Source organism: Notechis scutatus, chromosome 4 (assembly GCF_049901735.1).
Source record: "Notechis scutatus isolate UNSWTSFEM ecotype Mainland chromosome 4, rNotScu1.2, whole genome shotgun sequence".
In the NCBI taxonomy this organism is placed as follows: domain Eukaryota; kingdom Metazoa; phylum Chordata; class Lepidosauria; order Squamata; family Elapidae; genus Notechis; species Notechis scutatus.
Window position 1 is genome coordinate 36,325,371 of NC_142012.1, and position 72,089 is coordinate 36,397,459.

The 72,089-nt window shown below is 35.6% G+C and overlaps 3 protein-coding genes and 1 long non-coding RNA gene across 10 annotated transcripts in view; 1 reads left to right on the forward strand and 3 right to left on the reverse strand.

Moving 5' to 3' along the window:
* HSPA4L (heat shock protein family A (Hsp70) member 4 like) overlaps nt 1-2,236 on the reverse strand; it is a 25,034-nt gene extending 22,798 nt beyond the window's left edge. The window contains exon 1 of the mRNA XM_026667023.2: nt 1,998-2,236. Within this exon, the coding sequence (XP_026522808.1) occupies nt 1,998-2,104 (107 nt within the window). The 5' untranslated portion in view covers nt 2,105-2,236. The remainder of the gene's footprint in view (nt 1-1,997) is intronic.
* A 3,152-nt stretch (nt 2,237-5,388) lies between these two features.
* SLC25A31 (solute carrier family 25 member 31) lies at nt 5,389-23,596 on the reverse strand. Its single transcript, XM_087963152.1, has 6 exons — nt 23,306-23,596; nt 19,843-19,970; nt 17,426-17,543; nt 9,501-9,655; nt 7,746-7,871; nt 5,389-6,211 (listed from the first exon to the last, which is right to left on the reverse strand). The coding sequence occupies exons 1-6, from the start codon at nt 23,520-23,522 to the stop codon at nt 6,011-6,013; spliced, it is 945 nt and encodes a 314-aa protein (XP_087819278.1). The 5' UTR covers nt 23,523-23,596; the 3' UTR covers nt 5,389-6,010.
* Nucleotides 23,597-26,280: 2,684 nt separating this feature from the next.
* Nucleotides 26,281-52,589, reverse strand: INTU (inturned planar cell polarity protein). 7 transcript variants are annotated; one of them, XM_087963154.1, is made up of 17 exons: nt 52,380-52,589; nt 51,370-51,562; nt 47,014-47,597; nt 44,559-44,644; nt 43,640-43,840; nt 42,654-42,772; nt 41,957-42,046; nt 41,596-41,673; nt 40,619-40,799; nt 38,135-38,188; nt 37,121-37,183; nt 36,418-36,636; nt 33,670-33,963; nt 32,246-32,343; nt 27,883-28,072; nt 27,517-27,665; nt 26,281-27,175 (listed from the first exon to the last, which is right to left on the reverse strand). In XM_087963154.1, exons 2-17 carry the CDS (start codon nt 51,456-51,458, stop codon nt 27,064-27,066), a joined length of 2,607 nt encoding a protein of 868 aa, XP_087819280.1. In that variant the 5' UTR covers nt 51,459-51,562; nt 52,380-52,589; the 3' UTR covers nt 26,281-27,063. The 7 variants fall into 7 exon arrangements, with proteins under 7 accessions (XP_087819280.1, XP_026522807.2, XP_026522805.2 ...); XM_026667022.2 differs by lacking the exons at nt 51,370-51,562; nt 52,380-52,589 and adding an exon at nt 49,754-49,997 and having other exon boundaries at nt 33,871-33,963; XM_026667020.2 differs by lacking the exons at nt 51,370-51,562; nt 52,380-52,589 and adding an exon at nt 49,754-49,984.
* Nucleotides 28,511-32,772, forward strand: LOC148130700 (uncharacterized). The gene is made up of 2 exons (XR_015749230.1): nt 28,511-28,674; nt 32,296-32,772. It is a non-coding gene; the product is annotated as an uncharacterized LOC148130700 (long non-coding RNA).
* Nucleotides 52,590-72,089: the final 19,500 nt, after the last annotated feature.

Genomic DNA, 72,089 nt, shown 5'->3' on the forward strand with positions numbered 1-72,089 from the left:
GTTTGCAAATTATCCAAGATCCTAAAATTCAAAGCCACAAGTTAAATTCTTATTATTTATTTCTTTATACAATACTGTAAATTCCAGGAGCATAAAACAGCTATCAACCTCCAGTTGTAGCAAAATAGCCTCTTCCTAATAGTAAAGACTTATAAGGCTAAGTGAAAGATCAGTTATTTTGAAGTTGTTTTTCTCATTTTTGGAATACTAGAACACAATGAATGTTGGCCTGATCCAACAAATACATATATTCATTCATTCATTCATTCATTCTCTCTCTCTCTCTCTCTCTCACACACACACACACACACACACACACACACACATTCATGTTTTTGTATACCCAATTCATTATCAGTTTTTGCTAAATTTAAAGAAAATAATAGCTGGAATGTTTGCAATGACATACTGTTTTTCAAAGGAACAAAGAACACAAAATAAATGTGTGCTTTTGATTACATAAATTTACAATTCTGCTAAATCTACAAAGAGATGATACCTATCCCCTGGTTGTAACCCATAGAAACAGAGAAGAGTGAACAAGTTCTACCAATTTCTGCAATACTGTACAATCATCTATACATCATCTCTTTCTTCCCAAGTACCACCCTGTTGATAGTTAAGTGAGGCAATAGAACAAGAAGTAACATGCAGGGCAAAAGGAAAGATTGCTACAAAAGCAGAAAAGATGAAATACTGGCCAACTTCTTTTACCCTGTGTATCCTCTCATGTAAGCATGCTTATTTCAAAGATTGATCTGCAAAACTGGTACATATTACTGTGACCTGAATTGTCCTCAGTTATAATACTTTTAATTGAAAAGACACATTACAATTATTTTGAGCTTCAGAAAGAAATGCTAAATCATGGAATTATTTGCAAAAAGTTAAAGGTGCTTCTGTTTCAATGCTATTGTGATGGATGGATGAAAAATGGCAATGGACAATAGTAAAAAAAATGTGGGATTAGTAGATGTCATGATCTTCACAATAGGAGTTCTTTTAAGTATCAAATCATAGTTTTTAACAGAGTACAATGTTTTAGATGTGCAATTCTCCTTTTTTTAAAAAAAGAAATAAGATGAGAAATTAGATCAGAAGAACAAAATAACACAACAATGGTTGTGTTTAAATAAATAGAAATGTTTCAGTTGGCTCTTATGAAGGCTCATGGCGAATTAGTTCCAACTCTATCAAACTGAAGACTACTGCTAAAGCCAAACTTATTAAAGTGAAAAGAAGAAAAATCTTTCTGGAAAAGAGAGAAATCTTATTTCTCCAAAGCAAATCCTCCAAAACTCTTATTTGATTCAAGAGCAGGATTCTGGAAGTTGGAATTCTAATATCCCTAGATATTGTCAGCACTAATGAGAACAAAAATTCAGCACTAAGACACATGTTTTGTGTAAAAAATAGTGCCAAGAAAATGCCAAGCCTTTCTAAGTAAGCCTGATCAAGACACTTCTGGAAAAGTTAAGTTTTATCTCAACCTAATGATCATCTTCCACATTTGGCAGTTATAAACCTATTTGTCTTACCCAGCAGGACCAGTTAAAGAACCAGTTGGAGTTCAAATACACCCAGCTGACTCAAAGCTGAGCAATGGTTAATTTGACAACACCGAACTACTCAGTACAGGATCCATCCTCCATGCTGATACATAGCAGCTTCTTTTCCAAGTGTATACATGACAATGATCCACTATTTAGGATGTCGTGTGAACCCACCTACTATGGCTTTGTAAACTATAATAACAGCTCATAATCCAGAGAGAGAGAGAGAGAGAGAGAGAGAAGCTTGTAATTCTAACCCGCCCTTGCCCAACCTCGCAATTTCCAGGTAAGCAGAGTAGCACCGGTCGTGGGGGAAAGCTCTTTAAAAGGTTTCATGAGGCGGAGGCTGCCGGGGAAGAAGCCAACGGAAAGAGCACGAGCCTCCGTTGACCCCTCCGGAGCGGAGGCTGTCGCCCAAAGCCCGACTGGAAGGCTAAGACTCACGGGGTGCAGCGGTCGCTGTACTCATTGGCGATGGTCTCGATGCCGCCCCTCCGCGCCACCGCGATGTAGCAGTTCTGAAAGCCCAGGTCGATGCCCACCACAGACATGACTGCGGCGGGTGCGGTCCGTTTTCTTCCTCACCCCTCCCTCCGCGTTACCGCGGCGGGCCCCCGCGGGATGCTCGCGGCGGGGAGACGGCACCTCGGCGAGTCGCTCGCTCGCTCGCTCGTTCTGTCACTGCGGAACAACAACCGCCAACCGGCACTTTCTCTTCTCTGCGCAGGCGCGGCTACTTGCTAAACGAGGACGACGCGAAATTCCGAGCTGGGCTTCGGCAGTTTCCGCGCGTCCTCGGTTAGCCTCCAGGAGTTCGAGAAAGATCTGGAATCCTAGTGAGAAGAATGCGAAAGAGGCTTATCTCGGTCGCCCTCTAAGGGCCAAAGTCCGGAACTGCGACTGCTGTCGGAGGTTCTGTTCTCAAATACTGTCAACAGAGGCCCAGGGCGGGAGAAGCACGGAATATGGTTATGGACCAATTTGAAGTCATATAGCCAAAAATTATTAACATCCTACAAATACTTTACTTCCTCTGTATTTTGCATCCCACATTCCCGGATTGAATAGAACCCAGGAAATATGAAATCAACACCTAAAGAATAGATTGTTAAAGAAGATGAACAGTACATAGAATAAATAGAAATATGAATAATTGTGATATTTAAATGTTTTTATTTAAAGATGTGAATACCTGCTCATCTTAAAACCAGACTCTGGGTGGCTCATGATCAAAATAATGCGTGGATGTGTTTGTGTGTGTATGAAGAATGAAAACAGTACAATGGAGGAATTGATTCTGGTCAGGTTCTGACCAGTTCAGGAGAGCCAGTAGCGAAAATTTTGAGTAATACCAGAAAATACCACCTCTGATTGGAGATTTTACCATATCCTTCCCCTGCCACGCCCACAGAACCAGTAGTAAAAAAAAAAATTAATCTGAATTGATCATCTTACATTGTAAATGATGAGCATGTACAAGACATGAGTACAGAATATGTACTCTGGCAGATAATTATGTACTATCAAGTTGATATCAATTCTTGGTGACTATATAGATTTTCTCCAGGACAATCTGTCCCTTGCTTGAACTTTCAGGTCTTCCAGTGGTGCAGTTGTAACGGAGTCAATCTATTTTTCTGCTTGGTTGTCGTCTCTTTCCTTTCACCTTTCTCAGCATTACAGCTGCTAGGGAACTAGGTCTTTGCATACTGTGTTTAAAATAAAATAATTTATGTTGAGGTGTGCCTGGATCGAGAATTCTGGATGTATTTGTTTGATAATCCATTGCGGCTTTTTTGGACTGCCGCAATATTCTGTTTTCTCCAGCATCGTATTTCAAAGATATCAATATTCTCCATATCCTGCTTCTTCAAAGTACAACTTTTGCTTCTATAGTGTCAGAGGAAATAACATAGCTTGTAGTATTTTAATATGTATCCTAGGTTTCCACAATTGGTGCAACTCTGCAATTGGAGCATATTGTACAAAAATACAATATTCTCCCATCAGCCATCTTTTCATGTACTGGAGAAAATAAACTGTGAACAGGCAGAAGGCTATGACTTTGTTGATAACCCACAGCTTTCGGTAATAGGTTTTGTTTCAGATTCTGTTTTTCTGATGCTTTGCATTAAATATTTTTCTTAAATGGGAATTGTTTTTGTATAATATAGTCTTTGACTTACAACCATCAATTTAATGATTTGAAGTTGCAATAGCCTTGAAAAAATTACATGACCTATCCTCAGAGTTGATTGTCACCACCACTTGTTTACATAATCACAATTTGGGCACTTGGCAACCAACTCACATTTATAGAAACAGAAAACTGATGGCAGAAAAAAAAACCTAGTGGTACATCAAATCTGTCTTTTTGCTAATTCTTTGTATTGCCAGTTCAAGTTTGCAATATTTTCACACTCAGTTAAATCTATATCAGGGGTGTCAAATTCTCAGCCAATGGGCCAGATGTGTCATATGCTGGCTCTGCCCCCACCCAGTTTAGTGAATGGGGAAAAAGTCCCGATACATGACATGATGCCGCAAGTTTGACACCCCTGATCTACATTGTCTGGATCATTTGTTCAATCGTGTTATGTAATATATTCAACATCAGAAGAAATGTTGCTTCTTCCTAAATAAATACATATACCTTAAGAATGATGCTAATTGGAGGTGTCAAGGTTTAGTCAAATTATTTTAATCCAGAAAAAGATGGACCTTAGAGAGACATATACCAAGTGAACATACATCATATTGGGCTCTTGCACTCCAATCTGTTTACTAGGAAATAAGCTCTTTACTGGGGCTATCACTTTTGAGCCACAATTAGATATAGCAAATGCTATCTAACTCTTTACTGCCCTTTTTTCAAATCAACCAATTACTGTCTCATAGCGTAGTTTGATTCTAATATGGCACTAGCAAGATGCTATCTGTAACTAATTTAATAGAAGTACTTGTTTGTAAACTCTGTCTTCCCTAAAGACACCCTATGGCCACAGTCTCAAAAAAAAAAAAAGACTTCAAAGCACTCTTCAGCTGTTGTGGTTAATAAAAGTTTCTCTACAGCTCTTCGTCAAGTATCCTTTCAAGGTGCAAGTGAGGAAGTTATTATGACAGGCATTTGATCTTTTTCATACTAAATTTAGGAGAAAACAATTCCAGTCCTTATTAAATTAAGTTCTGCAGTATTATACTCCTTATTTGAGGTAGTGTTTATCCTGATTATTTGGATCCATATAATTTTCCTAATTATTAAGTTCTACATAATGAAGACTACTAAAATGTGTGGATGAAATTGACCAAATAAATGTTATTTCCTAATATTTGGCTAAGAATTTAAGGAATCTTTTCTGGCAGATGTCTTGTCAATTCTGATTCTATTAATCTATTCTACTAATATCTAGGCTATTTTTTTTCCCAGATATTTGCTTCTAAAAATCTGATACAGGAATTAACAGTAATATTATTTTCTTGAATGGGTATCATCAATAGATTTTTTTTTCTTGGCTTCTAGTTTATGGGTGTCAGCTTAAATGTGCTTGTAGTTTTAAATCTTAGAGGTTCAGATAACTACTTAAACTATGTTCATAATTTTCATAAAGTCTTCTGAACCCCTTCCCACCCCTCAGATCCGCATCAATTGACATTAAGCAGGACACTATTGAAAAGTTCACTATGGTGACAGAAACATCAAGCTTTCTCTGCAGATTATAATCTTTACTATCTGTTTTACACTGATGACCTTTACTACACGTTAATTTATTGCTTTAGAAAGGCATAACTGAGATTCTTACATAGTATTAGATTCCTTTACCTAAATATACCCAGCTTTTGCTTCAATATACATTCTTTTTTTTCCTCTTCTGTGACACTGCAAAAGGCTAAATTTGTCTTCTAGCAAGAAACTCCTATTATTACTTTGCTACAGAACGTTACAGTACGTTCATTCTAAGATGCCCTTAATTCAAACTATTGAACAAAATAATCTGAATAAATTTGCACTAACGGGGGCTATAATCTGTCTAAATTTTATTTAGCTTTGTCTGGAAAAGCTCTTATTTTTTCCTAATAAAAAAAGTTTAAACTCCAATGTAAATTACTGGGTTTGGCTCAGAACAAACTCATTTGTCTATTATGATAGGCAACTTTAGCTAGGCAATTCAATGTTTGTCTCTCCCTCTTCCTCCCAAAGAATTGCTTATCTTCAAGATGAAATCCAGAAATCTTGATTTTGAAGGTAAAGATAATGACTCAAGAAAAAGACTGGAAAGGGAAATATAGGCAAAAGCCTTTTGAAAGTAAAAACTAAGTAAATGTAACCTTTAAATTGCTTTAAAATAATAAACAGTAAATACTACTGACTTGTTACAAAGTGGAATACTAATTAATAAATCAATATTTAAAACAATAGACTTTTCTTTCTACATGTGCAATGCAAGCCATCAGTGGGTTTAGTCAGATGTTTGGCCTACTGAAGGATCAATATGAAGGAATTCCTTGATTTTGTCATAAAGGACTAGCACCAACGCACCACCTGTCCCACGAAGAACATTTGAAAATGCCCCACGAAAAAAGGCTTTTATTCCTTCCTGGCCATATATCTTGATAAAGCAGTCAATGGTTCCTTTATATTGGCGTTCAGTCTCTCCACTCTGAATTCAAAAACATTCAAATATAACCAAAGTTAAATGCAAACCATATACACTTGATAAATAGTAAATAATTATTCTGTAATATTTGTTTTACTGAATTATAGGGATACTACTTCAAATGTTGTCATTGTTAAGAACTTAATGAGAATATATTTTTCTGAAGTAGGCTTTTGCTAATACACTTAAAATGTCTATGATCTTCCCATAAGGTTTTCTGTAAACTTCAGACTTAAATGAGGTCACTTCAAAGGAAATTTTAAAAACTGCTAATTTAAAAATTGCTAGTTTTTAAATGTCTGGTTTTGGTGCAGTGTTCATTAATTAATTTTCATGGTTTCTCATTATCGGTAAATATCAATCTGATATCAATAATCAAATATCAAATATCAATCTTAAATTCTCCTAAATTTCTGTTGAGAAGGGATGCTGTTATTTGAGAGGCTGCCACAAAGAAGAGGGAGTCAACCTATTTTCCAAAGAATCAGAAGGTAATACAAGAACCAATGGATGAAAACTAATCAAGGAGTGAAACAACCCAGAAATAAAAGATAAATTTCCTAATGGCGAGAACAATCAACCAGTGGAATGGCTTGCCTTCAGAACTTGTAGGTGCCCCATCACTGGAAGCTTTTAAGAAGAGACTGGATAGCCATTTGTTTGAAATGCTATAGATTCTTCTGCTAGAGCAGAAGATTGCACTAGATCCAGGTCCCTTCCAATTCTGTCATTCTATGTTCTATGTTTTTGCATCAACTGATTATAATTCTGCAGTGTATATCTAAAAAATGTTTAAATGATAGCTCTATGGTAAATAAAAAAAACTGAAAGACAGTTGTGTTTTTTTTATTTTACGAAAACAGATTTTATCCAAATTTATGTATTTACGTATTATGAATCATTCATACAAAATACATATACATACATATCCTTAACTTCCATCTCTTGCATACCACCTTAGCCACCCCTTCAAATATCTCAAACATATACAAAAACTATTGAGGACGGAATTTACCAATTCATCAAAATGTATTATTAGCTAATATTGACTCATATTGCTTTGATTCCAACTTTGGCGATAAAGAATCTAATAACTGCCAAAATAATTGGATACAACACATGATAGAACACCATATTTTATTCTGAAATTCCAATGTTTGCTATGTCAAGGTTGTCTACAAATTATAGCTAGGTTATAAATATCAATATCCCCATTTGAAATTATAATTGCATGCGAGGTATAGACCAATGTGTATGTCATATACACAGGCTACCTTAGTAACAGAATACTTGCTTGCAGAAGGTTCCAGAATCTCTGTAGGTGTAAAAAAGATTCCTGCTGAGATTCTGAAGAACTGTTGCTCAAATAAGTAGACAATATTTAGTTAGATAGACCTGTGGCTTTATTCAGCATTATATTTTAATATCACATTTTCTGATTAAAGAAGAGAGATATGAAACAAGTAGTATCAAAACAGAATGATGTAGCCCTGATAGTCACAAGGACATTCACATGTTTTCTAGATGAATTACTTACTTGCATCATCATGCGTCTTCTGACAGTGTCAAATGGATAGGAGAGTATCCCAGAAAATACTGTTACCACTTGAGCAATTGCAAAAGATAAAAGGAATGGGGTTTCTTTCGGATTTGGTAGCATTCCCTAAGAAGGAACAGAAAAACTAATCATTGGCTTGTATTTAAATATTTAAATTTAAGCATGAATGAAGTCATATTTACATAGAAAAAAGTTATATCTGTTCAGAGTATTTTGATGAATCATTTTACATTATTGAATTAATTTAAAATATTTTTCATCATACGTTTTAGGGTATCAGACAAATTAAACAGGAAGAATGTTTCATATGAAAAACTAAGATGCAATATAGCTAGATGCTCAGATGCTCACTGTGGTCCACTGGTGAGACCAAAACCTCAAATCACATTTATCTATATGCAACAATTTTGCCAAATTTTAGTTAGGTAAAAAGTAAATATTCATCAAGAGTCATTTTAAAGGTTGAATCAATTGCATTTATATTTCATTGTTTTTGTGCTTTCTGAATACTTTTTAGAAAGTATTATTAAGTCAGTCATCATTATCCATTTATTCATACTAACTGGATTACATAACTGAAGACAGTAATAACTAAAACTTATTTTAAAAAAGTGCATAAAGAGAAAGTGTATTCATAACATTAGCAGAGTCAGCAACCATTCTAATTTTAGCTGAAGTAAACATACTACCCCCCTCCCAATGTCTTCTGCTTCAAGTTGGTGGTTATGTCTTTCTGAGAAAGATGAACCGAGTCCACCAAGAGTGTATATTGCCAGTAGAGTGATTCAAGCTATAAATTTCATCACACCTGTCTAGCTAAAGCAAGCAGACTCTTACATGAGCAACACAATTACACGACAATGCTAAAGTTGAATAATCATTTTACTGGCAATGACAAAGGCATAATTTCATATTGCATGAAAGAAAGAAATGGTAAACCACTCTTATGCGCTACCAAGAAAATTACATGAATAAGAAAAAATAATTGATGAATGATTGATTATGGATATTTCCTTACAAAAACCTCTAGAACAAAAGAAATTAGATCAGCTGTCCAGTTGTTACCAAGTCAGAAGACTAGAGGAAGTCACAGAATAACTACAAAAATATGGTAAGCAGGCACAGAAGAATTAATCCAATTTTAACTAAATTATGCCAGCAAATATGGAGAACAATCTAGAGACTAAGAGATTGGAAGATGCTAATCTACATAGCTATGTCAAATAAAGATTTAACAAAATCTGCAAACTATCAAATAATATCCTTACTTAGCAAAATAATGCTTACGATTGTTCAATATAGCTTAGACCATATATTCAAAGGGAAATATCAGAAATTCAAGCTGATTTTAGAAAAGTCTGAGGAACATGAGACATTAGTGCTGGTGTACCTTGAATAAGTGAAAAAAACAAAGAAAACTGGAAAAGAAGTCAAGCTGTGATTAATTAATAGATGTCATTGATTATAGAAAGTCTTTCAGTTGTGCCAACTACAGTATATCAAGCTATTGAATTCTCTTAGGAAATAGGAATCTAGAATATGTCACGTAGAACTTATACACAAGACTGAAATCAACAGCCCAGATGGAACATGGTGGAATATATTGACTCCAGGATGGCAAAGGAATGAAATAAAGCTGATACGTTACATAAATTATCATATAAAACATGTATAATAAATATAGCATATCAAATTCAATGTTTTTTTTTAAAAAAATGAGTTTAAAAAACTTACTTTTATGGTGTCATAACATCCAAAATAAGATGCTCGATATACAATAATTCCCTGTACTGAAACACTAAATCCTTGGTATAGACCAGTAATTCCATCTTTTCTAGCAATTTTAGTAATACAATCAGCTAGACCTTTGAATTGTCTCTCAGAGGGACCTTAAAAATGAAATTAAAATTTAATTTTAACAAAATTAAAACAGCAAATTTTCAAAAACATATTAAAATATTTGAAGCATAAGTAAAAACAAAAGATTCCTAGTAGTCATTTTGTAAACAATTTCCACAGCCAATAGATGTTTCTGTCTCTATGTGGACAGATTGCCACATCTATGAGAAATCAAAGTCACTTTTGTAGATGAATCAAGTAACTATATTTTGTTTGGTCAATTTGTAGTTTGTATATTCCATCTCTTCTGCCAAGTTCCAGAAGAAACATGTTGAGCCCAAAACCAAATCAGAGGTAACTCAGAATTTATTTATTTATTTAATTCAATTTCAGGGCCAACCAACTTCAGGGTAGTTTACAGATAATAGAAAGAAAGAATACATACAAAAAGAATACCACTGTGTGGAAGAACACCAAGCCTTAAACCAAATCAAACCACACCAAACCTTCCATTTGTGCTTCGAGCGCCTCATTTTGGTTTAGGTCATCCCGGGAATAACGAGGTGTAAGGTGTTCGTCCAGGACCCATATAGTGAGGCAATCTGCTTGTACCGTCAGAGTCCTTTGGGCTGCCTTACAAGCTGTCCTATCTGCTTTATCATTCCCTCTTTATATGTCAGAGCACCCCTTTTGATGTCTTCGGCAATGGATAAAGGCAACCTTTTTAGGAGGCCATACACTCTTCAGGAGATGCAGTATCTGGGGGCCATACTTGATGTCCTTGCCTCCTGCTGTAATAAGTCCTCTCTCCCTGTATAGGGCACCATGGACTTGTACAGTGAGGAAAGCATATTTAGAGTCTGTATATATGTTGACACATTCACCTTTTACAAGCTCCAAAGCTCTGGTCAATGCATATAGTTCGGCCAATTGGGCACTTGTGCCTGGAGGGAGAGGCTCAGCTTTCCAGATATCATTTAAAGTGACTACCGCATACCCTGCCCATTTAATCCCATCCTGCACATAACTGGTACCTGTTAGGGATAACATTGTTTTACCCTAACTGTTTTGGGTAAAGATAATAAAATGATGAATCATGGTTTGTCAGATAAAGTGTATGTGACTTTAAGCTAAAGGAATGTAATTAAGGATGCAGCTGTAAAAGTACTATATAAGCAGCAAGGCACTCTCTGGCTCTTACTGGCTGGCTTATTGAAGACTGCGTTCTTGCTGGATCGGGAGGGAGAAGAAGTGTTGGATTACTTTGAAGATATTTCTCAACGGAGAGAAGATAAGTTTTGGACAGATTTATTATATGTGTACTGACACTGGCTATTAAACACGGACTTTGCAAATAGAGTATCCTGACAAGACTTGACTGAAATTGATATATGACTACTGGACTGTTTACATGACTATGCTATAATTCTTAAATGGAATAAATTATAATTTTGATAGCACAAGCGTATCTGTATTTTTACTGCGTGTTAACGAGAAGGCTTATCTCACACATTTACCTGTCTTCCTATCTGACTTCGCTGCACATTCTGTTTAGTTTGTTTTCCTTAACACCCGTTGGGAATCCAGGCTTAACACTGGTTATGGGCCCAGAGAGACTGCAAAGTCAGTTTAACTAGGATAAAAACAGGTTTATGTAAAAAGTGAGATTTTGTGTTGTTACACGTTACAGTAAACAGACAGCTGTGTTTTATCAATTATAGTTTTATTTCCATATAGTGAAACATGGCACAAGTCAGTCTACAAAGTTTGTCCCTTATATCCAAGCTGGATGGAACAAACTATGTTTCATGGTCTATGAAATGTAGTCTACTTCTACGAAGAGAAGGTCTGTGGAACATAATTGAAAACCCACCAAGCGTAGAAGAATGGGATCCTGAAGATGAGGAAGATAGTATAAAGATAAAAGAATTTAAAGAGAAAAATGAACAAGCATTTTGCATCATAGGATTAACATTAACTGATCAGCAGCTTGTTCATATACGTGGAGAGCAAACTGCTGTTGGGTGTTGGCAAAAACTGAGGAGGATTTATGTTAGAGATAACGTTGGTGCTCGCATAAATCTAACACGGAAGCTTTTCGGACGTATCTCCAAAAGAATGGTGATATGCTGAGTCATTTGAACACTATGAAAAGCATTTTTCAAGAACTTCATGAGAAGGAATTAATTTTCTCTGAGCTACACCAGGTCTACATAATTCTATCTTCATTAGGCGAAAGTTTTGATGACTACGTAACTTCCCTTGAAATATTGCCTAAAGAAAGTCTAACTTTAACTGATATCACTGGCAGATTGATTGAAGAGGCCAGAAGAAGGCTTGAAAGAGATCAGTTAAGGAGGGAGCAACCTCAAAAGGAAAATAATGAATCTCCTACTGCATTCGCAATTAAAAGTGTTTTAATTGTGGGGGAGAGGACATTTATCAAGATTTTGTAAGAAACCAAAGCGCCAGAATGCAAGCCAGAATGCTGTAAGCCAACAAAGAAGAAATAAGAATTATGAGTTAGCAATGTATAGTAATGGAGTTGTAAAAAATAATTTATGGGTGGTTGACAGTGGTGCGTCCCACTGTATTACAAATGATAACAAAAAAATTTGTAAAAATGTCTATGAGTTCACAGCATATCTCATTAGCAAACGGATGGAAACTGAAGGCAAAAGGTCAAGGTATTGCTCATTGTTCTAGTATAAAGGAGAACATAAAAATGTTATATGTACCTCAACTTAAATTTAATTTGCTTTCAGTTAGAATGTTGGTTAAATTAGGATACATAGTTACCTTTAAGGGAGATACTTGTTTAATTGAAAAAGAAGGTAAGAAAATTACTGCATCTTTAAGAGGTGACTTATATGTGTTAAATGATAATGGTTTAAAGGTGGCTAACACAGTTTATGAAAATAGAAAACCTCATGATGAATGTATTCACTTGTTACACCGACGCTAGGTCATTTAAATTTTAAAATGATTAAGAGAACTGTTCAACTATCTAAAGGAATAAGTTTAAAACCTTGTAATAAGTATTTGCAATGTTCTGCTTGTAATCAAAACAAAAGCAAAGTTATACCGGCAAATAGATTTGATGGATTTACTACCAAAGAGCCTTTAAAGGTAGTATTTGCCGATATAATAGGTCCTAAAAGCCAAGTGTAGGTGGTGCTAGATACATATTAAGCATAATGGACCACTATTCTAGGTATGGTTTCTGTTTTCTAATGAAGAGAAAAACTGAAAGCGTATACAAATTTCTTTAATTGGTTAAAATTTGCAGAGAGGAAAACTAAAAAGAAACTAGTAACTCTTATAACAGATAATGGTGTGGAATTTACAAATAATAAATTCCAGAATAGACTTAGAATAGCAGGTATTCAACATAAAAGGTCTGCACCATATAGGCCTCAACATAATGCATTTATAGAGAGACGAGGCCAAACACTGCAATCAATGGGAAGAACTATGTTATCTGATTCTGGATTACCTGACAATTTGTGGGAGAAGCTATAATGTGTGGTAATCACATATTAAACAATGTTGTTAATTCAACAACAGGTGAATTACCATTCACTCTGTGGCATGGTAGGAAACCTGATTTGAGTTATATTCACACATTTGGTGCACCAGCATGGGTGCATATCCCTACACAACTCAGGCACAAAGGACAACGTAGAGCAAAAAGATTAATTTTTGTTGGATATCAAGCAAACCATAGATCTTATAGATTCTGGGAACCAGGTACATCTAGAGTATACTGCAGTGCTAGTGCACAATTCCTAGAACATATAGGATGGAATAGATTAGAGCAAGATTCAGATAAAGATATTATTATAGAACATTATAAGAGGCAGAAAGAAAAGACTAGCTATAAGAAAAGTCCAATTAAAGAAGAAGTCCATGAAGAGCAAATAGAACCAGATCAAGAGGAAATAATTAATCAAGAAGAGATAAATAGTCAAGAACAGGAAATAAAGGAAAGTCCACCTGTAAGTCCAGTTATACCTAGACGCACAACACGTATAACCAGACCACCTGAAAGATATCAGGCAAGTATTGTTTGCCAAGTAAATAAAGTTCCTACTAGCATAGATGAACTTAAGATGTATCCTGCTAAGGATCAGGAGAATTGGCAAAGGCAATGGAAAAGAGTTAAATTCATTAAAGGAAATGAAGGTTTATGAAGAAACCAAATTACCTCCAGGAGAAAAATCCATTGGGTGCAAATGGATATTTAAAGTAAAGACTGGAAATAATGGGAAAGTAACTTATAAGGCTAGATTAGTAGCACAAGGATTTAACCAAAATGTATTTGATTATGATGAGGTATTTGCACCAAATCTTAAGGCTACAACTTTAAGAGCAGCTTTAGTGTGGGCAGCTAAGAAGAATTATATTGTTAACCATTTAGACGTAGAAACTGCATATCTACATGCACCATTGCAGCATACAATATATTTGAAAAAACCAGTTGGCATAAATGATAATAAAGTAAATAGCAATGATTGTTGGAAACTCAAGAAGAGTTTATATGGATTGAAACAATCTGGCTATGAATGGAACCAATATATTGTGAAAGAATTAAACAATATAGGGTTTAAATCTGGTTTAGCAGATCCATGTATGTTTAAAAGAGAAAATAATGGAGCGTGACATTATTGTTATTATTTACAGATGATATTGCTTTGATTACTAAGACCAATAATGAAGCTACTGAGATTATTTCATTATTAGCAAAAAGGATAAAATTAAAACATTTAGGTGAAATTAAAAAGTATCTAGGATTGACAATTAACAAAACCACAAAAGGATTTAAGATATCTCAAGAGGATAAAATTTGCCAATTAATTAAATTGTATAAAATGGAACTTTGTAAGCCTGCAAAGACTCCAATGAGTCAGGAAATTTGCAAAATTGATGCTCAAAGTCCCAAATTTGATAAGACCATATATCAATCTTTGATTGGTAGCTTATCATATATAAGCAATTGGTCTAGGCCAGATATAGCTTATAGTGTTAATCAGCTGGCACGATATAATAATGATCCACATCAATGTCATTGGCAAGCATTAAAGAGAATTTTAAGATATCTTAAAGGAACAATGCATCATGCATTGTATCTGAAACCAAAAGGTGATTTGATTCTTAGTGCCTATGCAGATGCAAGTTTTGCAACTGACATAAACACTAGAAAATCAACATCTGGGATGGCTATATTATTTGGTAAGACTTTAATAGGGTGGAGGTCAATCAGGCAACAGCATATTAGCTTGTCAACGATGGAAGCAGAATTTTCATGTCTGTCATTACTATGCACTGACTTAATTCTGTACAAACAGTTATTATTAGACATGGGTATAACTGTTAAAGATTCTATTATTGTGTCACGAGGACAACCAGGCAGCTATACAATTAGCTACTAATATTGCTGTAAAGACTAGATCAAAGCATACTGATCTAAGATACTTAAATGTTAGAGAATCTGTTAAAATGGTCTAATTAAACTTGAGTACTGCATGACGGAAGAAAATATTGCAGACCAGTTTACAAAAGCTCAAGGTGTTGTAAAATTTAAAGAGAGTTGTGACAATTATGATTTGAAAGTGTAAATGAATATATTATTGTAATATTTATTATTATTACCCAAAGGGGAGAATGTTAGGGATAACATTGTTTTACCCTAACTGTTTTGGGTAAAGATAATAAAATGATGAATCATGGTTTGTCAGATAAAGTGTATGTGACTTTAAGCTAAAGGAATGTAATTAAGGATGCAGCTGTAAAAGTACTATATAAGCAGCAAGGCACTCTCTGGCTCTTACTGGCTGGCTTATTGAAGACTGCGTTCTTGCTGGATCGGGAGGAGAAGAAGTGTTGGATTACTTTGAAGATATTTCTCAACGGAGAGAGATAAGTTTTGGACAGATTTATTATATGTGTACTGACACTGGCTATTCGACACGGACTTTGCAAATAGAGTATCCCTGACAAGACTTGACTGAAATTGATATATGACTACTGGACTGTTTACATGACTATGCTATAATTCTTAAATGGAATAAATTATAATTTTGATAGCACAAGCGTATCTGTATTTTTACTGCGTGTTAACGAAGGCTTATCTCACACATTTACCTGTCTTCCTATCTGACTTCGCTGCACATTCTGTTTAGTTTGTTTTCCTTAACACCCGTTGGGGAATCCAGGCTTAACAGTACCATCCGTATATAGAGTATACTTTGGGGAAGGAAGAGGTACACCAGTCATGTTGGGGCGGCTGGCATATGTTTCCTCAATCATCTGGATACAATTATGAGTGGTTTCCAAGTCTGGTTCAGGCAGTAATGCAGCAGGATTTAATGCGTTGGATAGTATAATGTTGATCATAGGGTTAAACCTTGGTATTTCAGCATTCGCGGGTTGGTTAGCCACAGATGGCCTTTTGTTTCCAGAACAGCTCTAAGGGCATGGGGAGTATAAATGTCAAGCTCCTGTCCAAAAGTCAATTTGCTTGCTTCCTGTGTTAAGAGCGCAGTTCCAGCCACAGCTTTAAGGCAAGCAGGCCAGCCTTTTTGCAACATTATCAAGCTGTTTGGAGAGATGCCACGTTCCCATTTTCTGAGTGAGGACGCCCACTGCCACATTCTGTTTGGTGTCTACAAATATCTGAAACAGTTTTTCCAAGTCTGGGAGGCCCAAGCTGGGGGCCTGTAGTAACACTTCCTTTAGCATTCGGAAACTTGTGGCTTCCTGTGTACCCCACTGCAACGGCTCCTTATCCTGTCCTCTAGTGGCTTCGTAAAGGGGCTTGGCGATCAGACTAAAGTTGGGGATCCATATACGACAAAAGCCCGCAGCCCCCAGAAAGCCTCTCAAGTCTCTCCTAGTTTTTGGTGTGGGGAGCTGACATATAGCCTCCTTGCGTTCATGACCTAATGTTCGTTTCCCCTGCTCTATGTCATAGCCCAAACATCGGACTCTTTCTACAACCAGCTGTGCTTTTTTCTTAGACGCCTTGTATCCCAGGTCTTATAGGAGGTGTAACAACTCGTAGGTGTTTTGCCAGCAGCCATCCTTTGTGTGGCCTGTAACTAGCAGATCATCCATGTACTGCAGTACCACATCTGGAGGGGGGTAGTCAAGGCCTCCAAGTCCTTAGCTAAGGCGGCCCCAAACAGGGTGGGTGAGTTCTTAAATCCCTGGGGCAGCCGCGTCCAAGTATATTGTTGTTTACGGCCCGTTAAGGGGCTTTCCCATTCAAAGGCAAAGAGGTGCTGACTGCAATCATGTACAGGGAAAGAAAGCATCCTTTAAAGAAAGCATCCTTTAAGTCTATAACTGAAAACCACCTAGCGGTTTGGGATATATGATTATCTGAATGATATAATTTGTTAAACTCTGCAGATATGACTATTAAGAGAATATGTATCATACAAAAATGTTATTAAAATTTAGAGAATGATACAAAGTAATATATGAGAATATCAAATAACAAAAGCTGATACATGTAATAATATTACATTAGATAAGAAAATTGATAATATGAATATGAAATTAGGGTCATGTTTGTTATTGAAATGCTAAATGACCTGGAACCACACTGTTCACCCAGTGATGAATGTAAAGAAAAAAAAAAATTATTTTAAAAAAAGTAAAAGCTAAATATGCTTTATCTAATGAGATTTATATACAGGCAATTCAAAGTTTTAAATATCAAGTGTTGATTATATCTTGAGTATTGATAGTACAGCATATAGAAACTAAAATAGCCAGGTGAGCTTTAAAATATTTTTTAATATGTAGCACCTTACCTTTGCCAATGTCAGCACCCAATCGAGTTCGTGCAAAGTCTAAAGGATATACTACACAAAGTGAAGTAGCCCCAGCAGCTCCACCAGCAGCCAGATTTGAAACGAACCATCTCATAAACTGTAATAGAAATAGTGTGCTCCATTCAAAATCAATATTGCGTTCAAGCCCTTTATTTGCTGATGAATATCTCAACTACTGTAATGTGAGATGACATTGATTTTATATATGATCAAATTCAAATAAAAGCAAATGGCCAATATTTTAGGGAGTTTGGATGGCAAAATTACTGGTTATACATATTCACAATATCCCTTCACTTCAACCAATGTCAATTGTTATAAATAGAAAATAGTGTCCAAAATAATTTTGATTGTAGATACCTTACCTTACAACACATTTTCTTAAAGAAACCACCCTGAACTTTATGTGTTAAAGTGTAAGTAGCCTAATTACTTACTTTTAAAAAAGTATTCTGGATTAACTTCTTTGAAAAGTATTGTATTTACAATTTTAGATTCAAATGTATGTTTCATTTGTGCAGTTAAACAAGGCAACTCTTATTTAATTCAAATGAGTGTGGTAGTTTTGCAATATATTTTGTTAAAATACACCTTCCAGTGGTTTTATTTAGCACTGAAGTTTAGTTATTTTAGCTTTTATTCATTATACTCCATTATATTATGGAGTAAATGGCAACATTTACTGAGTTTGGCTAATCTCAAAAGATTACGAGTGTAGGCTCCTTCTGTTCTTAGATCTGCGATCAAGAGAAAACTAAGGGCTGCAGGTTAGCAGAAACCAGAAAAGTAATTTGTAAGAAGTTAATGGTAAAATGCTTCTGTGTTGTTGCCAAAAAAATGGCATGGGTATGTTCATATATAGGCATCAAGAGTTCTGATCACTGGAAACAGACATTGCCACAAGATGTCTCTTTAAGAAAAGTATCATGTTCTCTAGAGTAATAAATTAAGAATTAATTTGTCTCAAGTTGACAGAAGATGAACATATAATATAAAATATTGAAGATTAAATAAGGTCATTTGCAAGTGATTATTAATAAAAGAACCTTAAATGTAAAATAAGTATTTGCTAATTCAGAAGATATTAAAATAAATATAGACAAATTGCCTACTGGGCAAAGGGAGTTTTAATTCTTCTTGATATTATTCTCATTCATACATTTAGGGCACTTACATAAATAAACATACATTTAAAAAAAACATCCTTTCCTCAACGATTGACAAGCCCATTAGATACAAACCTTTGCATGCTTTCTATTCTCTACCATATAACTTTTCAAAAATAAGTAAAAATTATTTATTGTATTTATATTGGCATATTTTAATCAAGATTCCCAGTGGTTTACAATTACACTACATTGATTAATTGTATTAAAATGAAATATGAAATCTAAAACATTTGGAAAGCAAATTACTTTCCACTCTTATACGCACAATTGTACAGTAGATTAAAAATTATTTATGTTTATTATTACTTCTTAGCGAATGAAATGGGATTAATTCTTCAATGCCTTTTAGAAATATATTAAACATTTACAGATTGAAAAGACATTGTAAGAGAAGCAACAACCAATAATCGATATCAATGCAGACAATTATTTTCAAAAGCATCCACACATTCAAGTGACTGATCAATCAGGTTTCAAATAATTAGATAATGCTGAAATTTATTTGCTTAATATAACCTGGTCAAAGCTAATACTTTCTAGATACATTTGGACTATAGTTGTTGGAATTTACAACCTGGGCTGGGATGGTAGGTGTCATAGCCTAAAACATTTAAGTTATAAGACTGCATAAGACTAACTGAAGTTCTGAACACTTTTTTGTTGAATATTCATGCCTACACACTCTCTCACAAATTTCCTTCTTTCATTTTCAAGTGGTCAAGCAAGTATCTATCTGGGATTTCTAACTTGCTGACACTCCAACACATCTAGAAAGATTAAGTAGAATATTGCTGCCTTAATACAACAGGTGTTAGAACACTGAAAAAATAAACCAACATATTATTGGGTGTTAAGTGGAGGTATTACAAGTAATAAGACCCAGCAGTTACTTATGTAATCATTGAATTAATCCTTTATTAAATATTTTGCATTTTATGAATTCTAAACAGGTTTCCACAAAAAGAAGCTAAGGTCAAATCCAGTGGAGGATCCTGCTGATGATAAGAATAAAAAAAAAGTATATACATATTTTTTTCCTGATGGGCATGACTGATAAGTGTTAATCAACTCAGGAGATGCTTACAGTAATAATAGCCACAATAAATCCCAGCCAATGTCTTCTATACAATGCCCATAATCATTCAAAAGAAACCCACATCTCCAGTACTTCTTAAGATTAAAACAAAGAAGAACTTTTAGAATAAACCTTTATTAAATCAGACTTACCTGTGTATCTTTATCAACTCCAGACATGAAAATCTGCTTGTATTTGTCCTTAAAGGCAAAGTTTAGGGCTTGAGTTGGGAAATATCGAATAACATTGGCAAGATTGCCACGCCAGTAACTGAGAAATCCTATAAATAGAAGATTTTAAAATGCATAGGATCCCTCATTTTAAATAGTTTAAAATTACACAACTATACTTTATTATTGAAACTTTTTCAATTTATTTCAAGTCTAAACAGTTGAAATAAATTGAAAACATTTCAAAAATTAAGCTAATAGTGAACAACTTTAAAACTGATAGTGTTTCCAAAGTCAATACTTAACTTTCGAATTATAGATTATTCTAATCTTAACTATTTGATAACTATGCAATGGAAGCTTAGGTCTAGGACTGAGATTAAAAAATGGCAATAAAATTAATTGATAATTTGTTGACATCTATTTTGTGTTGTTTCTCAGGACCATTCCAATGTGCTTCCTCCAGTGGTGGGATTCAAATTTTTTTACTACCGGTTCTGTGGGCGTGGCAGGGGAAGGATACTGTAAATCTCCAGTCAGAGGTGGTATTTGCCAGTTCTCTGAACTCCTCAAAATTTCCGCTACCGGTTCTTCAGAACTGGTCAGAACCTGCTGCATACCACCTCTGGCTTCCTCCCTTCAAGACATGTAAGAGTTGCTTCGAACTGCAAGATAGGTGGCAAATACAATAAATTTCATCATCATCATCATCAAAATAAAAATAAATATACAATATCAAAACATAATCATCAATTGCATAATAACTTTACAATAAAACTCAGAGTTTATATATAAGATTCATTTTATTTACAGCAAACCTCTCATTACAAGATGGTATTGTTCTTAATATACCTCTCAAAGTCTGCTGAAAAAAACAAAACAGGCTGTGACAGCCTTTGTAAAACCCAATAAATTTTATAATATGCAAGGCAAATTGACTAGAATCGAAAAATATCACCAGTTGATCCATATGTTGTAATGATAAGATGGTACCGACATTAGTGTAATATTTCCAAAATATGAATAATTTCTGGAGTACTACTTTTGAACACTGCAGTTTAACTACTGTACTTTATACCATAAGTCTACCAAGAGCTTCCATGTAGTTCTCAATATTAGGAAGCCCTGGCCCTAAACTTAAATATGAGCACAAATTTGGCAAAGCCCTGGTCACAGTAAGGATTAAATATTTATAATGAAGCCAGTTCTATGTGATAACATTCATATGGTTTTCAGTAGTGTAGCTGATTTTACTAAGCTTAGAGTTGTAGGATGCCCATTTGCTTCTGTGACAATCCATTTTGTTTCAGCTCACTTTCATAAGCATTCACCATGGAAGATGAATATTGGCACTAGTGGATAATTTGCTCCTAGCTTACACAAAAATCAAGTTACACCAGAGATAAAGAGATAAATACAGAAAGATACCACAGATTTATAAGGGACAAAATATTTCCCAATATCAATTTTAGCTTTTCTTAAAAAATCTACTATAGTATGCAGAGGCAGATCATATAAATAAAGTCTATGAAATGAATCCTTTTGATTTGGAAACGATAACATATTGGTTCTGAGCTTCTTTACCTCCTGCCTGATTAGACCAATTAGACCAACTCTGGGAAGAATAGTTGAGAATGAGTGGCTATTAAAATCCAAGTACCATTTTTGTATAGGTAAATATTTTGGATTTAAAGACCACAAGTAAATCTTCTTTGTTGGCAGTTGATGTGTAAAAAGGAAGTTTGCTTTATTGTGTCAATTGCTTACATTCTAAAATTACAGGTTTTTAAAGAAGCATTTGATAGTATTTAATATACAACATTGTTCATTATATATTTTATTAATATTGATTGAAAATATCAAACTGCATTTTATATATTTGAATGCTTAATAATTCTTTATTGCCAAGCTAAAAAAAGGCAGCTGTCATCCAATTATGTTTGCCAGTTTTCAAAAAATACTATATTCAACAAATTCAAGCAGTATAACAATGTCTGTCATACTAGCTATTCCAAGTCCTAGTTGTCAGACAATGCTTAAAATCTCTAAACTATATAAATCTGATGGCACTCCAGTATTTTTTCCCCATAAAATATTACTGGATTTGATCTGCTGCAAATTATTTCCAAACAGCAGCACCTCATTCCTAGTCTGATTGATTTCTGTTTGCATACTAAATTAAGACTACAATCTAAAATATTCAGAATGTTAATTCTTACATAAAGATTCCACATAAGAGATATACAGAGAGAAAGATGGGAGTGGGAAGAGAATTTATTGGCTTAGGCTTATTATTAGTTTCAAATTCAGTATATTCCAACTATGCTGATGAAATATTAGATATTATTTACTAAAGTTTTAGATTTATTATTTTAAAACATCACTGCAATATGAAACCATAAGGACAAGCCATTATAAACTTGAGTATATTGGACCACATCATACATAGATACACACGACACATAGAACGTCACAAAAATTTCCAGAGAGCAAAAGATATTTTGCAGAGACAAATGTGCTATGAGATATTACTTGAAAAGTTATATTCTTCTTGAGTTCTGTAATGGAAAAATTATACTAAGTAACATTTAAAAGTGAATAAATTTACATTCTGCTAATTCTGTCACTAGATTTTTTGGAAAAATTAACAGGTTATCAAGATCCTAAACTATTTAATCACAAAGGGAAGAAAACACAGCTGTTATTTTCTAAAAAAAAATCAGGGCTGGAATTACTAAATAATAAAAAAATAAAGGTTACAATCCCATGCACTTGGCAGTAAATTTTATCTTACTCAGTGGGCCTTATGGATATGGGAAATTTATATTAACGTTATTTGTAGAATTTAGTACATCACTATTTATAATATTATCAATAGCTTCTGCATTTACAATAATTACAGACCAGCAATCAATCCCATGCATTCATGGGCAAAGATTCAATTGAAAACTGGCAGGTAAGCTTATGATATATTCAGAATTATTTCAATAAGACGACTGATGTTTAAAGAATTCATATACATTCATCACCACTAGGCTAAGATTATTATATTGCAGTTTGGAGAAATGGAATTAGGGCAGTTTGAAGAAATGGAATTAGGGCATGCAAGTGTAGGTAACCTAGGTTTTGCTAGATGTTTTTACTATAATTTTCACTCTCCCTGTTCACAGATTGGGTGCTGTATAAGACACAGTAATACCAACTACCTACTGTAAATACCATGCTTTTAAGTCCTACTCACATAGCTGGTAGTCAAGGGTTCTGCTAAATTGCAGCTCAAGAGTTGCCTTGTGGATAGATGGTGGCAAATAAATTTAATAAATAATAACATATCTAAAAGAAAACTAAAATCCTTAAATTTATTGTGTTCATGGGAGAAAGATTTAAAACAGGGATTTTGGCCACAACAACTTTGAAAGGGGAACTATTTCTAGGACTAACATACCTTGCTCCCGAGGAATGCGTACAATGCAATCTATCATGCCTTTGTATTGCTGGTCAGCACGGATCTGCTTGGAGGAGGCCTGAACCTGGAGCAGGAGCTTCACCCGTTCAATGGGTGCTACTGTTGTTTTGGAAATAGCAGCTGCCACCCCACCTATCATGAGGTCCTTCCCAAATGAGACAGGATCGAAAAGCTGCTGCCCCTCAGCAGCCTGCATGATGTCAGTTGGGTAGAAAGAAAGTTGTTGGTGGAAATAGGGCCTGCAAGCAGCATCACCCAGCACCAGGCAACACTTCTAACTGTCACTGCTCTGAAAGAGCTAATGGAGTTCCCCTCCCCTCCCCCACCCTTCATTCTCAAGCCACATGATGCAAAAGCACCCAATCACAGCAAATGTCCTGCCTTTTCCTTTTAAAGGAAAGTTTGGGGCTTTTGAAGATGGAGCTAAGATCAGTATAGTGAGTTGAGGCCTAAAATGAAGGAAGAACGCCTGCAAAAGAACTTGACTCAGGAAAGACTTAGTTAATGCAACCAACAATTACGAAGGATTTTCAGTTTTTATCCACATTTCACATGAATAATATAAATTTAGCCAACTAAAAAAAGCACATGGGAGGCTTATCACATTAATTTCAGCAAGAAAATACAGAACACCATTCCTGTTTCCTCCTATAATGAATACTTATATTCATGAGAGAGTCAATTATAATGTGTAATATCACTATTTATTTATGGAGACATTTGTATATTGCCAACCCCAAAGGAGTCAAAATAGTTTGTAGCATTAAAATACAAAAATATGGATATATATTCAAGACAAAACACAAATAATCAGAATAAAAGCTTTCTAATAGAGCAGTTTGACTACAGTTAGCACCCCATAGAATTAAATAGTATTGCCTTTTAAAGGTCAAAAGATTAAGATAAGTAAAGCAAATGCCTATAGGAAAATATAAAGATTTTAATGAATAACAGACTAGAACTATTTGTATATCACCCAGTCATAGAAAACATAAACAGAAGTAATAATTTTAGAAATCTAATTCCAGAAGACAAAAAGAAACAAATGAGGCAGCCTTTTATCACCATTTTTGGTAATTTTGGTGTGATATCACCCATCTCAAAAAAAATTGCAACTTGAGAACTAATTGCATCTCAGATGTTAATGGTCCATACTATTTAATTTGCTGCCAAAATCAGTCTTTGCACCACCATTTCCTTCTTGTGGAATAGGGATCCTAAATATATATACCTGGCATGACTACACAGGATGTGCAAATTCTATTCAGAATAAATCGTCCAAAGGTAATGACGAGCCATAGGTTTATAGATTGGAAAAAAAAACATTTTGAAGTAGACCTGGAAGCTTTTGGCAACCAATTCAGCAACTATAGGTTTATATTGGCAAAGTGTTTCCTACCTACCAACATCCATACCATTGCCCTCTAAATAAGCATTTTCTAAATTATCTTCAAAGGCACCCCCAAGTAATGTGCATTACAATTATCGTTTGGCAGTAAATACATGAATTTCTGTTCTGAAGAATTTCCTGGATCACAAAATCACTGGTACACCAATTGAAGCTGCTTACTGCTCAAGTAGAAGTCATAAAGGATTACTGTAGTGAGGTTTTCTTATTCTGAAAATAGTACTTGTTGGCATATGGTACTTGTTAGGTTTACATCTGACCACTCATATTTGTTTTCCATTTCTCAATGATTGACGAAATCTTCCAAGGACCATGTTGGACAAGATGCTGTTCATTAAATTAGTAATAGGAATAAATTTATATTTTGTTTCTGTAATCTCAATTGACTTGTTGCTGTTGGCATTGCAATAAAGTCTCTAATTTACATAAGAAGACATTAATTTCCCAACAGAAATTCTAAGCATGAAAACTTTCCTGAATTGGGACGGTAATAGGAAAATCATTGAGTCCAGATTTAAAAGTCCTTTAAAAAGCCTATCTTGGCTTTTTACATATCATACTGAACATACTGTATGTTGTCTTTGGCTTAGCCACTGTAGTTGATTTATGGCTTCATGCACTTAACCAAGCCATGATTGTTATTTATGATGTTCATCTAGTTTGGTCCTTACTTTCAAAAATCTAGCGCCAAGTATAGTTCTCTAATGCAGTGGTCCCCAACCTTTTTGTACCAGGGACCGGTTTCAAGCAGAAAATTTTGCAAGGACCGGGGAGAAGAGAAGGGGGCTTTTCCTGTCACCGCAGCTATTCCGAGCGCCCGTTTCACCCCCACCCCCAGCCCGCCCGTCTGTGTGGCCTTCAATCCACAGTGTCCCGTTCTGCCTGCCTGCCTGCCTGCCTTAGTTTCTGGTTGTTTGGAAGCAGCTTCGGCTGAGAATAATAACTATTAGCCTCTTTTACTCAGCCGAAGCTGTTTCGATTCAACCATTAACGAAGGCAGGCAGGCAAGGCAAAGCGAGCACTGGGTTGAACCCGCCAGCGCGGGCGGCGGGCAGGCGGACGGGGTGGGGGTGGGGAGAAGCGGGCGCTCGGAGCGCTGCGGCGACAGGAAAAGCCCCCGCTTCTTTGAAGCAGTTTCTTCCTGGGCTGGTGGAGGAGCGAGAGAGCGACTGAGAGAGCTGACCCAGAGAGAAGGACAGGCTTCGGTTGCTTCCTCCCTCCCCTTCTTTCATTTGTGTCCTTGATCCCGATCCCAGCAGCATTCACCGAAGGTGAAGAAAGCCGCCATTTTTTTTAAAAAAAATTCTTTGCGGCCCGTAGAGAGTGCTCCACGGCCCGGTGCCGGTCCGTGGCCCGGTGGTTGGGGACCCCTGCTCTAATGTATGTTTATATGTTCAAGAAATTGATATCAATGTGACTGATATTTCTTTATATTTTAGTATAATTAAAAAGCACGTCTTTATCAGAAATATAATGAACCCATAAAAATATATATATATTTTAGTTAAAAATTAAATGAAAAAGAATGAAAAAGCCTATTTGAAGAATATTCCTTTATTGTAAAAAAGTCATATAACGTTGTCTGAAATAAAATGGACAATTCAATTTATCTCAAAGTATTAGGAAACATTCAATTTTACTTTATAACAAGTATTTTCCAAATATAAATATAACTTTTTGTATCACAAAGTACTATATACATTTAATGTAAGGTAAACTACCTCCCCTAAGAATTTACATACAGATTTTCTGCAAGACTTAAGGAATCAATTTTGTTAAGGCCACTAGATAAGGACTACATAATGTGGGCAATCACTAGATGACAGCAGGAACTAAGATTTCTTTTCTCTGTCTCTGATAAAATCTTTGTGATCATCGGAAGTTTTGGTATCCACATATTTTGATCTTAAACCCTACACCAAATTGAAATAAAACAGTTCCCTACCTCTGACATAATATGCAAGCATTACATTACATTCTTTAAATTAAGGCGCATACATAATAGAAATCTGTATTTTAACTGCATAATGGTGTATCTTCCAGGGATATAGCTTTAAGGGAAAAATGTGGTTGTGTATATATCTTGATCATTGATTCTATACGTAATATTTACATATAATGTATAATTAATATATAATACCATAACTCATCCAACTTCTACTCTTTTGAAAGGAATGACTTTTATAAATAGTGATATAAATGTATGATTTTTTAAATATTACATAACTTATTTTAGAAAATATTTTAAAGGGTACCCCAAACAAAACCACAATGTAATACTTCTGTGTTTTCTGTGACATGGAAAATGAAAAACTGCAGAGATGTTTGTCTATACAGCTAAGCCAAATGATAACTTAAAAGCCAATTCAACAGCAACCTCTGTGACTGAATCATGAAAACAAACATAAAACTCCCGAGGCTTTGGATCTAGGAAGAGTCTCCTGCAGAAAAAAACATAATTCAGTGTCAGCACAGGATTAAAATACATGTTAAAAACAATATTTTAGCAAGAGTTTACTAAAGGATTAAAACAGATTATAAAAATAAGACACAATTCTAAAGGTCCAGTAGAGTTTGTTGAAACGTTCAATATGTATATTTATGTATGAATTTAGCCTTTGCTGCATTTTAGTAAACTACAGTTTCTACTACCAAATGTTGGATTTGGGAAGAACCTAAAAAGCCATTATATAGGTTGTTTTTATTAAACAAAAATGTTCTGAGAATTTGGACAACCAAGTAATAAGTTTGTAGACTACATTTTGAAAAAAGTATTACTTACCCGATTACCCAGTACATTATAGTGGAATCAGATTTCTTTCGGTCAGTACAACTGTCAGGAGCACACTCAAACAATATACCATGTTCTTTCACTTGATTTAGATCCAAATTTGCTTTTTGCGATTTTGATCTTCTCCCAGACTTTTTATTCTACAGTAAAGCAAGAGCAACAAAATTAATACCTGAATTGGCAATATAATAGAAAAAGCATCACATTGTATATGATAAGTCTGAAATATCTGGTGAAGGGGGAGTTTTTACAAGTAGAAATTTGTCTAAAGAAATAGCTATCTACCCAGTTATATCTAGAATGTTGTTTGTAACAAAAGAATTCTCCCTTGCCCCTTCCCAAAATATAAGGACATACGTCTCTCAGCATAGTTTGTTGAAAAATGGAACGGATGGATAGACAACAGCGATGGAAGTTCTTGATGAGCTGTGGATGGATAGTTCCACTGAGTTGTGCTACTTCAGCATGTGTTGGAGTAATAAAAATTCCATGCATTGTTTCTAAACAAATATAATGAAAGAGAGTATTTTCTGGACCCGAAGTCAACCTTCAAAAGCAAAAGAAAACAACCAGATAAATACCTCATAAATAAATATCATCAATAATAAATTACAAAAAAAAAAAAAAAAAGATCAGGACTTTTGATTTTCTATATAATGTAAGAGGAAACATATGATAATTCTGTACTTTAGCAACATAGTTAATAGTTAACACATTATAATACAGAATTCTAATGATGTTCAGAGGTCATCTAGTATATCATATTCCAGCATTAGTGTACTGCATTAAAAATTGAATATATTATACATCACATATAGTTGAAATTACTTTCTAACTCTCCCCAAAGTACTTATTGTCAAGAAATAACTGATTATGTTCTTTAGTACAGGTAAGAAATTAATTAGCCAGCCTTAATAATCATGAGACCTAGTTTGGTGTAGTGGTTAAGGTATCAGATTATAAAGTATAAATTCTAATCCCATTTAGGCACAAAGCTAGCTGGGTGACCTTGGATCATCTGCTGTCAGTGCCGCTGCGCAAAGACGAGCATCCTGCAGCCTCCCACTGACCCTTGGCTTTCCCATGGTCTGCGCGGCATGTCTGGATCACATGCCTCTCCATCTCTGCCTCTGCCTGCTGCTTGGACAGGTAATCAACTCAACTGCGCTGCACGGGCTAAAGCTGCTGCCACACACCGTTGGCCCCCATGCCCTCGCTGCCTCTGGTGCTGGCTATACTCACCCACATCTACCCCTGGCTGATGACCTTAACTGGGGCTTATTTTTGGAGTAGGGCTTATATTAGGAGCAGACAAAAAATCGGGCTAGGGCTTACTTTCTGGTTAGGTCTTATTTTGGGGGAAGCATAGTAGCAGTTATATAATACTAATATTATGGAATATATATATTTATATTTATTTAATATGGGAATAGTAAATACCAGAATTTAATCCCATACAATAGGATAAATATTGATATAATTTTTTACAAGTTTACCAAGCCCAATCAGCTTTGCAGCATGTGGTGGTAGTTCAAACCCAACACTAATACAACAGTAGACTTTTTATTTTAATAAAGGTAATAAAGAACTCAAAAATTGATTAGTTTCACCATATTATTTGAGCCTGAAACTTGCGTATCAAAACTAGGAGTCAATGTCCTATAAGTCGGGTCCCCAACCCCCCAGGCTGTGATCCACTACTGAGCCATAATCTGTTCAGAAAAGGGCTGCAGAAACAGTTTGTGAGCACGTGCATGTTCACAGCTTTACTTGTGCCTGTAAAGGTTGGAGACTGGTGCTATAAGTGAAGCAAACAAAGAGACTGAAAATGGGTGCAGAACTTATATGCCTTACTGATTCAGTTTCCTGAGACTCAGGGATATTGGGCCTGCATTTCAGGATCACGTCTTAATTTTGTTACATCTCTGAAGATCTCCAGTGCCAACAACTGATAAGGTATAGTAAATTCAGTACTTCCCTCCTAAATCCCAATATTATAAAATATTTAGAGCTGCTATTAGCCAGTATGTCCTATCCATAAGGATTCCTGTCTAGCTACTCCTCATTCTATTACAGTGTAAATTTATAACTTGATTCAACTCTGAAATACAGGCTGATACCTGTAGGAGAAATTATTAACAAAAAAGTCCTTATGCAGCACCCATGTTCAACATGATTTGAAGACTTGTTTCTGGAATTGCACATGGTATGTTATCATGAAACACCTTAATAGGAAAACAAAGATTGACTGCCACCTACATGACATTATTCATTCCCCTTTGTTAATTCAGCAATTAAACCTTTAAAAGACAAAGTACCAACAATATTTGATTGAAAACCTAAACTTAAAGAATATGCAGCAATGGCAAAATCTGGTAATATGAAAGCCATTCTTATTTGTATTTAGTTAAGCTTCTTTTAAAATTAAGTAAGAATGGTTTACAGATTTATTCTAAATTAGGCAACACTGTTATTTTTCTTTTCTTCTTTAACATTTATAACATCTATAATATTTATAAACACACACACACATATATACACACACACACCACAAACACACACATACAATTTACATTTATAAATAATAAAATGGAGTTTTTATCATTAAGCTCAAACATTCTATCTACCATGTTTCTCAGAAAATAAGGCTGGGCCTTATTTTTTTTCAGACAATGAAAAAATGGCTAGGCCGTCTTTTTGAGGGGTGCCTTAATTCCCCCTCCCCCCCACATGCATCCTTGTCTCTCCACCGGGCCGTTTCTTTAGTGGCCGTAAGGAGTGCCCCCCGCGCACCCTTGCTTGCCTACCTGTAGCCTGCCATTGTCCACTCTGGCAAGCCTGGCCACCACGCCGCTTCTTTTGATCCCTACTTTCCCTGCCACAATTGTCGCTCATCCAAAGCCCCCCCCCCCCGCCACCTCCCCCCTTTCTTTCTCACACACAAGAAAGCAAGAAAAAGATAGGGAGAAGTGGGGAGGCACTTTTGAACACTCCAGGACTTTTCATGTTGTCATGATCAGCTCCTGCCACGTGTGTGTGTGTGTGTGTGTGTGTGTGGGTGTGTAGGGGGGTGTTTCTGGCAGAGATTAAGGAAAAAAGGGGGTGGATTGGAAGAGAATGGGGAACGCAATGCTTGTAGGATGTGATTTATCCAGGCTGCTCTCTCCTGTTATCACTGTCCTTGGAGGAAAAAAGGGTGAGAAGAAATAGCAGCTCGTGCAACTTACTGAAAAGCTAACCGATTCGGGTTTGCAAAGACCCAGTGATTCCAATGGATCCCCCCCCCCCCACCAATCTCTTTCTCTAAAGAAAAGTTGCTCCAATGCTAAGAACGAGGCAGAATAACGATTCATACAGAGACACTGCATTGGATGGAAGCCCCCCCCACCCGCCGTGTGTGTGTGTGTGTGTGCGTGTGTGTGTGTGTGTGTATTCGGAAACTGGGAAAACTCTGGAAGCTGTAATCAGAGATAACAGAAGAGGGCTGTCTGGATAAATCACACCCTACAAGCATTGTTTCCCCCATTCTCATGGGAAAAATTTCTTCCAATCCACCCCCTTTCCCTAATCTCTGCCAGAAACACCCCTTCATACACACACACACACACACACACACACAAACACACCCATGGCAGGGGCTGATCATGACAACGTGAAAAGTCCTGGACGTGTTCAAAAGTGCCTCCCCCTCCTCCCTTTCTTTTTCTTGCTCGCTTTTCTTGTGTGTGAGAAAGAAAGCGGGGTGGTGGAGGGCTTTTGATGAGTGATGACTGTGGCAGAGAAAGCAGGGATCAAAAAGAAGTGGTGTTACAGAGGCAAGGGAGTTCGATCCGATGGACAGGCGAGTCGCGTGGGATGAGTTGGGCAAGCTTCCACCCCACCTCGCCTTCCCCCCCCACACCTCACCTCATGTTGTAAATGGCTGAGCATGTACTTAAATAGGCCCCAATTTTGGAGGCAGCCCTTAATTTAACTGCATGTGCACAAAACAGTGTTTTGTTTTGTTTGCCTTTGTTTTGGGGTGGGCCGTATTGTTGGAAAAACACGGTATCTTTCACATTTATACATGTAGTCTTGGACTACATACAGATAGTCCTGGTTTTATGACCACAATTGAGCCCAAAATTTATGTTCCTGAGACGGTTGTTAAATGAGTTTTTCCCCATTTTACAACCTTTCTTGCCACAGTTGTTAATTGAATCACTACAGATGTTAAGTTAATAATATGGTTGTTAAATGAATCTGGCTTCCCCATTGATTTTGCTTGTCAGAAGATCGCAAAAGCTGATGACCTGACTCCAAGATACAGCTACCATCATAAATATGAACCAATTACCAAGCATATGAATTTTGATCACATGATCGTGGGGGATGCTGAATGGTAGTAACTGTGAAAAATGGTCATAAGTCACTTTTTTAGTGTTGTTATAACACCGAATGGTTAATAAAAGAATGGCTGTAAGTTGAGGACTACTTGTATATCATGACAAACCTTAATATATTCTGTGTAAGTTTATTAACATTATGCTGAACATTACTTGTGTAATTTCAATAATTATCTATCCATTCAAAAATAATCCCTTTTTTGAATATCATTTTTTAAAAAATATATTTTTAAAAAATCAGCAATGAAACATTTTAATGTGGCCATCTGCACATTGTCTAGGAAAAATGTATTCAGAAAAGAGATTTTATAAAAACTATAAATAAAAAAACTTACTTCATAGCATTATTTAATTCAGCTTCCTTATCTGTGACATTCTTTTTCAGGGTTCCAAAAGTAAATGCGTTTGGAAGAGCAGGCTTCGTTTTAGTGATCTGGGAAACAAAAAAGAAGAGCCTAATAAGAGAGTAAGCAAACCTCAGAATTCACAGATAGCAAATGATTGTGTTTTCAAAATGTATTAAGCTGTTAAAGCAATATGTATGCTTTGTAAACAATGCTGAGTTGTTGTGTTAGTGGACATATCATGCTAGCTAGGAAAAAGTGCTTCATGTTTTTATTGAAATACATTTTTACAAAACTAACACTTGAACAGAGCTGTTATTTATTAAATGATTTGTATTTGGGAAATATACAGATTTCATCCAAAGTCTTAAACTGTATGAATAATAAATTATGCTGAGCGCATTCAACTTTTATTTAGTTCTTAAGTTTGGCATAAAAAAAGTTCATTCTTGTGGGAGAAAGGAACAATAGGAACTGACTTGAATACAGAAAGAAATGGCAATAAATAATGGCCCAATTTTGCAATGGTCATAGTCAGTTCATTCTAGAAACAGAATTACAGTAATATAAAAGTATTTGATGCAGCTGTGTATATACTATTGGTACTATCTCCTACACATTAATTTTTGACAAGTCATATTTGCTCTAGGTTGTACATATAAGTGGGGAATTCTGTATAATGAAATAGAAAAATACTGAAAAAAATACATCATGGGCATGAACAATTTTCTCCTACTTATTAAGTATCCCAGCAACTTTTTTATAAATACAGAAATTTACATTACTTATGGACGTTATTAAATGCAGCAGGACCTTAAACAGATCATTATTTTAATAAGAAATAAATCCATTCAGACTTTTCAATTGTATTTGGTATATGAATTGAATTCCATTTCTTCCTTCAGGAGTGTCATAACTATTAACGGGATACTGACTATTCCTCAAGAGAATTAACCAGGGGTGGGATTCTACTGGTTTGGACCTGTTCAGGCAAACCAGATGTTAAATTTGCATCTGGTTTGCCAAACTGGTATTTGAACCAACCGGATGGTCCCGTTCACCCCTCCCCTCCCAGGAGACTCCACATGGCCCATTTTCGATGCAGGTAAGTTCAGGGTCTGCACAGCTCTGGGAGGTGGAAAAAAGAGTCTTCTGGAAGTCCGGAAACGGGCCTGTTTCCACTTCTGGAAGGCCTCCAGTGCCAGGGGGAGGCCATTTTTGCCCTCTCAGAGGCCCAAGGGAAGCCTCCGGAACCTTGGGAAGGCGAAAAATGGTCCTCCCAGAAGTTCCGGTAGGCCATGCCCACCATGGCCACACCCACCCGGCAACTAGGCAGCGAACTGGTTGCTGGGATTTTTGAATCCCATCCCTGGAATTAACCTATGTGTCCTTAAAACAGAGTTATCAGAACTCACTTTTTTGTTTGCTGGAGAAGATGTAGTAATTGACATATGAGGCAGTTTGCTGAGAACAGACAAATTAGAAAAGCTCTCCAATTTGTCAGACGGTGAAGGGAAGAACCAATCTACGCAACACACCAATGGAGCAGAAGCTGTTTCTAATCTCTCATCTATGCTAAGATCTATTCCATCCAGCTGAAGGATGGTTGATTTCACCTGGTCAACATATATGCAATCTGGTCCAGGATTTCCAATAGCTTTGGAAGAACAACCTCCTGCTTCCAGCAATACGCTCAGTATAAAATGCTTCTGGAAAAAAAAAAAGTGAAAAAACCTATTTCTGCCAGTGCATTTATTTTACATGCATACTTGCATGCATACATACACATATACATGCATATGTACATGTACATGCATACATATATAAACATACACATACATACACACACACAGTATATATATTACCTATCAAAGATCCATTGAACATAATAGGTTACATAAAATAAGTAAACTCTAAAACTAAAAATCAGCACTCAAGAAAACACTTGAGAGAAAGAAAATTAAAAAAAAGTTTGGGGGTAAAAGAACTTTTTCAGGTTTAGTAATCTGAAGACAAATGAAATGGTCTTATAAATATACACTTATAAATATAAATAAACTATATAAATATACTTTTACTTTTGTACTAGAATATGGAATACATTTGTGCTCATGGAAATAGCTGGTAACTGCTCCCTTGTCGACCTTATGCAGGTATTTATTATACATATTAAGTGACCATAAGGACCAGCAACTTGATTGTTATGCAAAGCAGTTGCTAAATGAAACTACGATTGTGCTTTTGTTTTACTTCAGCTTCCCTTTGTTTTACAGTCCTACAAAGGTTATGCAAGAGTTGGCCACAGTATTATTTTATCATTACCATAACTGTGAATAGTTGCTAAATGAGGCAGTCACTAAACAAGGACAACCTAGATGCTTGAAGCAACATGAATAGACAAGAAATTCTAATTTTTACTACCATTGTACGAAGTCCTGGTATGAACATGTCCTGGTATGAACAAAGAATCTCTCCCTGAAGTATTAAAGTAGTTACATTTACTTTAAAGGCTTACTCCAGTTCTGGAATGTATGTAGATGTAGTCCTTGCTTAACAACTCTCCTTTTTAGTGATCATCCGAAGTTACGACAGTGCTGAAAAAGTAACTTTGCTACTGGCCCTTGTGCTTATGACCGCTGCAACATCTCTGCAGTTACAAGACCAATATTTAGCCACTTTGTAATTTTCTTCCGCAGGCATTTATGAGCATCACAGCCTCCCAGGGTCACATGATCGCCATTTGCATAGTTCACAGCCGGCTTCCCAAAGAATGGTCAATGGAGTAACTGGCAGTAAAATTGCACGTTGTGGTTACAGGATCTCTCACTTAATGCCCATTTCACTTAGCCATGGAGTTGTCAGTCCCAACTGTTATCATTAAATAAGATTACTTGTACATGCAAAGCTAGTTCACTCATAGGCAAAGTAAAAAGTTGTCTCTGCATGTGCTCATGGACCATCGGAGAAGCTGTAAGTGAGTCTTCTAGAGCAGTGGTCCCCAACCTTTTTTGTACCAGGGACCAGTTTCAAGCAGAAACACTTTTTCAAGGACCGGCGGGGGGGTTCTATTTTCCATTCCCAAAACTTTATGTTTACCCTACAACTAGCATTAAAGACACCTGACTGCAGTCTCTCTAGTTCTAGGTCTTGCCCAGCTGTGTAGCTACAAAATTTCATGCAGATGTTTCTCTTATCTGTTTGGTGAAAACAGGAATTGAATGAGGAGCATTTAGTCAGTGTGTTTTCCCTAGGAAGCTCCTGTAGTCCTTGTTTAGGGATCATTCAGAGCTACGATGGACCTCTAACATCCAGCCCAGGAAGAAACTGCTCCAAAGAAGCCGGGAGGGGTGGTGGCTTTTCCTGTCGCCGCAGCTCCTCCGAAGCGCCCGTTCACCCCCACCCCCACCCCGCCTGCCCGCGCACGGTTCAATCCAGTGCTTCGTTCTGCCTGCCTGCCTGCATTTCTGGTTGTTTCGGAGCAGCTTCGGCTGATAAAAAGAGGCGAATAGTTATTATTCTCAGCCGAAGCTGCTCCGAAACAAACAAAGGCAGGCAGGCAGGCAGAACGGAGCACTGGATTGAACCTGGATTGATTGGCGGCGGGGTGGGGGTGAACGGGCGCTTCGGGGGAGCTGCGCCGACAGGAAAAGCCACCCTGCCGGCTCCTTTGAAGCAGTTTCTTCCTGGGCTGGTGGAGGAGCAAGAGAGCGACTGAGAGAGGAATGAGGCGGGAGGAAACCGAAGCCGCTGAGCCGGAAAGCAGGACAGGCTTTGGTTGCTTCCTCCCTCCCCTTCTTTCATTTGTGTCCTTGATCCCTGATCCCAGCAGCATTCACCGAAGGCGAAGAAAGCCGCCATTTTTTTTAATTTTATTTTCTTCCGGTACAGAGTGCTCCACGGACCAGTACCGGTCCGCGGCCCGGTGGTTGGGGACCCCTGTTCTAGAGGACATACATGCCTTAATGACTTAGGAATGGTACTCTGCTTGCCTTTGAAATTCTCTGCATCCTTTTGAAATACTTTGCATAGCATTATGTAGACACTTGAAAGCTTGGCACAGGATTACCTAGATGGAAATTTACCATATTCTCACTATAAGCTGCACTGCATCAAGTAGGAATAGCAAAGACCACAGAAAGCAATGTTCATGCTACAAAACCTACCAAGCCAACAATGAGTAAGAAATATCTTGCTAGGGGTTCTTGGAATCCCTCATATGAAATTTGAGAACCCTGAAGATGATGTTGTGGAAATACTTCTCGCCATATTACTAACTGACCAATTCGCTGTTCTGCTGCTAAGGACAAAAAGCAATAATGCCTGCTGTATGATGCAATATCAATAAGGTCCTCCTTCGGCAAGTGATTACTAATTAAATATCCCTAAAATAAAAACACAGACAATATATTATTACACAGCCATGCACTAGTTTCTTTTAGAACGACTTATGTTGTAAACTTTACATTAGTTCGTTTTAAAAAAAAACAAGTACTACATATTGCCACAAAACTCAATCCAAATTGAGTCATAAAAAAATAAATTAAGCATTGTCATTTTTACTGATGTTGACTACTAATGTTGATAAATTTATTTGATCCTAATGTATAACTACCACCTTCAGATGAATTGAGCTGTACAAACTAAAAACTATTCTTCTGTAGAGATGTCAGAAAGGCAATAGGTTTGACAGTATATTACATAGAATAAGACAAACCACCCAAACTCACCTTATGTCTTAGTATAGTTATTGTGACTTATAAATCATTTTTTGTCGATTAACACCTTATATATGGTTCTTTTAAAGTTGGTTTTGTTGTTTGAATATAATCAATTTACTGGAAAGCAGTCAAGTTTGCAAAAGTTTACCTTGTAGAAGAGACATGAGCCTAAAATTGTATACTGTCGTCTCATATCATAGTAATCTTCAGACTATAAAAAGAAAAACAATGAATTTTGGTTTTTAGCTGATCCAATGTGTAGTTTTAGAATATTTTAAAAATGGAATAGAATATTTCTAATTTTTCCTTATTTACTTGACCAGCAGGATATATAATTTGACACAGAATATTATGCGGTATATTCCAGAGAAGACACCAACTGAACAAATACAAGTGAAGATGACTAGGACAGAATCTGGTATGGTTATCGGGAAACTTTTATGTTTGTGGAAAAACCCAAAGAAATAGAATGCACTTCAGGATTGTCAGCTCAGCCACCTGTTTATAAGTTCCAGTTCCTGTCTCTGGGTCCATGTGGTAATATCTACTTCTTTGAATAAAGGCATTATCAAACAGCCTTCAAGAAGGCTATAGTGTGACTCTTCCTTAAGAAGCGATTGCTAAACCCAATGATTTTGGAGAATTTCTGTTTGGTCTCCAACCTTCCCAGTTTAGTTGGGCTTCAGCTGCAGAAGATCCTGGAAGAAATTCATTATTTGAACCACTATCACTCAGATTTCACCAAAATGGAGACAGGAAATGGTTGTGCTTGTGAAAAACCTGGAGCAGAGCCATGAGGAGGATATTATGCGCATTTTTGTACTCCTTGATTTCTCAGGAAATAGCAAGAAGGAACAACAACTACGTGAAATTTGGATTCATGAGAAAGAAGATGAGATTTTCTTCCGTGTGGCCCTCTTACTCTTAATTCATACTCTCCCTTTGAATCCCATGACCAAAGCAAGAGTAATGAAAAAGAGGAGAACAATGATAGGAGCAGAGTCTCCATTGTAGCTTTGATGAGCCACAGTGATGACATCCCAATTCTGGCTCTTACGTGAATAACTGGCATATCACTGAAATCAGCAATTAATTTATCTACTAAATAGATGAAGAACTGACATAAATACACAAAACATCTAATTAAAAATAAAGTTTTTACCAATTCTGCAAAGTCTCCTGCCTCCAGGTCACTCAGAGCTGCATCAATTTCTACCTAAAATACATAAGCAGGAAACATTAATATATGTTCATATGTTTGTGTATTTTGTGTTCCTCTCCTCAACTTTTAACAGTATTTATTCCTGTTGTTATTTAATGTTTTATTATTTATTATTATTATTTTAGTGTGTGGTTTTAATGTTTGTAAGCCACTAGAGTCATCTGTGGGCATTAGTTAATTAAGCAAGCAAGCAAACATGACTTTTGTTCCCGATTTTGAAAAAGCTTCTCAATACTAAACAATATCTCAATTTTTCAATCCAGAATAATTAACAAATTAAGTATCAGCAAGGTGTTGAAACTACTGTAAACTGGATCAAAAGAAAAACATACAGTAATTACGCATTGCTTGTTTTACAGATGAATGCAAAAAAAAGATTGTAATTTTTTGGCCTCCAATGCAGTGCTAAATGTAAGCCATTCACTCTATGCTAATGAATTACAAGGCACAAAGTTTCCTTGAAATGTGACATAGCATCCTCGCTGAGTTATTAGAAAAATATTTTTCACTAAGCCTTTATTTCTGTGAAATGTTTTTCACAAATTTTCACATAACTTTATTTTGCCTAAGAAACAAGAAATCACTTTTATTTAACCTAGTAATTATCCCCTAAATATAAAAATGTTATCTGTTCTAAAATTTGTCAGAAAGCAGAGGCACTCCCTGTAGTCTGAAAAATGGTAGTTTTTAACCAATGTAGCCACAGAGCTAGTACTTATCTCATTCATTTCTTCTGTTCTTTTATGTCTGCGATTGAAAACAAATGACATTTCCCTATTTTGGGAAGTCACTTTTTCTTAATTCGTATTATAGATATATCATACCTACCATTTTATAATAGAATATGCCACTCCATTTTTCTTAAGAACCAAAAAAAATCTAAACTTTAAATGTCATACCACATACCACAACAAATTCACTCAGAAATGTAAGAGGCCAACTTTTAAGTAACATTTAAATGTATAACGTTTTAAATAACATTTTAAAATTGTCCCAGTTTTGAATTGCTAAAACATCATCTCCTTTAAGAATGGGACCTATATGTTAATTCCACCAATTTGTCAGTAATTTCTATGTGTGCTTCTGTTTTATTTTTATAGTTATAATGTACACTGCATATGGCATTTAAGTTCGTTGTATGAGGTGCAATGACAATAAATTATGTAGAAATACATGTATGAATATGTGTGTGTGTGTATGTATATGTCTGTCTGTCTGTCTGTCTGTCTGTCTGTCTGTCTATCTATCTATCTATCTATCTATCTATCTATCTATCTATCTATCTGGGGGCAGATATTGCAGCAATATAGATGTGTGATTCTGTGAAAAAAGTACCTTGCTTCTGAATTTGTACTTATTTTACCATGTGGATTCTATATAAAGAGTCCGAGTAAACAAGCAGCACCAATAGCTATTAGTTATTTTATTCCTTCCATAAACAAAGACATGCAACACAGGATAAGCTAGCATGAAAACCTAATTGCCCCTTCAAGTTTGTAATTATTAACTACTTTTAGCTGCAGTAATTACAATGAAATCACCCTATAAATAATGAACAATTTCTCACATTATTTTATGAATATTCTGAGCTATTCTTTCATAACAAGTTGCTTCCACTCAGTAATATTTAAGGCTTTACTTGCATCAACTTATTCCTTCAGATCTTAAAAAAACATTCCCACTGTGTTCAAGTCTGGACTTGGCTATTTTGTTCCTTTTCATTCATTTTTTGTGTATTTTCTTGAAGGCATGGGCATGTTGTCTTATTGCATGACTCACTAGCAGTTCAGATTCTGCTGACAAAGGTTCTGATGTTCTCCTGTACAATTTTCTGGTAAAAAGCAGATTGATAATTTTTTCGAAGATCAGAAATCGTTTAGGTCCCAAGAAAGCAAAACATCCCCAAACTATGACACTGCACATTTCATGCTTGACAGCTGGTATAAAGATTTTATTATGGAATGCAATGCTCGCAAGACACAATAATACCCATATAGCCCCGACGTTTTTAGGTTTGATTCATCTGTCCATACATCATTCCTCCAGAGGTCTGGATCAAGAAGCTATTTTTTTTAAGCTTAAAAGTAACATTAATGTTTTTTTTAATGAGCAATGACTTCAGTCTTGTAATTATCCCATGAATTTCTATTAGGCATGGCATGCACTCTGCATTTTACCAGATAAATATTCAGAAATACAAATTTCTACATGCTGTTTGGAGCTACAGTTCAGGACATGATCTAGTATGTATATCATGACTATTTGAATACTATGGTAATTCATATATATGCTAGTTATGCAGACTGAGGGATAAAACAATATTGAGTCGGAATATTTCAGTACATACATGAAAATGTCTATGTGTATCTTGGTAACTTCAATTAGGCTAATGTCTGATTTTTTAAAATCTGTAATCGAACATACTTTAATATTTTGAGGCAGAAACAGCCATCGTACTCCTGGAAAGTTGTATAAAAGTAATGAGCTGTTATCATAGTGGGGATAACCAGGGTTGGCATTAGAGTTGGCATGCTGAAGAACTTGCTGGAAAAATAGGCTGAAGAAGTAATCCAATCGAGAAGTATTTCCTGTCTGACAAAAAGCACTGAACAAGCAAATGAAAAGTTGGAAAAAAATTAAGAAATATATTAGTTCTTGCTATAACCTGTCTAACTAGCATAAGATATTTATAACACAATACAGGAAGACTTAAGAAATCAGAAAACAAAACAAAAACAAAAAAAGAGGTACTGGAAAGGACACTATGAAAAAGAAAGGAAGAAAAAATTTAAAAATCAATGCAAGTTATTTTAAATTTAATCATTCTTCTATGTAGAATGCTCTGATTACAATTATTCTGGTAACAGTACAATCTTTATAAGCTAAATATATCCATGTTGTTTTATTAGACAATATTACTTAATATGAAAGAATCTACATGATTTTCAAGATGCTTCCACTTTTACATTGTTTAGACTTTGTTTAGTGGCTATGGTATAAAGGATAAAGAATGTAAGAGGAAAAAATTTGAACAAATAAATGAGTCTGTGAGCACTTGCTTTATTATGAAAAACTGAGAAAACAAAATGAAATATTTAACTCTATATATTCAGAGATTCATCTTTATATTGCTATTTAAAACATATAAAATATATCTAGCAAACAGTGGTACACTTTATCACTTGGAAATTTAAATAATTTGAATTTGATTTTTCAGTTTCCCATTCTGCAGAGCAAATCACACGTGAAGCTGACAGAATTTTCTAGCATAATTCAGAATAAGATAACTAGATCTGTCCTTCAAAATAAATTCCTACAGGTACATTTTAAACAATGTAAGTACGCAACTGAATCTAAAATGCATTGGCTTAGTTACCATGGTCCAGAATTGGAATGCTTACCTATCCAAAGAACTGTACATGAATGTCAATATTCTCACAACATCTGCAATCATGTTCCTTAGCTGAGAGAGAGGTACACTAGAAAACCAGAATAATCCTTTAGATAAATGTGTACAAGGAATAGCACACAATTCAATGTCATTAAAAGCAAATGAAAAGGACATGAACTAATTTGGGAAGTTGTGTATTTAAAACAGTGTTATCCAGTAATAATTTTATTATATGCCATGAGACTAGTTATATTTTATAACAACCATCTTAGAAGGATGATCTTTTGATTTTAATAAATATTTATGAATAATTTTACAGACCAAATTTATGTAGCAAAAAAAAATTAAAAAGGAAAAATATAGAAATGTACCTTTCAGCTGGAAGGCCAATTATGAGCAGCTTGTCAGCCTTCTTCCAATAAGCCACATGGATTAACTTTCCACATAAAAACATAGATGAGCTATAAAAAGTCAACAAAATAATCAAGAAAATATAGTCATGCAAGTATATCATAAAAATGTGTCAGGTAGCATCAAACATAAAAATTCAGTTTCTTTCCAACTTTAACTTTTCAGCAATACAGTTAATTGCTAAAATTATTCCAATCATTTTTTAAAATTATTATTCTCCTATATGTGTATTATGTTAATAGGCAGTTTGGACTTTGCAAATAACATAACAGATGCCAAGCCAGTACTACTCTATGATTTGTCAGTGTTGGATAACTGTTGATAGCCAAGGTCACATACAGAATCCTAGGAGGTCAAGACCATGTTCAATTTATTATTTAAATATAAATATAAATAACAATAACTTGGCAGCCTATTAATAATGTTCAATAACATTCAACTTGATTTGATGGACTCTTTTAAAAATTGTGATATGTCTATTTTTGGTATATGGTGTATTATTTTCCCATTTCTCTTAAAAACAGGTAATAGTTTTCAAAAATCATGATTTATGAGTGATCAGGGACAGCAAGTTTAAAGCAAAGGTTTAACATTATTAAATTCTAAAAAGATTAGAAATCTGGTGGTGGTGCAAAAATGATAAATAAGAATACTTGCCTAATTATTTGTGTTTCAGTCATGTTTTCCAGTATGTCACACAGCGTGAGAAATATTCCTCTTACACTTTTTATCTTTTGAGATGCTTCTGATGTGGGATATTGATAAAGAATTTCTTGCTGTCAAAGAAATGTCAGTCTGTGTATCAGTTAAGCAAATTAAAGTAAAATCCATATCCATAATTAAAATTGATCTTTCTTGAATTCATCTAAAAATCCTCACCAGAGAAATGTATTGTAAAAACCACATATTCAAGAATAAAGGGTACATTCCTTGGGAAATTTGTGTACACAATTTGCTAGTACATTTCATTACTGTTGATTTTATAACTATGTATTATTACATTTTTTATTACATTTTTAAATTTTCTAATAAAGTCACTTATAAAAAGTTTTAATTTCAAGCAATGTTAAAAATGTAACTATTTTGTGAAAAGCAAGAGACTATACATTATCTTGTTGAACCGAAGTTCTAATATGAAATCCCACTTTAAAGGACCAAATAGGTGTCTGTTATCCTACAAACTCCCCAAATGACATTACACAAATTATGTAAATCAGTACTCATGATATCACTCTCATTTGTGAAATGATATTATTATATACTTTGTTCTGTTACATGTGAAGCCTGTTTCAATTCAGAAAACTGAAATTATAGTACTGCCACTTCAAGATATACAAGAGTTCATCCCAAACCAATTTAAAACCCACTTTGCAATTTTTCTCTTTTAAATTATAGGTCCTCAAGCTATTATTAAGTTTCTCCTGGCTATGTAGGGATTCTAGGTTGATCCTTTTTTTAATTCCACCCCAAGATTCTGCCATTCTTTCTCTTACAATTATATACTTGCTCTTTCCTAGTTTCTAGTTTCTTGATAAATATTTTTATTTTCATTGCTTTTTTGTTGTATTTTTGTTTGTCTTATATTGGCCACCTTTCTTGTTGAAAGACAGGATACATGCACTATTTTAGAAATGTATTCCTACCTCATCAGATGAATCAGATTCCAAGTTAAGTGAGAGATACATTACAATATGTGGTATACTTTGCAGAGAGAACTGCAAATCATTATTATGGTCTCTCCACAGCAGCTTCACCAAGTTGTTTTCAGAGGATTCTGCCTGTTTACTCTTTGACTGAGACGTTCCTGATGGTTCAAATGTTGCTATTTCAAATGTAAATTTTACCTGTTAAAAGAATTAATATTTTCACTGGGTATAATTTAGAAATGTTTTCTAGACAGGTAGTAGTTTTAAATATACACAACAGCTAGGCTTAGTAAGCCATGGTTTTCAAAAATATAATGAAGTAATTAATTCAAATTATTCACTATTAACAACTGCAAAAGTAAAACATGATAGCAAAGACTTGAAGTACACCCAACTGTATAATTTAAGTGCAAAATGCTTTCAGATTTTTTAAAATAGAAAGAGCATAAACATGTTTTAAGTAAGTTAAATGCATTTATCATATTGGAGTCACCAAGTGATATTCAGTATTATGAATTGCTGAAGAATGTCTTTTTTGCTTCATACTTTTTATCTCACTGGTAGACAGGACCAGCTGGAGCAATACTATCATTGTTCTGAACATACGTACCTTGAAAAAATAAATATGAAATATACATTTTATTTTCAAGATCATCCAAATTTTATCCTTTTTAGTTAAAGGAATATGACTAGAAAAGAGCCTGACAGACTCATCATAGTTAACAACTATGGTAAAATATCAGTACCCTGGCAACAACTTACTTTCTTCTACAAATCAGTGCCCTGGCAACAACTTACTTTCGTCTAGGATTACAAAGGAAGTTGTGTTTCATGTATGATTCATATAGAAAACTAGTACTAAAAAATTTGGTATTTGCATGCTTATCTAAATAAAATAAAATCAACTGAAGTATACCTGCATAGGACCAGGAATACAAGACAAAATCCTTCCTATATTTTTAGAGTTTACATCAACATCATTTACAGCAACAAGGATATCTCCTGAAAGCAGAAGGAAAACCAACGTTAAGGAAGCAGAAAAAATAAAATTCCAAATGGGTAGGATGTTTCTTAAGAATGGCTGATTTATATGCATGCATTGAAGATTAATATTTATTTCATTTGAGACATATATATGCAATTATCTGCTCTTTTTGCTTCCCTTTCCAGCAATGTGTTTGCTCCTATAACAGGATATGAGCAACTGTAAATTCCTTAACTGTAAATCTTGCTTTAGGTCTAATAAGAGGTTTCTTCTTTCAACCACAAAATCTTCTAATTTTCTGCAAGGGTTTCCCCCCCCTCTTTTTTTGTGGGCTGGGAATTACTTGTCAATTTGGAGTCAAAAGCAGGGGTCCCCAACCACCGGTCCACGGACCGGTATCGGTCCGCGAACAACTCCTACCGGGCGCTGGCTTGCTGGCGCCGCCATCTTTTTCATGAAAAAGTGCTTCCGGTGAGCTTTTCCGGTAGAAAGCTCACCGGAGTACGCTTTTCATCAAAAAAGATGGCGGCGCTGCACTCGATGAGCTTTTCGGGTGAAAGCCATTTCTACCCGGAAAAGCTCACCGAAGCAACGCCGCCATCTTTTTTGATGAAACGTGCTTCGTGAGGTCACCGAAGCACTTTTTCATAAAAAAGATGGCGGCGCCCAGCTGATGCCGGCACTGGGCGCGGCGCCCAGCTGATGCTGGTACCGGGCCGCGGCGTCAAAAAGGTTGGGGATCACTGGTCAAAAGGATCTTGCTAGAGCAGAAGTAAAAGCACTCTGGCCTGTAAAAGAGCAACTGATATATTAGAATGATAGCATGATTTCCAAATGTTAATCTGGATTTAAATAAAGTTAATTAGTAAAAAATCTGCACTTCTCATTTTCTCCTTTGCCTTAGGTCTTTATGAACATTCTATAGAAGTAGAATTCACTGTATGTTTATTTTATATCTCAGTTGCTCAAAACTTTAATTCTAACTAACAATCAAGAATCAGCCTGTTTGCCAAAAAAAAGATACCATATCCTTACAAAATAGAAGATAACACACTGTACCCTATTCAAAATATTTTCAACTGTATATGTTCCTCCATTTTTCTCAAAGAAAACAAATAGGATTTTTCCTTTCTTCCTGCTATCCTACACATAATACCTACATCTAGATAGGTCAGAGCTGTGGTGGTGCAGTAGTTAGAATGTAGTACTGCAGGCTATTTCTGCTGACTGCTAGCCAACTGCCAGCCGTCTGGCTCAAAGTTAACTCAGCCTTCCATACTTTCCAGATCAGTAAAACAAAGAGCCAGAATGTTATGCTGACTCTGTAAACTGCTTAGAGGTCTGTAAAACACTGTGAAGCGGTATATAAGTCTAAGTGCTATTGCTACCATATCTAGTTTTGCAATATTCCCCTGCATATGAGCCTTTATAATGATTTTATCTTGGTAATTTTTGGGTTGGTAACAATTTCTGAACTCTCTACCTCAGGGGTGTCAAACTGGTGACTCACAGGTCATATGCATCATGCGCAGGCTGTGCCCACTCCGACTCCACAAAGACAAAAAACATAATGATATGTAACAATATGTCTCATGATGCAATGGAGTTTGACACCTGTACTCTACCTACTGTATTCCTTTTTAGTAGATTTGATGATTTTGTAGAGTCCCAATTTATTATATGATCCTTAAAAATACTGTATAATTACATTTCACTTGTACAAATGGCATGTTACAATGAATGAAAGCAATAACTGCATTATTCTTGGTTCAACATCCTCAAATAGGATCTTTCATATTATTGACAAATAGAAAAAACAATATTGGCTAGAGTACAATGTATTTTATATCCTCCTGCTCTTAGTATCTATTGCAATTAGATTGGTTGCTTTTGTGTGTGTGTGTGTGTGTGTGTGTGTGTGTGTGCGCGCACTAGCCTGAAGATGGCGAGTGGGACCTCATCGAAACGTTGCCAAGATGCTCTCAATCTTACACGGGAAAAGACCCGAACATGCCAAGACCTGCATACCTGTACCCGTGAAAATCTACGAGAATGAATATATATATATATGCGCATGCTATAAGCTGAGCATAAACAACGAACTTCTGATCAGGGAAAAATATTATTCTGAAAGCCCAGAAAGACAGTCTATCAGGTATACTTCTTGTTGAAATTAAAAAAAAAATGTTCAAGAAGTGATTTGACTTCCTAATAAGTTCTTGTTCTATTATGTATAACATGTGAAATGTTTATTACTCAAATAATATTAATATTGCTCAATCCATGACATATTCCTTAATCAGAAGACCAATACCAAAATTGAAACAAGTCCCTCCATCTTCCACAATACTGGTTTTGTCAGAAGTGTGTAAAATATTGAACTTACCAATTAAGATTTGTCCAGACTTTATTGCTGAGCTTCCTGGGATCAAACCATGTACTGTAATTTTTTCTTCATTAGTACTTCTAGATTCAGAACCATGACTATATTTTTCAGCTGTTGTCCATGGTGGTTGGTGGACAATTCCTATTAAGGATTCCAGAAGATCATGTTGGTCCCCTATTGTGGCACTTGAGGCTTTCTGTGGATTTACATAAATGTAGATGTCTTTGTACAGCTGTTGGTCAACATCTCCCATCTTATGGCAAGAATGGTGTTTCAATATGGAGGCTGGGGCATAATTATGGACACAGTCTTTGCCACTTGCTTTCTTCTTTTCAGAATTCCTCAGAAGACCTTTATTCTTTAATAAATTAGTAAACTGTTGCAATCTATCTTCACTCTTTCTGTCTTTTACAGCTTCCTCATGAAAAATCTCAGCTTCATTTTCACTAAATCTCACATGGTTCATCATAGATCTAGCAAGAGTACTGTTGTGAAGGATGGTTTCCTCTTCATCTTCAGTTAGTTCTAGGTAGAATAATTCTCCATTTTTCTGCACGCTATCCAACCACTCAGGTTCAATGTCACTATGAATGAGATAACAGCAGTATATTTAATTTATAATTAACCTAAAAACTTATGAAATGCAGAAGACCAAGAAACTATCACTCAAAAGATTTACTATTTGATGCTTCAAAAGCATTAGATACTGAAACTGACATGTTTGGTGCAACAAAGAGCTAGATTAGTCATGATAACAATGGTTATGAATATAGATCATGATTTTTAAAATATAAAAAGCATATATGTAGAGGTTGGTGGATTCTAATCTGATGGGTCCTTGGTGGTCTCTGAGCTTGGTTGGTTTTTTGCAGATGTTTCATTACCCAAACTAGGTAACATCACTCACTAGCACTGATGATGTTACCTAGTTTCAATATTGAAGTTGTGCAAGAAAACAACCAAGTTCAGAGACCACCTAATTTCAATCCTGAGCTACAAATGTTTTCCTTTATTGGATTCTAACCTATTCTGCTGCACTGGGCATTGAAATAACTTATGTCATTCATTTTAATTCACCATAACTACCCTCTTTTGCAAATTAGGAATTCAAAATTATTACTATTTGCAAACACTTCCCAATATAATCAGGACTTAGCAGTTTGTCTAAATGCCAGCAGGTTGATTCTGATCTAATCTTGGATGGAATGCTGTTCAAAGGAGGAAGCAGCAACATAAAAAATTACTTTTGCGTTCTATTGGGAATAGTGCATCAGTTAAGTTGAACAACACTTTAAAAGGATGCCTTCTCCACGAGATCTCATTGGCTAGGTGAAGGTGATCCCATTTATATTCAGGTCCCAAGCCATTAGGCTTTAAGGTGACTACCAGCATTTTTAATTGTACTGGACTCCGTCATCCACCAACAGATGGGCTTCCGAATTTTAGACTAAATAGAGCTTCCAAATAGGTTTCAAGGGCAGGATCATTACAGTAAATTTTATGGAATGTGTCACAGTGTCAGGGTTTCCTTCTCCAGGAAATGATGCAACTGACATGCCGCCAATCTAGACAAAGACCACTTCAGGAATAGCCTCTATCTGTCATTTCAGTTAATAGACAAAAGTCTAGGATGACTCTATACATCTACTTCTTCAGAGAAAGAGCTACCTCTTCCAAAGTTACCATTAGGTTATTAGCAGACTGAAGATAGCATTCCCTATAATCCAATAGTGAATTCAATCATATATATTCCAAATATTATATGGGAAACATTGTTAAAGCTTTGCAGACTGCTAATAACTGTCTGAGAGAGATGCAGCATTCTTTTGCCACATCAGATCAAATATTGCAAATTGTGCTGATGTGTGAGCTTGTATTTGCATTTGCTTAGAAACTGGATTAAATAGATATCTGAAGGTGTAGTAGGGGTTATTCCTGCACACTTCTCTTTGGATGAAATGTTTCCACTTAGTGCATTTAGGCACCCAGATAGTGAGATGGGCAGCATATAAATTTAATAAATATAATGGATTCTTTGCCCTGTATCAGCAAAGTTTACAATTCATAAACGGAGAGCAAAACCAGTGATTTGAGAAGGAGGAAGAAAGCATGAAGAATTTTTATTTAGTATTTAATTAGTGGTTTGGGATTAAAAGTGAATATTTTCCAGTTAACAATCCAGGATACTTCCCATTCATTCAGAATAAATACAGATGGGGCAAATTCCCACTCACTCTTTCAGATACAATAGGCTTTCCAAACAGAGACAGAAAAAAACGACTGCATTATCCTATTTCCAACATTTCCATTCCCCACCATCCAGTCAAAGCTGAAGAAGCTTCTTGGGATGAGAAGCTAAACGTCTTCAAAGAAAAATCAGAAAGCCCAGTTGCTTCTTGAAAACCATGACCTGGATGACTGAGAATCTCCATAGACATTATCTCCTATGCTGACATGCTAAACTGTTCGTTGGGAAGAAAAGGACCAGGGAATAAAAGAGCCTAAGGGATAAATCACTAAAGTTCCTAGTTGGAAGCAAAGGAAAAGCATTCCGTTAGGGAAATTGCAATTCCACACTTTCCGCGTTTCTAAAAGCAACAAAGAACAGCACATTTGGAAGGTGGTCATCTCAAATCATTTACTCCTAACTCAACTCCTTGCCCTCCGGAAATCAGCACATGCGCGGCCTGCAGCCCTTTCTCGCTCGCAAAAGCGGGGAAGAACTTCTCTCTCTGCTTACTCGGAACTGCAGGACAAAGATGGAGAGCAGGAATCGCCACCCTGATTCGAGTCACCGCCCTTAGACTCGTCATAATCCTCAGCCGACGGCTCTCGGGGAGTCTCAAAAGGCCGGCGAGGCAGCACCGTTTCCTCCATAACAAGGGGGAATCAGTTTCCGTCGAGATCCCTACAAGCTCTCTGCCGCCATGACACTGGAATCCGAAAAAAAGCAGGACGTCACCCTCTGCCGCGTCTTGATTGGCAAAGGCTGGGGAAACCATGGCGCCCAGAGAAGCGCCGAGAGACCTGACAACGATACGCTCCGCCCCTCTCCAAAAACTCTCCCTGAAACTCCTAAATCAGACCGTAAACACTTAGCAGCCGTTAGCCTCCCTTCTTCTCTTTGCATTTTGCCCAGATTTTTAATCACCTTGCCGGAATTATATTGCATCCCTAGAATCTCAAAAACTTGCAGCTGGTTTGTAAGCATTCAGCCTGATAAAAGAACTGCCTTCAAAACGCAACTTTGCCGTCATGGTGACCCTGGCATCATTTGTCTTTCAGAGAAATGATTACTTTAAGTCCTTCCTCAAAAGCCACCCTATCTTTCACATCTCCTCCCCCTAAGAACTGCTGTTCAGTAATATGCATGTTAACTCAGTGATCCCAAGGAATCAATTTATTTATAAGGGATTTCCAATGGATCAAGTGAAATTGAAGACTACATTTTACTGGCTTAAAATCAGTGTCTCAACTAATTAACATCTCTGCTTTTGGGAGATGGTTATGGTAGTTTATCTTCGAATCAATCTTGAACTTTAAATGCTTTGCTGGCCTCCATTCTATATTCATTGCACAAGTCTCTTTGGATTAAAAAAACATTCCATACATTAAATCATATTTTATCTGGGATTATTCTTTATTAGGGAAACACTGAAAGTAACCATCCCCTCACACACACAAAATTTGGAGCTGCCTTTTGCAATTTGTAAATTAATGAATGTAGTGTTTTTTCTACTTCTGGTACTGAATTTTGTTTTGCATTATCAATTATATTAAGACTTCATACTTTTAAGCTTAATTTATGTAACTAGCAGCTCAGACATGGTCTTGATTAGAGCAGCATATTAGCCTTGTAAATCAATTAATATTAATAGTGTAAATCAGAAACTTCTCCAAAGTGCTCACAGGTATAAATGCATGCAATATGTACAAGAGTCAGTCTTACAACTTGCTGTATCAGGACAAAAGTTAACATTCCAAAAACTGTCCACTAAACAATATGATATGATACTTAGATGATAAAGCATTACCTTTTCGCCATCAGAAAGGCAAACCATTTTTCTATGGAAGAAACCTTTTATGGCACTAAAAAAGAAAAAGGTCTTCTGGAATTAGTGAAATACGATGTGTAATGTAAATAAACTCAGTTGCAAACTGGAAAGACAAATCCTGCATATACATCAACTTTCTCCAGTGCTGCATTGAAAAACTCTCATCGTTTACTAGCGTATTGTTATCCCATACATCTGAGACCAACTAATGCGTATTAGCAGAGAAGAAATCTGGAGCATATCTTTTTTTTTTTTTTTCTTTCACTGGGAATCTCTTCCTTTCACAAACTTTCATCTTTACCTGTGCAGCAGGATGCTCTGCACCGAGTCTAGGTCTTCTAAATTCCGAGTTACCGGCCTGGGGATTCTCTGCTTCGTAGTGCGGAACATGGTGCTGAGGAAGTAAGCGCCTCTTCATTACCTGCCTTCAAAACAGAGTCCGCAATATTCACCGATTTTCATGTAGTAGAATCATTCCCTTAGCAGATCATTCTCTTAGGCAAAAAATAACAGCTAAGAGAAGTAATGTGGAAGTCGAAAGCTATATGCTTTAACAGTTTCTGCCGGTTGGAGAAAAACTATGCTCCGGTGTAGGGAGCCTCTGATGAACTCCGCTTCCTTTAAAAAGTCTCGATTTAAAACTTTTTCTCGAGGATGTCGGACTGTAAACGCGAAAGAAGCTTAAGCTTCCGCGCTCACACAGAAACTCTTCTGCAGATTAAAAAAAAAAAAAGCAAGCCCATTGTTCTAGCTCAGGTTTTCTGAACTTTGGCAATTTTAAGACGCATGGACTTCAACTCCCAGAATACCCCAGCCAGCGAGGCTGCCTAGGGAATTTCGGAATTGAGGTCGACCCGTTTTAAAATTGCCAAGATTCAAAAATACTGCCTCTAAAAAAACAGGTGGGAGCCTTTCAGCCCTGTCCTTCTTATATTATTCTCCTGGGTCTTAAAGGCTTCCCAAACCTTGTAATTTAGTACGCAGTGCCTTAGGGATTAGGAGAAAATCATCCTGGTGATCCAAAAAAAGATGCAATGTCAAGACCGTTCCAGTTATAAATCACCTCTTTCATTTCTTTCACATGGCATCATTTAATGCTATACAAACACTTAAACACAACTGATTTGTGTTTAACATCAATATGTTTTATACAGTTTCATATATTATTATATACACAAGTAGGTATAAAAGATAGGAATCCTTGACTAATCTCATTTAATCTGTGTTTGACCTTTACTGATTAATTTGCACTTACATAATTTATTAGACTGATATTTCACCTTTCATTGAAGAACTATAGGTAGTATTCACATCTCTCTTCCATTTTATTCCTTCACAATAATCTTGTGCAGTAGGTTAGACTGAAAAACATCCAGCAAGTTTCCATAGGTACATTAGCACCTGGAACTCCCCATTAGAATTTGTGATAGTGGCGAATATCTGTAGCTTGGGTGTAGGATGAGGGTAGAGGTTCATTCTCTGAATTTGTAAGTTGGTTTCCGAATGTTTCATTACCAGGCTAGGTAACATTTTAGGGAGAATTTAGGGAATGTCAGTGTTGAGTGTTCTTCTGCTTATAAAGGCTTTGTTGGTCAGTAGGTCTTGTGATAGGAGGGTCGTGTCAGGTGAGGTCTGGTGATGAGTCTTGTGGGGAAGTCACATCAGGTAAGGGTCATTGGGAGGTAAAGTGCTTGTGTGGGTTATGTGGCTTGATTGAGGGTTGGTGGCATCACTGGTTGGTTGTGTGGTTGATTTGAATTCTCAAGATTCCTTGATTCGTTATAGGTCAATATGCCTCACACTTCACAATTCCATCAACAAACACATCGACACATGAAGGGTAGGGGAGAGGAGAGATTGATTTGTCTGAATAGAAATTTCTTTAAAAAATTCAAATATATATTGATTTGGTTCTATATTCTATAAAATGTATATGTATGGCCTATTTAATTCACTCAACATAAAGCAGTAGATAATGTAAAATAACAAGAACAAAGAACAAAGCAAGACCCCAGTTATCAATGATACACACACACACACACACACGTGTGTGTGTGTGTATATGTGTGTGTGTGTGTATGTGTGTATAACAATAGTAAATAATTATTCTATTCAAGTACAGCTCTGCCATTAATATTAATAACAATCTTTTACATTTCTATTTCTTTTAACAAACATTACCTACTAATATCAGTTGTCTTTCACTTTAATCATCTATATTTCATATTTTACTTATTACTGTCTTTAAATAAAAAAACCAAACAATAGTTATTAACAGTAGTCAATAAAGTTATTATTCTTATTCAAGTTCATCTTGTCAACTGATAAAAATCTTCCATGTTTCTTTTCGTGTTTTTTTTAAAAAAAACTTTCTTTTTAAATCATTGAGAGCCTTATTCTCTTTACAAACAAATATTCCACGACACATCAATAGAAATTTTTTCTATCACTTTTAATCATCTAACATATTTTCTAACCCTTTTCTATTTCTAATATAACAATGCTATCCCATGCACCCTTGCAAAATCCTCTCAAGTTAAGTTTTAACCATTGTCTCTGTGTCTTTTAAATAGGTTTATACCTTTAATTCTTGTATGCTTTTCCTGTACCTCTATATATCTTGTTTCTGTCCTTTGTAGCTTCTTTTCCTTTCCCTCTTCCCTCTCTTCTTCTCCCTCTCCTTTTTATTCCTTTTTCTATCTGATTCTCCCTTCTGTGATCCTCCCTTCTGCTTCTTCCTGATATTATGATTACTTTCAAATTACTCTTTTTTTGGGTTGTTGCTTCAATGCTTAAGTTTTTAACTCCCTTCCCCCCTCTTTCCCATTTTTATTCCACTTAAAATTGCTTGGTCATTAAAGATGGCTTCTTCATTGTCCCGCCCTTCTTGTTCTGGCAGCGTTTCTTGTTGTTTTTCATAGTTCAAGATCTCCATTTCTAAAAATTGAAATACAAAGCCAAAAGATCCTCTTCCCTCTTGTGCTTCTTCTTTTTGTTCTTTAAGTCTCATTTTTAACTCTTCAAGGAGTGATGCCATTTTAAAAAAAAATTAAACAATCCCCAATTGATTTTATTTTGTTTCATTAGGATCCTCCATCCAAAGTTCCAGGAATCATCCAGTAATCCAAAACTATTTCTTGCTTCTTTTCTCACTTTCTCTTTCCAGGGGCTTTGTTATCTTATAACAAAGTTTCAGCGACAATGTATCTTTTGCAAGCCTTGTTAAAATTCCACTATCGATTTTTTTTAAAGTTTCAGGTGGTCTCCATTTTCCAGATTCTACCCTCTTTTTTCCTTTTTCCCTCCGCTGCTTTCTTTCATTTTTTAAAGAAAATTTTTAAATTATCCAAGAATCTTTATCCCTTTGACACTTTATTTTCAGCTAGAAATAGCCTATTAATGTCAAAGTGGATTAGTATCAATTTCTTATTTGAATCTCTTCTTCTTAACATTTCAAGTCAATTAAAACTGTCAATGTGAGAGGAAAAAAAGCCAATTCCGTTTCCTTTCCCTTTCTCTTTTGCCGCTTAAAATCTTTTTTATGAATAGTATTAGTCTTTAAAATTCAGATACCAGGTACCTTAAATAGATGTTCTCCATTCAACCCGGTCAGTCAAACTTTCTCCTTTAAACTTCCTTCTGCACAATCTTGTCTGGTCAGGTTCTTCTTTGAGGTGGCCATTTCTGACCACTGCTACAACTGCCTTTGGGAAAGAGAGTGATGGCCAGCCCAGGAGGAGAGATGTGGCTCTCCTCAACCCTGCTGATGGCTCCCTCTTCTTCACCACCTCTACAGGGTGGCTTCAGCCCCGAATCCGGGTGGCTCGGGGCGCTCCAGCAGCGAGCACAGATCAAAACCGCGCATGATCACGATTTTGGTCCATCGCCGAAGAAGCCCAAACTGGAAGTCCCACATCATCACTATTCTTAAGGATTGGTTGGGAGGTTTTACCAATGTGGCATCTATTCTCCAATCTGAATGCTGTATCTATGTTACTCTTCCTTGCTTGTAAAAATGGTATAAAAGTAATAAACGCTACATATGTAGTCAGACATCTTGGCACCCTGCACAATGACTGGTCTTTGAAATCTATCAGAACATGACTATGGCAGGAAAGGAAAGCTCCATCAGCTAAAACTTAATAATGGGAATATGAACTTCATGAAAAATCTTCCACATGATCAGAATTCCTTTAACAAGGGGGAAAAAGATTTGCCTGGTAACGTTTCACTCTTTTCCAGAGCCAGAGTAGAAATGGTCATATAGGCAGAGAGTCTTCAACCAGAGGCCAGCAAACTATCAAAATGTATTTTATTCTCTGCCTGCCTATCCCTTTCCTCACCACCATATTTGAGCAATATCCTATCTTTTCCTTTCTTTTCAAGAAACTTAACAAAGTAATGAGAATCTGCAAAGACAAATGGAAAGGAAGCATCTGCATCTGACTACTTCCCCATTTTAAGAGAAAGTAACTTTACTATCGCCCACCTGCAGGACAATAAACAGAATGCTCTTGGCGAGTTCTGAGATGACATACTTTCTTACCATCTTGAGGACAAGATGAAAGCATAGCAACATGGCTATATGGATGAGCACAATAATCTAAAAAGAATAAGAGTACTTTTTGCAGGCAGTTATAAAGTACAATGTAGAGACTAGTTTATCAAAATTTCATGTTTCCCCCAGAGGAGCGAGGGAAACACCTAAGAATACTTTAAAACAATCAAACAAGTGCAAGATATTAACTATCTAGAAAATTAATACTTTATTTTTAAAAAATACTTTTATGAATATTTACCTAGCAAAGTTATCTCTAAAAAGTAAAGATGGCAACTGTGATTGATGGGGGTCATTGAAACTTTACTCCCCTTTTATACAGTTCATGCACTCAACATACATAAATGGGGTGAAATGTTCACTAGACAGTCACTATCTTGAATTGTTAACCTCTGTTCCCTTACAGAAGACCCTACTACTCAAAAATATATCCCATGGACTTCCTACTGAGTCCAACAGAACTCACAGCAACAATCCTTGGTCTCCTTAGAGTTCTTAGTACTTTCTCTACCAATCCTATCTTTACAATAAACCTATGAGATAGCTTATAGTAGAGTTTTCTCAAGTTTTTTTGTATTCAGTGATACTAAATAAATGTTCACAAAATGTAAAGACCACCCAGTTAAACATTTACCCCTTCCCTATGCTTCTGTTTTTAAGAGCATGGAAGTTACCATTTATGTATATTTTCTATATCTTCCATTTTAAAAAGACTTGGTTCTATGAAGGTGGCACAGTGCTAATGTAAATCTCTGTCTCTGCCTCAGTCTCTTTTTTGGTCTCTCTCTCTCTCTTTTGCTCTCCCTCCCTCCCTCCTCTCTCTCTGTGCATGTCAGTAAAATCCAAAATTAACCATTTATTTATTTTAGTCAACAATGAGGCTTGCGTGGTTTAAATGATGAGACAGAGCTAAGACAGCAAATAGACCCTGGTTGGTGAATTTGAGTGGCAGACCACCTGGAAAACCTCTGTGGATCAAAAATAGTCTGCAGACCACACTTTGAGAATCACTGGTTTAGATTAAGTGTTACACTGTTCCACAATCATTCATACTTTCCATGATTAAGTGCCGTTTGACAAGGACTTTCTTTATGCTAGGCCAGGTATTTCAGACAATTCAATTGATGTTTAAAACCAAGTAACTGCTTTCCTCATAATGTAGTGAGGGTGAAATATTTTCCAAGAAAACTTAGTGAGGATCTAAAGAATATCTAATGGGAAAATACAGGAAAGTTAAAATAAAAAGCTGATGACATCTAGACTGCCAATAAAATTCCATGAATATAGTAGATGAAAGCATCGTCTTAGAAATGTTTCTGGATCAGAGAGAAAGAATGAATAAATAAAAAAACCTGGTGATTGGGATATATGTTGAAAAATGAAGTTAGTATATTGGCTAGGTTATAAGGCAAAAAAATAATCTATTTAGTATTAAGCTGAATGTTACTAGATGAATTCCTCAACTTGATGTCTTCCAGATGTGTTGGACTAAACTCTCACCATCTTCAATCAGCATGGCATAACCACTGTGGGATTACGGATAGAAGGAATTGTAGACTAACATATCTGGAGGCCACAGTATGACATGTTTGTAGTAGACCTTATCCATTTTAAGACCATCCCTTCCCAGGACTCTGTCTATTCAAATACAGATATGCTTAAAGCCAATAGTGTGCTGGAACAGGTTCATACTAAGTCAATTATTAAATTTTGTTAACATTTCAGGAATTTGGTGAGCCAACTGATAGCAGAACTGATCCGTGACACCTAGTGAACTGATCATTTGTTTGACAGCTAGCAGCAGGGCAGCAGCTTTAATGGAACTGGCAGTGCCGGTTGTTATAAATTTATTAGCACAGCACTCTTTAAAGCCCAGTTGATCTTGCTTATTAATAGTACAGGGAACTATAAAAGGTTGTTTCAGTCAGAACAGGACCTGGTCAATCTTGTCTAGCTCACAAGCCAAATTTGGTTAATTGTTGAATGGTAAACCACAAGAGATGTCCAGGGCGTTAGATTAGACTGAGAAGAAAAATAAATCCTGAGAAAAGGCAACGGCAATTGATTTTCATACTGTTGCATGAAACTGGATGTATATATCCATAAAGTATGAATGTGGTGCAGATTTTCTTTTTTAAAATAAAGAATGATTGTATGGTTCCTTGTACTGAAAACATTTCTGTCAAAAGCTCTAAATTCCAAAAGCTCTAAATCAAGCATAGACTGAATTTAGGCTTGCACATTTTTACATTATAACTTATACAGTCCACACTGAAGTTGAATTTGAAAAGTAAATTTCATAATTGAAAGTTAGTACCAGTTAATGTATAATTAATCCACTGATGACGAGTATCAATTTTTTTTGATAAATTCTCTCACAGTCCTTTGACACCCAGCATTGCATCTAAGTTACAGTACGCTATCCTATATAAGTGCTCTTGTTTTGTATTTTAAACATTGTAGTAGGGCACAGGAATTCTGAGAATAAAGCCTGTAATCAGTTATTTTTTAAATAAAAGAATTATGTCACTGGTCAGAATCTGTCCTCTACCTACTTTATTCTATATCAAACAGTTGGCAATGGGTAGGAACTCAATTTCCAGTAGAAATTGTACAATGATACCCTAATGAACCATGAACCACCCTCTCTGAACAGCCCAACTATTCTGAAAAAATGAACAATTAGTGTTTTTTTTTAAAAATTATATATGGCTAAAATTAATGTGTGTGTTTTTAAATTTGGCTTTTACTTTCATCATCTTTTATAAAGTACCATGGAAGTTAACAAAACGTAGGGTTTTATTTATTTTAAAGTATTTACAGCCTATTACAACCTCAAGAATTCTGGTTAGTGTACAACATCAAAACAGAAAACAAGTCATGACATAGACTGAAATCAAAATCAATATTGAGCAGAAGCAAACTACAATAATCATTTTCAAATATACTATTTCACCATAATTTGATTCTATTTCCTTATCTCTTGCAACACAGAGTCAATTATACATACCGTATTTGCCGGCGTATAAGACGACTTTTTTGCCCTGAAAAACATGCCTCCAAGTGGGGGGTCGTCTTATACGCCGGAGGACTCCGACTCCCACTTCGAGCTTGAGTTGCAGCCGGGAGGAAGGCTGGGGGAGCGGTGTGTGTGTGTGTGTGTGTGTGTGTGTGTGTGTGTGTGTGTCGGGTGTCACTCGCCACGCGCTGCGCAACCTTTCCCCCTCTTCCTTCCTTAGCGGTGTGGGGAGGAGAGGATTCGAAGATCCTCACGTGCGGCGTACTTTTCTTTTTCTTTTTTTCTTTTGCACGCAGGTTTTGCATGCGGGCGGCTGTAGGTTAAGGATGGGGAGCCCCTGGGTGGGTTATCAGGTTTTACGGTGCTTCCAACATGTGCAAACGGTGGGAGAGCGGAGAAGAGAGCGAGCGAGCGCCCGCTGTGTGAAATCCTGCCGTCAAAGCAACACTGGGGGAGGCAGGGTATAAATTTACCAGGTTAATGTAGCAATGGTGATTAATGCCCAGAACATTGTTTGCGGGTATTGGGGTGTGTGTGTGTGTGGTGGTGGTGAGGAGAGGTTGTCCTTTGAATGCGGAAAAGTAGGTGTGACCTTGTGTAGGAAAATAAAGAGATCCTTTTTAGCGTGTTTGGCTTCTTTGCCTCCCCTCGTTCGTTTTGACGTGGAGATAATGGCCTTCGGGCGGGAGGGGAAGAAAACGGTAGCTGGATCATTTCAAATTTCACTTACTCTCCTGCCTCACTTCAATATGTCTGAGCGACTCCAGATACTGGAAGACTTTTGAATGAAAGTGTTACCTCCATTTTTTTTTTTTTTAAAGAGGGCCACTTGGGGAAAAAAAAGATTCTAAGGAATTCCTTGTTTCTTGATTAAAGAGAAGGCATTGAATATACTGTTCCTTGGCAGCCTTTTCAGTGTCCGGGTTTTGGTGTGTGTGTGTGTGTGTGTGTGTGTGTGTGTGTGAGAGAGAGAGAGAGAGAGAGAGAGAGAGAGAGAGAGAGAGAGAGAGAGAGAGAGAGAGAGAGAGAGAGATCAGCTGTATTGAGAAGAGAACGTTTCCTGTGTTCTCATTTTATTTACAACATATTTTACGCTTAATGGTAAGCAATGAAAAATATTTTTAAAACTCATTTCTAAACTCCATAGCTATTTGCATATTCTTGGTTCAAAATTGGATTAGCTCATTTCAAAATTGTCCAAAGCAGAAAAGTGCGCAAAAAAAAAAAAAAAAAAATGCAAAAGTGGAAGGTGTGTGGAAGAGGGGGTAGTCTTATACGGCGAGTATATAACAAACTCTATATTTTGAGTGGAAATGTTGGGGGGTCATCTTATACGCCCAGTCGTCTTATACGCCGGCAAATACGGTACTTATAATTTAATCAAAAATCCTTATTTATTCATGTAAATTGAAAGAATGTCCAGTTCACAACAGTTCTGGGCACTTTACATTATAAAAAGCCATAATAATAAAAGAAAATATGTGTCTCCAGAAAAAGAAAAACACACAAGCAGCAGAATGTATTGTAGGGTTTCACCAACTATCCTATCCCAAAGACTGGGGAAATAATCAGTTTTTCAGTGTTTTTTGGAATGTTACCAAGGTGGGAGCCATACAGATCTCTGGATGGATGCAATTTCAGAAGGTAGAAGCTATGACACAGAAGTCACGTTTCTGGGGGCCCACTAGATGGTATTGTTTAATTGAAGGGAAAGGAAATATACATTTAGTAGAAACTTCAGAGTAGAATATAATTGGAACATTAAGATAAAACACAAACATGAATCTGAATACGTAGAAAGAGATCTAACCAAGCCCTGTTCTAAAACATTTCTTTGTCTTTCATATATTGATATATTCAATACTTTTAAATGAAAATATATTTTAATTATATTTCACTCATGAGCAGACGTTTTCTGGTAAGAGACTTTCTTTTGCTTTGTTTTCAAATGGAAACAGGTCACAAATCACGAAGTACTTATGTAAAAAGAAGATACAAATACCTTCACTTCCATATTTTATGTGCCAAACAACTCTCCATCATTTAAGTTGTTCAGTGGCCCTTGTGGTGATGTTTCTTCTCAGTACATGACAGGTACCAGATTTATGATCTTCCTGCTTTACTAAAAAAGAAATGGACACAAAGAGAATATTGTGGCTTTTGCAATATGGAGCATAACTGACAGAAAGAAATATGACGATATTCTTCACATTCCCCAGTTATAAGCAGTGAAAAGATTCAGGAACTGGTCTGCAGGATTAGATGAGGGGGAGAGGCAGGGAGTTTTATTTACAACACTATATTCAAAAAACAGAACACAATAAAGATGAATAAGTTCTAAGAAGTGAAATGATACAACTATGTAAATTCTAAAACATCAAGTTGAAAAGTGACAATGTTCTCAGTAATAACATTTATACAGCAATAAAATGCTAAGCCAATAAATGTGATTCTTGGTGCATATCAGTTTATTGAAGCAAGCAAAACCAAGAAACACAAAAACAAGGAAACATAATTGCACAAATAGTTTGCCTTAGCACATTTTGTGAGCAAAAGAAAAAGTAGCCAACGTCCCAAGGGATTTCACATTTCATATTAATAATTAAGTTTGCAATGCTTTATCATCTTGAATATAAATGAGAGAGAGAGAGAAATTCTAATTAGCAATTAAATCATAGTTATTATAGGAAGGTGAAAGGTTAACTAGCTAACTCTTGTTATTTTAAGTTAAAATTATCATATTAAAATAAGAATATTTTCTACATGTAATGTAGATTGTACTCCAAGTGTTTTCAACTTTTTAAAAATAGTAAACAATACACATAAACTTTAAAGGAATAAATAAGAAATAAAAGTGGTGAGCCTTTTTTTTTTTTAAGCAAATTTTATTAATTTCAAAGACAAACAAATCATCATCAACCATTACATATTTGAACCTTTTTCCATTATAAATTTTACAAGTCAGATAAAACCTTATTTTATACAATACAATTCTATTTTAAGCCATTTCCATATGAGCATAAAAATACCTCTTATCCAATTTCTCTTTACTTCTCTTTACTCTTATTCAATTTCACTATTATTATTTTATTTATTTCTTTCTGACTTGATTACCATTATTCTCATTCTGTATTTCTACAAGGTTTTATTAATACTCTCAAAAACATAAACACACAACAAACAAACATATAAAAAATCTTTTAGGAAAGTAACTTGGCCCCAGGTACCTCTCTTTATATGGGCTTCAATTATATTCATGCTCATCTTACATATCATTACCTATTTTGTTTACCATTCTATATCTTCCATATAAACTTCTCCACACATTTCACTCTTCATAATTCTATCTTATTTAATCCATCTTAATTTAAATCATTATATTTGTATCTTTTGCCCATTCTTTATTATCCCTCTATCTCATTCCTTATAAAAAAAAAAAGAATTTCTCCTGAAGTCACTAATCAGAGTATGATGCCTTTCTATCCTCCCCCTAAATTAATTAGATTAACATTTAAAATAACACCTAATACCCAATCTGATTCTGCTTGGTACATTCTATCTACTAATTTTTTTTCTTTTAATAACAATAAAAACAGAGTGATAAATCCAAAATGATTAAATACATAGTTAAATAATAAATCTAAATATTAAATCTTATAACATTCCCATTGCCTTTCCCTTTAATATTTTATTACATTTTAAAATCAATCATTGTTAAACATTTCAACATTTTAATTTCTTATTAACTCTTAAAAATATTTTCTTTACCAATTTCAACTCACTTAAAAGTGGTGAGCCTATTTAAGTGAGTTGAAATTGGTAAAGAAAATATTTTGTTCTGGAATATGTTATATTTATTTATTTATTTATTTATTTATTTATTAAATTTGTTTGCCGCCCATTTCACTGTGAGGTAATGAGGTGACTTTGGGTGGCTTACAACATATTTATGTTCTTTTTTACTTTTTAATGTTTCCAATTAAAACATATGTTTTAAATATGTTGCATTTAAACATGATGCTGCAAAAATATATGGCACATGTCATTTGAGGTATCAACTTATTCTTGATCCAATTTTGTGGTAATTCCATCAATGTTTCCTTTCAATCTGTTTTAATACAGTACAGTCCCTTTTGTCAAAATGCCTGACCTGAATAACTTTTTGTCGTAAACATTCCGTCCCCTTTTATTTGCACAAATGCTGTGCAACGTAATTAACTGAAAGTAGAGCAAAAACCCTGTTACACTGGTAGCCCTGTGGCAAACATTGGCATAGGCACTAGAAAAAGTATATGTTAAAAAATAATAATAATATAGGTGTACTATACTGCCATTTTCTCTCTTTCTCCCCAGTGGACTAAATATAGAACTATTATCAATTTGGCTTTTTAATATAAACTTTTATGCAAGTTCACTCAGTGTATTCATAAACATGAAATTGTTACAAAACAACACAAGTTCATTAACCAGATTGCAAAGAAACAAAATTTAGACTTTTAAAAATGTGCAGCTGCAGTTTTTTCATTCAAAACAACATGTGTAACAATATGATGATGTGTCATGAAAGAATCATTGAATTGATATACACCAGGAAAGCAATATGAAGTCTTCCTGTGAAACAATTGTATACTTCTGGTTACCAGATGTTAGCAATAAGCAACAAAGAGATGACTACTACCTAATTTTGCCAACATGATGAAATATCCTGGACTATTTGTCTAGTAGCTGTTGGAGACAGAATGCAGGACTGGTTGCTTTGAGGCAAATATCTGTAGCAGCAAGAATGGTTTTTGTTCCCAAAGCAAGGTAAAACACAACAACTGAAGAAAAAAAAGGAGCATTTTTTAGGATATTTCCCTGATCAAAACTATAACTGTTTCTCCATTACACCCTAAATCACAAATAGCCAACAACATTTTTTATTCTGAGTAGCTTTATTTCCTTTATTGCATGTAATTATTCAAGCCTAAGAAACTGAGTTAATTGGATAAACTCAGCTTCCACAATTTATTAAATACACAGTATCTTACAAGAACTTCATGTATAGTATGTTTAGGCTTTATTGCACATTGGAGAATAACATGAGGAGTTTTTGATGTACAATAAGCCCTTTTAATGAGTTCAAAATCAATTCAGCAGGACAAGACATGGGAATGAACATAATACAGATATGCACCTTAAAATATTTTGTTCTTTTAGCCATCAAATACTGTAGCAGATGTGTCAGTAATAATAGCAAGATAGACATAGGATTTTTCAGCCAAGTTAATTTTACTTTTTATGGTTTTGATGTTGTATTTGGTTTTATTTGTATTAGAAACTTATGAAGGCTGTGCAACATTTTCAGGTGCTATAGAGTATGTAAAGGCATGATTATAACACCTTTATGTTGCCCTTTAAAATGTCTTATCCTAAAATCAGAAAGCATCTGCTTTAAAAAGTTGTAGATGGTGATATACTTATGATACCACATGTTCCAAAGCATTTTTTCTGGTGCTTACTGTATCCTTATTATAATTGTTATAATTAATTCTAATCTACTGATTATAAATAACATCTTTTGGTCAAACTATCAGAATTAGATAATTAGATGATTCTGGTAGGTATGTGTGTGTGAAGCAATATTTCAGGTTAAAAAAAAGATTTATGTAAAAAGAGTTTTATAGTCTGAACATTATATATGCATTCATTATCAAAATGGAAAAAATGCCATCAGCATAGTGTTTTTACCATATTCCATAGTATAGGCAGCAATCACTTATGTTAAAATGGGGATCAGAATATTCAGTTTAAAATTATCCTGGGATGTTAAACTACAGCATCTAAAGACTAAGTTATAGTTCCAAGCAGAATCTTATCCTTTCTCTCTCAGTGTTTTCCAAATATATTATTTTTAAAAATGGGGGAAGAACTGCTGTAGTTTTTTCAAAGGACAATCTGCTTTGTTGCATGTTATTGCATTAAATTTCCACAGCAGATCAAGAGAACTATACAAGACACCCAGGTATTAAAATACAGTATATCAACAATGAGAACAATAATTTTGTTTTTCAGAATAATTATATCCTCTGTAATCAACAAACTACTGTTTTCATTGTTTTCTTTAAAAATAGGAAGTTTTACATCTAGAATAAATTATATACATTGATTAAATTATGATAGATTGGCTTCTACATCAGAATTCTAGTCCCTTCATAATAGTCACTGAAAACTTTTAAAATCAAGTATGTTTTGCTATTTTTATTTGACTTACAAAATAATTGTTAGAAGTAGAAGAATTACCAGAAGAATAGATGAAGTTATGTTGGTGCTTAAAAGTTTATGAATCCTTTTGAATTTTCATTTTTTTTCTACATAAATATAACCTAAAATGTGCTTTTTTCTCCACATAAGACCTAACCTGAAAAAAGAGAATACAATGAAAAATGAGTAAAAAATATTATAGTTTCTCATTTATTTGTTAAAGAAAATGATCCGGACTTCTGGGTTGAGCCCTCCTCACTGACGGATCATAGATCGCGACTGTCCGCGGCTTTCGTTGGAGAGCCCCGATCATTGCGATTAGGGGCTGAAGCTGCCTTGGAGGGGCAGTGGAGTAAGGGGAAGCCACCAGCCAGGTTGAGGGGAGCCGCATCTCCCCTTCAGGGCTTGATCTTTTCCCCCCCAAAGATGACTGAAGCGGTGGTCCAAAATGGCCACCCCCAAGAGGAGGACTCAGCTGGATTAAGATTTGTGCAGGAGTGAAGAAAGAGGTGGATAACATCTGAGCCAGGACAATTGGGCGAAACAACCAAACAAAAAGTACCCTGGGATTAAGGTAACAGTGAACTTTTAAGAAAAGAAAAGTGAGCAGCGAAAATACAAAGGGACAGGAAAAAAATAAGAAAATAATTTTGACAGCTAAGTCTGGCTTCGAACTGGGAAAGGAAGAAGCCAGAATTAAAGACTTAATTAAATTGGATTAAAATATTTTGGCAATAAATAGGCATAAAATAAAGCTGGATTTAAGATTGTCAAAAAATAATAATAATAAAATTTAAAAATTGGAGACTGGATTGCTCTGGAATATTGATGTTCAAAAAACCCTAAATAATAAAATAGGGGGGAAAGGTGAAGACTTTGTATAACGGAGAGTGTCATCTTCTGGATAAAAACTTAAATTCAAACAAAAGGGAAATCATCCTGTTTCTGTATGAACTTGTGTCGATATAATGTCAAAGAAATATTGAAACAAAGTAAGAATCTTAGAAAGTGAAAGCTGAACCAGAACAAAGAAAGAAGCAAGGAAAGACTGACTGTGGGATTGATTGGTGTTTTTGGTATAGACCCTGGGTTGGAACAATTGAGAACTTGAGAAAACTTGAAAAAGAAAGAAGGAAAGTAAAAGTGTTTTTTGTGGACTTTAACGATTATAAAATATAAGAGTGTGTAATGATGATATCTCTTCGGGAATTAAAAATGGAACTTAAAAATATGAGAGAAATACTACAGGAAAGAGGCAAATCACTTTGTTCTGTGTTAGAAGAAATGGAAATGGCGATTGAAGAACAAAAAGAAAGAACTTCAGAGGAGGAGGAGTCGGCTCAAGGAGAAGCCATCTTAAATAGACAATTAACACAAAGAATATTATGAGGGGAAAGAAGGAAGGCTAAAAAGTTGAGATTTAAGAAGGTAATCAAAAAAGGGAATACCTGTGAAATCAGGAGAGGTAGAAAGGTGCAGAAGAAAAAGGGAAAGGAAGATATCAAGAAAGAGAGGGATATAAACTGGAATGAGAAAAGATATGGGAAAAAGAGGGGGAGGAGAGGCAGTAAGAAACAGGTGCAGGAAATAAAGAAACACGGAAATAGGAAAATGATTAAAAGAAACTGTTTTTTTAGAGATAATGGTTGATGAATTAAAAAGGGGATTCTGCAGGGTCATAAAGGGTAACAAGAATATATTTGCAATTAAAAATACTTAGAAAATAGGTATATAGATTATTAAAAGAGGGATAGATACTGATAACTCTTATTAGATGAATATACATTTTTATTTTTATCTTTAAAAGAAAAGTTAAGGTTTATGTCAGCTGTTCGTCTGAGATTGAGTGAATGATAAGATATCAACTCATTCCTGTAGCTTCAGTGAAGTTTTTTATTCATCTTCCACACCACAACAACAGGTAACAGCGATCAAATTATGTTTAAAGTCAGCTCTGGGTTTCGTTGCAATCCAGAGCTGTATTTATACATGTTATACTTTGGATAACAACATAATTACTATAACCACCTTCCATCTGGCTTCACTGCCTAACATCCGGCATCCTTAAATTAAAGAAACATGGGAACTGCACCTTTCCCCTGCTCAATGAGTCCATGTACCCTCATTTATTTCTTAACATTATTACAACATCACCCCCTTGACAGCCAGCCATGAATCATTATTATTACACCACTCCTTGTCAGGAAGCTGATGTTAGTTATTTGACGAATATTCATTATAGCGTCCACGTGGTAACGCTAGGCAAGTGAAAGAATATGGTCGTATCACATCCTGGCTGTTTCGACTGCAGTCTGTTCTTTATTGGAGTCATGACAGTTTATTGAAGAAATTGTAATAATTGAAATGAATGTGAAAATGTTTAAAAATGAGGTCAATATCAGTAACCAGGAATTAAATAATCAATTTTTCCCTTTTACCTTTTTGAAATTAGAAATAAAATCAAGGGGGGAAATATATTGTGGAATCCAAATGAAAAGATGTAATTATTGTAACTACTTAAAAATAAAGGTTTATTGGGAATTAAGATGACGGAATAAAGGTATATTTTAACCACTGAGGTGTCACACTCAAAGAAGTAAAAGGGGGGAAACCTAAGTTTGTTTCTTTTTCGCTTGTGTTAAAACTTGTATTAATCTAGAATTTATAGAAAGAATGTGTGATGAAAAGAAAATATGACAGATTAAAGAACTATTTAAATTAATAAGATAATACAGACTTTTAAAAGGAAGGAGACACATTGGTAACCTTTTTTTATTAGGCAAACATATATTGTTATTTTTATTCTTAAAATAAATATTAAAGGATTATATATGTAATAATTGAAATGAAATGAAAGGATGTTTGGATTGGGATTAATGTAAAAGAATAGGATTAATTGGCTTGTTTTTCTCTTTTCTGAAAATTTGGAATAGAAAAGGTAATAATAGAATAAAGTATGCATATATGAATGTATAATTATTGTCATATTTGTATGTAAAAGTGATGGTCCGGAAATATGTTGTCCTCTAAAAAGAGCCTTTTGTTTTTATGTGAAAAATTGAATAAAACTTGTTTTTTTTAAAAAAAAAGAAAGAAAGAAAATGATCCAAGCTAATTAATTCAAACAACCTTCAGCCCCAGTATGAATTTCTTCTTCAAATTATTTATTAAGAGTAATGTGCAGAACAGGAAAAATTACATGCACAGCCTAATTCTATGCAACATGCACATTGTCTTAAAAGTATATCTTAGTCCATTAACTAACTTTCAAGTAATGTCTTATGTATTTATTAATTTAATTGTGCATAGCACGTAAAATCTTTCCTTTACTTTAGCTGCCTTTTTGCACATTTACTGTAGGACGACATCCAATTGATATGATCTAAACATAAGCAGTGTTTCTATGCACTTCTGCCTGACTGCAATTACATAGAAGTGTAATATGCTTAGCATCTGCGTGCAATAATCACTGAGTGCAGAACAGCTTGATCACCATCAATGAAAATATATCTTCATAACAAAAATAACTAAACCTTGGGAAAGTAGTAAATATTCTTCATGTGACATTCCAGAATAAATACAATTCCTACAGTGTTGCAGTGAGATCAGTATTTACCTCATACTGAGTTCTCAATCTGTTTTTCCTGGATTTTTCTATAAAGTTAAAAGTTTTATTGCTAAGGACATTAAAGTCACTTAAGCTGAACATTCCTTCCCCTACATGTATAAGAACACCGTGAAATAGTTACAATAAGGAGAATTTAATATAGTCTACATTGGAAGCCTTTCCATTTCTGAAATACCAAGTATGCTATGGATATTTTTGTCAGATGCAGTGGCTTTTCAGCAGGCCTGCACAAGAGGATGATGTAGGGTATGCCTTGTTTAATGTATGTTAGGAAAGAAGGAAGGGAGGGAGGATGGGAGGGAGGGAGGATGGGAGGGAGGGAGGGAGGGAGGGAGGGAGGGAGGGAGGAAGGAAGGAAGGAAGGAAGGAAGGAAGGAAGGAAGGAAGGAAGGAAGGAAGGAAGGAAGGAAGGAAGGTTCATATAATGAAATCCATACACAGCTGTGTATCTGCACTGTACTGAATGTGTTATTAGGAAATATAAGACAATGTAGATATAATATTGTCAAACATGATTCAACATCACTATACTGCTATGTATAATTTACAACCATCATCAACTTAAGAGAATGATAATATGGTATGGTGTATAAGACAATGGGTTTTAATCAACACTTGTTCATAGCTGTATTGTATAGAGATGTATACTGACATGTAGCCTTATTGCACTATCAGGTTGTTCCATTGCATATGCAGGCTAACAATAATTTTGGAAAGCAGGCATGGATGACAGTACCCCATACTCACCTATTGCTAACACAATCTCCACTTATTTTCCTTCTTATGTCAGTTCCAGCACTGTTTTGCAGTCTGACCAATGTTCATTATTTCCCAGACGCAGGAATGCTTATCATACATCAAGTCTGTTGTGCAGGGCCGCCGAGAGGATTATTAAGTATAAATAGGAAGGTGACTGAGGCTCTGGATAGGATTTCACCCTTGCGACCTCTCCTCACCCATAAACCTCTCTGTGCCCCATGTTATACAGAGGAACTGAGAGGGATGAAAAGCATGAGGAGATGTCTAGAGTGCCACTGGTGGAAGACAGGAGATGAACTCGATTGAACACAGGTAAGAGCTGCTACTAAGACCTACCTTATGGTGATTCATGAGGCGAAGTGTAAATACTTCTCCACACTAATTGCGTCTGCAGATAATCGTCCAGCGACCCTCTTTAAGGTGAGCCGTCTCCTCCTAGGGAAGGAGGAGATTGAGGTCTACCTGAAGGGGTGCGCTGAGGAATTTGCAGATTTTCTGGAAGACAAAATTGCTCGACTTCGTTCCCAGTTAGAAGCCCGCATGGTTACTGATCGGATGGAAACTCCTGAGGCAGGTTCTTGCCCTGTTATCTGGGAACAGTTTGACCCTGTTGCTCCTGAGGAAGTAGACAGGATCCTAAGGAGTATGCACGTGAGCACCTGTATTTTAGACCCATATCCCTCCTGTTTGTGAAAGCTTCCCAGGAGGTGACAGGTGGGTGGACTCTGGCGGTGATTAATGCTTCTCTACAGGAGGGACAGTGCCCCAGCACTTTAAGGAGGCTGTGGTCTGCCCTCTTCTTAAGAAGCCATTGCTGGACTCCACCCAGTTGGATAATTTCTGACCTGTCTTCAATCTTCCCTTTTTGGGGAAAGTTGTTGAGAAGGTGGTCACGCAGCAGCTCCAGAGGTTTCTGGATGAAACGTATTATCTCGATTCCTACCAGTCAGGATTCAGGCCTGGATTTGGGACAGAAACAGCATTGGTCACACTTTTGGATGATCTCTGGTGGGATTTTAAAGATTTTAAAAATTAGAAAAAGATATGTAATTGAATTAAGAAAGGAATGAGATAATTTAAAATAAGGCTATAGGAAGTAAAGAAAGGGAAAAGCTATTGAAAAAAATTGCAAAAATAGTTATAAGATATGGATTAGAATGTATAAGATAAATATGTATTGAGTTTATGTCTGTATGGAGAAGTGATAACCTGGGGGAACACTGTTCTCAAAAAAAGATATTTTATTTGTATTTGTATGTTTTGTGAAAACTTAAATAAAACTTTTATTAAAAAAAAAAAGAATAGTGGTGATGTTAGTAAAATGAGATCATCTATAAGTACTGGATTTTCCACCGAGATAGGGAATGAGATCATGCAAGTAGCAAAGAGGCCCATATAGGTTTTTAAACACTGCAGTGTGCTGCTAGCGCCATCTACAGGACCTCAATAGCTACTACAATGTTCCTTTTTTCAGCAGCCACAGAAAGTAGAAATCACCACAGAGAATCTTGGACTGGAGGCTTTGTTGTGTGATTCCTAAATGGTAAGAAGACTATCTGAGAACTAGGGCAAAGAGCTCTATAAACCTATCCGTTGCTTCTTTTTCATTATACTTTTGAGAAATCACACAATACATTTTGTGCTGTAATATTTTTTCCTTTTGTGGCCAAGACACTTGAATGCTCACTTGAGATTAAAGTAGTAAAGTTTTGTTTCCTAAACTCAGATGGGTTTGCCTGGTTCATTTGCAGCTTCTGACAAATTTTCACAGAAGCATTATTTTTCATATTTTATGTAAATTGAACTTATCATTCTCCTGCAGAACATGTTGCAAGCTGCAGGCAAGGGATCAGGAACGTCTTTATGCACTTTAGATATGAATAACAGGATTAGAGGCAGAATAAATTGAATGCATTTATAAATTAAATAAATTATTCAAATTCCCCGTATAGATACAGAAAGTTTTTGAGCAATTAGAATGTATTATACCATTACAAAGAAAAACCTGTCAGTGTTATTATATCATTTCCTTTTCTAGAAACTACAAGCTTCAGGGCCAGAGCAAGTTCCAGGGCCAGAGCTCCCAAGATTTGGCTAGCTTTGAAGAAAACAACACTGGATTTACTTGATGTGTTTGTAAACATTTTATTTCTTTACAGATATACAAGTAGAATATCAATGGGCCAGATGACAATCATATTGATGTCACATCAGCTTCCAGAGAGACAGGCACATGGTTACAAGATGTTTTCATTCAGAGCTGACCTAATGCATTGTGTTGTTTGTGGCAAAGCAACAAATATAGTGCTAACCTCACAAATCCTGGTAAAGAATTCTCAGTGCCAGGCTCATTATTTTGACATGAAAGATAAAAATTCCTATAAGCATTTGCCCCTATCCCCAGCAATAAATTACAGTAATGAAATACATAGGTTTTATCTGTATTCCTTGTCATGAGTCCCACAATCTGCTGTCTGAAGAAGCTGTTTGCTTATTTTCACTGGTATGGGCTTCTTATTAGCTTTGTTCCTTAAAGCTCCCTTTGTCTGCTGCTTGTATTTAGGATAGGATTCAGGGAAAGTGGCTTTTCTTCTAGCTTCGAACAGGTAGTTGTTTTAAAGAGAACACTCACTATGCCTAGTTATTATTATATTCTCCTAGTAGTTAAAATTTTCATTATGTTAGGTTTCCATTGTTCAAGTTTTTAATTATGTTGGATTAATGAAAGTAGTAGAAATATTTTTAAAAAATTATATTTCAAAAATGTATTCTGTCTATACCATGGGTATTTTTCTCCATTCTGTCTAAAAAAAG

Bases quoted from the DNA above. Each gene is read 5' to 3' on its own strand.
- SLC25A31 (XM_087963152.1), bottom strand. From the start codon at position 23,522: ATGCAGGCTGCTGAGGGGCAGCAGCTTTTCGATCCTGTCTCATTTGGG. The intron at 17,544-19,842 runs GTAAGTCTGATT...TTTCTATTACAG, and splicing joins GAGTTGATAAAGATACACAG to TTTATGAGATGGTTCGTTTC. The intron at 6,212-7,745 runs GTAAGTAATTCA...TTTTGAATTCAG, and splicing joins GAAGACGCATGATGATGCAA to AGTGGAGAGACTGAACGCCA.
- INTU (XM_026667020.2), bottom strand. From the start codon at position 49,890: ATGGAGGAAACGGTGCTGCCTCGCCGGCCTTTTGAGACTCCCCGAGAG. The intron at 47,598-49,753 runs GTAAGCAGAGAG...TCTCATTCATAG, and splicing joins TCTTTGTCCTGCAGTTCCGA to TGACATTGAACCTGAGTGGT. The intron at 44,645-47,013 runs GTAAGTTCAATA...TTCTGCTTTCAG, and splicing joins GTCTGGACAAATCTTAATTG to GAGATATCCTTGTTGCTGTA.